General features: G+C 44.4%; 2 protein-coding genes and 3 long non-coding RNA genes across 12 annotated transcripts in view; 3 read left to right on the top strand and 2 right to left on the bottom strand.

Annotated features, from left to right (window-relative positions):
- Positions 1-1,733, bottom strand: part of LOC135421577 (uncharacterized) — a 16,990-nt gene extending 15,257 nt beyond the window's left edge. The window contains exon 1 of one of the 3 annotated variants that reach the window (XR_010434092.1): positions 1,562-1,733. This is a non-coding gene — a long non-coding RNA (uncharacterized LOC135421577). The remainder of the gene's footprint in view (positions 1-1,561) is intronic. The other 2 variants (XR_010434090.1, XR_010434091.1) reach the window with 2 other exon arrangements.
- Positions 1,734-3,240: 1,507 nt separating this feature from the next.
- Positions 3,241-5,564, top strand: LOC135421731 (protein shisa-1-like). The gene is made up of 2 exons (XM_064670417.1): positions 3,241-4,095; positions 4,491-5,564. The coding sequence occupies exons 1-2, from the start codon at positions 3,495-3,497 to the stop codon at positions 4,970-4,972; spliced, it is 1,083 nt and encodes a 360-aa protein (XP_064526487.1). The 5' UTR covers positions 3,241-3,494; the 3' UTR covers positions 4,973-5,564.
- Positions 5,565-29,723: 24,159 nt separating this feature from the next.
- Positions 29,724-54,136, top strand: C13H8orf48 (chromosome 13 C8orf48 homolog). 4 transcript variants are annotated; one of them, XM_064670174.1, is made up of 7 exons: positions 29,724-29,783; positions 31,871-32,099; positions 34,399-34,542; positions 41,467-41,699; positions 43,228-43,380; positions 44,459-44,543; positions 53,985-54,136. In XM_064670174.1, the coding sequence occupies exons 2-7, from the start codon at positions 31,928-31,930 to the stop codon at positions 54,134-54,136; spliced, it is 939 nt and encodes a 312-aa protein (XP_064526244.1). In that variant the 5' UTR covers positions 29,724-29,783; positions 31,871-31,927. The 4 variants fall into 4 exon arrangements, with proteins under 4 accessions (XP_064526244.1, XP_064526248.1, XP_064526245.1 ...); XM_064670178.1 differs by lacking the exon at positions 29,724-29,783 and having other exon boundaries at positions 29,811-32,099; positions 44,459-44,553; positions 53,985-54,018; XM_064670175.1 differs by lacking the exons at positions 29,724-29,783; positions 53,985-54,136 and adding an exon at positions 45,963-48,843 and having other exon boundaries at positions 29,811-32,099.
- On the bottom strand, positions 48,773-59,284 carry LOC135421574 (uncharacterized). 3 transcript variants are annotated; one of them, XR_010434086.1, is made up of 3 exons: positions 59,028-59,284; positions 52,210-55,371; positions 48,773-51,163 (listed from the first exon to the last, which is right to left on the bottom strand). It is a non-coding gene; the product is annotated as an uncharacterized LOC135421574 (long non-coding RNA). The 3 variants fall into 3 exon arrangements; XR_010434088.1 differs by having other exon boundaries at positions 52,210-52,377; positions 59,028-59,279; XR_010434087.1 differs by having other exon boundaries at positions 52,210-52,254; positions 59,028-59,249.
- Positions 59,285-69,830: 10,546 nt separating this feature from the next.
- LOC135421572 (uncharacterized) overlaps positions 69,831-70,176 on the top strand; it is a 6,061-nt gene continuing 5,715 nt past the window's right edge. The window contains exon 1 of the long non-coding RNA XR_010434085.1: positions 69,831-70,176. This exon is cut by the window's right edge and continues 3,748 nt beyond it. This is a non-coding gene — a long non-coding RNA (uncharacterized LOC135421572).

The raw sequence follows: 70,176 nt of genomic DNA, 5'->3' as shown, positions 1-70,176 counted from the left end.
TGGAGCTCACCTGAGCTTTACATAGAGCTCATCCTGATCCTTACACATGTAGAGCTCACCTGAGCTTTATATGGACTGAGCTCACCTGAGCTTTACATGGGCTGAGCTCACCTGAGCTTTACATAGAGCTCATCCTGATCCTTACACAGGTAGAGCTCACCTGAGCTTTACATGGACTGAGCTCACCTGATCCTCACACAGAAGCCACGAGGACTCCTCTCCTGAAAATCAGACTTATCGCATCTGAACAACCAGAAGCCCTCAGGCAGAACAGCCGCTCCCAAAGCACCCTCTGGAAATCACCATCTCAATGAGCTCTGCCTTCCCCTTTCCCACTTGGAATAGGTGGTTGGGGTCCTTAGGGGAGGGGGGTCATTGGGCTGGGCAGCCTTTTTTGACAGCAAGAAGGGCTCGTTCCAGAGGGGAGAGTCCAGCAGGGAACACAGGAACATGGAATTTCCTCCTCAAAATACCTGGGGTGGAAAAGTGCAGAAATGAGGCTGGGTCTTGAGGCAGGAGAAAAACAGAGCTGGAGTTGGGAGCAGAGGACAAATCACCAGGAGCGAAGTCAAAGTCTCACTCAGGGAACTTCAAGACCTGCATTATACTGAAGTCTGTTGGATATTGCCAGCTCAGCCACAAAATAATGCTCCCAAAAGGACTAATGGTGTTAAATCCATGGAATGAGCCATCTCTGTCCTGTTCTCTTTGCTGAGGAGGCCAAGCCCCCCCCCCCCCCTTATTTCTTATTTCCCTGCTCAGACAGGTCTGACTCTCTCTTCACCTTCAAGCCTCCCTCAATCCTACAATTCCATTGTAAAATCCGGATTCGGGGCACCGGTACCACAGCTACAAACCGGGAAGTTTCCAGTTTGTGCTTTTAGAATAATAGGAATTTTTAATCAGCTCCCTACATAAAATCGACGAGGGGGAATGTGCATTTCCCTAAATAAGAGAAACAACCCTCACACTGAAAATAAAGACTTCTCTCTAAGGGCTATTTCCATGGTAACTCGTAAATTCGGAGCTCCAGCTGTGTTGGCTGCAGGAAAAGGTAACAGGGTTGTTTGTTGTTGTTAATAATGGGAAACCATCACCACTGTCCTGTCATGCAAAAAAAGCCTGGATTGCTTTGGTTTAAAACCTCCCCGAAGCTGGCAAAGAACGAGCTTGCAAAATTTCACCCCCGGCAGCTGGAAGACTAAGATGAACAGAAGGAATGAGAGGAGAAAATGATTCATGATTTAACCTCGTTGTTCACAACTAGCATCCCAAAATATCCACGTGTCCCTTTTGATCCTGTCAAAATTCCAAGTGGGTCACAAGTTACGTAAGTATGTTGTTATATATTGATTTTATGCACAATTAAATATAAGCGTATACAATTTCATACATGATTCTATGTCTGGTTTTGCAGTGGTTAAGGGAACATCACAGCACACAACAGCCCACGGCAAAATGCAGATGAAAGATTTTGAATTAGGGAAAAAAAATACCCCCCAAAACCACACACACACACACACAAAAAAAAAAACCCCTCCTCACATAAAAACACACCCACACATTCTGACCCTGAACAGGAACACTTCGGTTGGTTTCCAAGAGTTTATCCCTGCAAAGGGAGGTGGTGGAGTCCCAAAATAATCCATGTTGTTAAAGAGGTGTGTGCAGAGAGAGGAAATTGGTAAGGGCAGCCAGGAAAGTGTTAATTGTTAATGCAAGGAACACCTCCAGGAATCTCTTTGCATTTGAATCCCTGATTTAGCAGGGGTTTTATACTCTTTTAACCTGAAAGATGGGAGGAAATAATTGCATCCCTTCTCTTTCCTGAGGCACATTTGCTCCTGCTGAACTCTGCACAGTGCTGAGCACTTGATAAAGCCCAGCTGAGGCTGCTTTTTCTCATAACAACAAAGAATTCAAGTTAATATTTAGTCTGGGCTTAATAGTGCTGAGGTTGAGCCTGTGAGTAAACTAGAATTTACCTTAAGGCAAATTCAGCTTTGGACTTGAAGTGTCACTTCAGTGATTTGATGGCATATCACTCACCCCTGCCTGTCTGGGAAGGCTGCTCGGGATTTTCTGGATCATTCCCATGGATTTATAGGATTAGGTCCCACGCACTCAGCCAACCTTACACTTGCAGGGCTGAAATGCAGCAGGGCAAATGCACGTGCCAATTTGGAAAGGTCTCTGGTTCCAAACAGAGATTTAACTTAACAATTCTGAATCCAGGGATCTCTTTACCCATGTTTGCCAAAAAGCCAATTAAAAATGAGGCATGAGAGGTGAGCGACTGGCAAAGGTGATGAGACTAATGTTGTTGGCATGTTGATTTATGACTCAACTGAACCTCCAAAGTCGTTAATAAAGCATAAATGTGCAAGCTGTTCTCAAATATTAAACCAAAAATCAGCAGAAGGGAGGTAATTCTGCACAAATGTTTCTAAAATTCGGATCACTGGACAGCTTCCCTCTACAACCACTGGCATCACTCCTAAAAATTGTATGGGACCAGCTTTTGTGCACATTAAATATGTTTTGGAATCTTCAAGCCTCCAGACGTGGATCCTATTAACACACAGTTGGGAGAGGACTAAGAAAGACCCCAAATGGTCTGGTTTTATTTTCAGTTCAAAGCTGAAAAAGTCACTGCCACTCCTGGGCTGCTGCAGGGTCTTTGTAACGCTGTAGGATTTTCCCATGTAGATGAAACTTCTGGAGAGCTCAAAACAGACATTTTGTTCCCTGACACTCATGGATTGCACCATGTGTAGGGAAAGCAAAAGTGCAAAAGAGCCTTTGGAATTTCCAACTCCAAAGACAGAAACTAGACCAGCTTAAAGCTTCCAAGATGATTTTTTCCTACATTTTTGGATTAAAATCTGCTTTATATCCGTGTAATTCATTATCCATGTTAAACAGGTAAAAATTATCTTGATACCGGTTTGAACCACCTACACCTCAGAGCCTGCTGGAAGCTGGTTATCCCTGGATTTTCTTTCTACTCCAGAAATTTTATTTCTCACTTGTGACCGTGTGTTGTCCCCAGTCTCCCTCCTCTGACACTTCGGCTACTGATGAGATCCTGAAGGAATGAAGTTTTGGTACCAAGATAACCCTGGGCTTTCCATGAAGTTTTTGTACCAGGATATCCCTGGCTTTCCACGTTTTGGTACCAGGATATCCCTGGGCTTTCCGTGAAGTTTTGGTACCAGGATAACCCTGGTATCCCCGTATCCCGGTTCTCTGCTGCTGACAGTGCCCAGCCACTGTGCCATTCTCAGCAGGAACCTGCTCCCTGCGGGAATGAGGGAGGGAAATGAGGAAGGTGGAGGAGCCGCAAATGGTTTTCAATTAGTGGGTCCTCCTTTGTCGCTGCAAAGAGGGGATTAGGGGCAGGTCCCGGGGGGAGATAAAAACTCCTGGAGCGGGAGCTCAAGCAGTGCCCAAAAGGAGGGGGAAGAAGGGGCAGCTTGTTGCCAGTGCCCAGCATGGCTCGGGGTGTGCTCTGTGCCCTGCTGCTGGCGCTGGGCTGCGCTCTGGGCCGGGCGGGGGAGTATTGCCACGGCTGGTCGGGAGGTGCCCAGCGCTGGCACCGCGGCTTCCAGTGCCCCGAGCGCTCGGACGGCCCCCTGGCCACGCTGTGCTGCGGCTCCTGCAGCCTCCGCTACTGCTGCTCGGCCCCCGAGAGCCGCCTGGACCAGGGCAGATGCCCCGGGGAGCCCCTGCCCAGCCCCAGGACCCCTGTGCCAGGTGAGCTTTGCGAGCGTGCAGAGGGAATGTCGGCTGTGCTTCCTTCTGTGCCGCCTTCCCTTGGTGGCATCGGCCGGGCCCCTTCTTTTCTTTGTCCCCGCAGCTCCAAGCTGTCACCTCCGCGGCAGAAAGGGTTGGAGCGCTGGCACCCTTCGCTGGGAACAGGGAATAACTGGGGGGTTCACTCAGAAGGCTTTTCTGTCAGTCCTGCTCCTAGAAAATCCTCTAAACTACTAACAGAGTACCCTGCGAACACCTCTGGTGTTCATATCCCCGTGGAACGTGTTGCTGACCTATTATGGGTTGGACTCGATGATCTCAGAGTTCTTCTCCAACTTAGTTGATTCCGTGATTCTGGATCATTCTATTAATGCATGTGCTCTAAGTAACATATTTAACTTCAGTTCTGGCTTGTATCCCTCAAACCCAAACTGTGCAGGCAATGCAACCCCAGTTTAAGTACTAACTGTAAAACTCGGCTAATTTCTACTTTATCACACACGAGTGACCAGCAGCTGTGTCACCTGAGTTCTGGAAGAGCTCTTGCACGGATTAACGGCCGGGGTTATAGGACTGACCCTCTGCATTTTGAGCTTTCTCAAGTGACCTGCTGTAACAATTCCCGGTGTCTGATCCTGCTGCAAAAAAGTCGAGAGTGAAACCACTCTGGGCTACCCCTGGTACAAGGAATGAGAGCAGAGTATACCCTGGAATGCCCGTGGATGATTGTTCCTAATGCCTCTTTGCGATTGCAGTGCCCGTGTACCTGCCTTTCCTCCTCGTCGGCTCCGTCTTCGTGGCATTTGTTGTTGGCGGCGCCTGCGTTGGAATTTGCTGCTGCAAATGCTTCAAATCCCGAGCTGAGGGGCAGCAAAGTGGGCTTGCACCCGGCCAGACTTGGCTACTAGAGCCTGACGTTCCTTCTGGCCTCCCCAGCTCTGCCCTCAGGGGCTCGCTGGGCAGCGCCCCTCCAAGCAGCATCTGCACGGCTCTGCCTCCACCCCTCCCTGTCCTCGGGCTGGCTCAAAACCCTCGGCTCTTCTCCCCTCCATGCGCCAGTGCACAGCTCTCACACCCTTCCCGTGCTCTCCACGGGATCCCAAGGGATCAGATTCCAGCACCGTTCCTTAAAAGAACAATTCATGGACATGGTGCTGAGGCAGCTCTTGGAGTGGCACAGGGTAAGCCAGGGATGTTCTCAGCAGTTCATGTCTGACTGCCACTCACAGCACCCACCTGCATCTGCCTCACGGTCATCATGACTACTTTGGGACTGAATTGAGGACTTGGAAATATTTGGTGCTACTAGGAAGTGCATCAATTTTGGCTTTTTACAGCTCTGAAGGCACCATTTCAGAACTTATTTTAGCTTCTTGGCGTTTTTCACTTGTATTATTTTAATGCTGCTGAAAAAGGGAAGATTCTGAGCCCTGCATACCTGCTCAGGGAACAACTGGAGCTCCAAAACTGAGTCCCACCCTCCCCTGATCCTTTCATGCTCTGGGGGACGTGTCAGAGGACTTGGTTTCAATTCCTGCAGCTGAGGACAGGGAGGTGCCTTAGTGGAATTATTAATTGTGGACACCCAAGAGCCTGCACAGCACAGGAGGACTGTGCTTAACCTGCACGCTTGGACCAGTCAATTGATGGTAAAACACTGCCCGTGGCTGGGCTGCCCCCGCTGGACCCTCAGGCAAACTGTGCTGCTAAAGGAGCAACTTTTAGCCCAAATTTCACTGATATTTACATTTTGTACAGATGCTACATGAAGATAATAAAACAGTGTATGTGTTGATTCCTCTCTTCCAGTGGCTTAGCGGTGTTTTTTTTTCCTTCTTTACATAACTGGACACTTCCAATGGCTGAAGAATTAAAGGGGAAGGCAAGAACAAATTAAATTCCAGCCTGCTTTGGCTTCTTGTTGGGATGCAGGATGGCTGAGCCATCCCCTTCCCAGCAGGACACTGAGAGGAAGAAGTTGTTAACATATCCTCCTCGCTGCTGGAGTGTTTTAACACCTCCTTCAAGCCCTGGATCCCGAGGGATTAGATTGGGAAGGGAGGTTGAAAGGACTCCACGGGTGTTACCAGCAGGAGAAGGGACTGAGGCTTAAAAATCTGTCCGGAGCCTTTCCCCTCTTAGTGCTGTCTATTAAGCAGCCAACTGGTTAGTAGTAATATGGTTAATAATATGGTTTTAAACCATAAAGGGGTTTGGAGACATCTCTTGTAAGTTAATAGACTTTGTATAAACAAATGCATGGCCTTGCACTGATTTAAGTGTATTTTACTGAGTTATGGGAAAGTAACAGGCTGGTCAAGTTGTGTCTATCAGGATTAACAGAGACTATGTAGTTATGAAGAAATGTATACATTACATTTCATGCACTTTTTTTGCCTGCTCTCTCTATTACTCCTGCAAAATTTGTAAATTCCATTTTTATTTCCTCTCTTTTCTGTCGTGCAATCCAATGCTAAATATGAAATACCAGCACAGAAACTGTCTTAACACTTATAATAGTGTAGTAGGAGAAAACACAATTGTTCCTTTTATTGTCATGGCCGGGCTTCAAGAACAAAGATTTGGGAAGGCTCTATCCACATTTGTTGCAGGCACACTGGTGGCTTATGAGGCCAATACGTGACAGACATATCTGATTGCAAAAGGCACAGCAGAAAGACTCCTTAGATGGTATATTCTGCAAGACACGGTTCTTTCTGCGTTGCCTTTTCTCCTTGAGGGTGATCCTGCTGCGTTCTCAAAGGAAGCAGCAGCATTATAGATGATGTGTCTCCAGACCTCCCGGTTGGAGGCCAGAGTAGACCAGTTATGATGATCAATATGGCCAAGGCTGAGATGTTGTTTCGGGGAGTCCTTGTATCTCCTCTTTGGGGCTCCTCTCTTGCAGCAGCCGGTGGCAAGTTCACCATAGAGCAGGATCTTAGGGAGGGGGTGGTTGGTCCTTCATCCTGGAGACGTGCCCTGCCCAGCCCAGCTGTGTTCTCAGCAACATGGCCTCAATGCTTGTGACTGCTTCCTTTTATTAATTGGGTTTTTAAACCCTTTGGGCAGGTGTATCATTAGACTGGTGCTAAAACAAACAAACAAAGATCTAAAAATCACAAGCATTTCTCTGGATTCTTGCAGACTGTGCAGTGTATAATGTGTTCCTCTTTCACCACCACACCTGCCATGTACTCCATGCTCTAAACTGAATTAGTACTTACCAAGTAGCTTTTGTAGTAGATAAAAAATGAGTCCAAACCCACTGGTTTTGATTGATTTTTATTGTATTGTCCTTCCCAAAGATGGAACCCAACGGACAAGGGCCATGGATATTTGACTTCAGAATGTTCCATGTGAATTGTGGTGAGCAGAATGTCCTCCAGGAATGCTCATACTGAGTGCCCTGGTTTATAGGGGCAAGGGGATATATTTGATAACTCCCTGACTCTTTCCTGGGGGTGAATCAGGAATTTCACAATTCACCTGACCCACGGCTGTGATTTCCAGTTTGCTTGGCCAGTTCCTCTTAAACTTGGAATGAAAATATGAGCCTGAAAATGGAACACCCTAAAAATAAGAGCTTCCCCAAAATACTGACTCACATTGTTCACTTGTTTTAGTCCTGAAAAATAATAAGTCAAGGTTTCCAAAAATATGAACCTCCAAGCGTTGTCCTTGGCACAATCAGTGGAAGACACTGGGATTTATGGAGAACTGCCAACACACAGGACAGCACCTGGAATGCTGGGTTTTCAAGTAAAGTTTTAACCTTGTATTGCTGAAAGCACTTCAAAAATTATACCCTTTCTATAAAGAAACTTGTTTGCAGCTGGCTTAGGAAAATCTGTAGCTGAGTGGAGAATTTATCTCATTAAATGGCCAATTTTGATAGTACATCGTGAGAAAAACTCGTGTCAGTTCAGAGATAAATGGACAAAATCTTTCCTGAGGCTCTTTATTCTGGGAAATACAACAACTCCCATCATTTTAGGAAGGTATATTTTATGCTTGGTAGACTCAGGCAGTAGAAATGGAGAACAGGTGGGTTTATCAGCAACTCTATCCTTTAATAAATATGATTATTATCTACTGTAGATTTTCTGAACTAGAAGGTAAAGGAATATGTGACCTGACAGCCACTTAAGCCCAGGTCTGTGGTGTCACAGAGCTCCTGTGAGCTCCAACAGAGATGGAAAACTCTCCAGGAGGCAGCTGCAGGATAAGGGTTTAAATTAAATAAGAAACCAGACAGAGCCTTGCTAATACCACAAACCAGAAAAGGGTCAAGAGGATCACCCCTAAGGAAGGAAAAGGAAAAGAGTTAATCAGAAGTAAGGAATGGGAAAGCTAAATGGTTCCGTGAGTGCCGCCTTAATTACTCTCTGGTAAGGATTAGCAGAATGTTTGGAGTCAGCATTTCCTCTCCCTCATCTATACCCCAACTGGAAAACTGAGACCAAAAAACCCTCAGAAAAGGGGTTTTTTTAAAGGGGTTTAGCAGAGGAGCTGCTCACTGGCAAAGTACCGGGAACAACAGGATCTTCTGGATCCCTGCCACATTATTTTCTGTACAGCTCAAACTAATGTGCGAGGCAACAAAGCTAGGTCAAGTATTTCAAAGGTTCAACATTTCTTTTCGAAACTGCCAGAGAAAACAAGAACGAATCGATTTCTTGCACTCCATGGGCTGCACAGACGTTTTCTAAGAAGCATTTGCTTTAACATCTTCCACCAAGCCCCTCTGTAAACTGGGATTACCTCTGTCTCAATTAGCATTAAACCCCGAGCGACTCGTGTGGGGCCTGAGGAAAAAGCAGTTTTTACGTAAATTCTGCCCCTTTACTAATTTGCGGGGGGCCTTGCTACTGAGTTTAGCACATCTTTAGCTAGATGGGATATGTTCAGGCTAAATCCCTTTTTTCTCTCCCCTAAACTGCTTTTCCTGGTTCAAGCTAAAGCAGAAGCACTTAGGAGAGACTAAGAGCCTGCTTAGCACCCATTGTGCTCGGGATGGGCTTTGTTTGCCTAATGATGCCCCATCCCATCCCCCTCCACTTCTAATTAAGAAATGATTTACCCTCTTTGCTTCTTAAGCCTCAGTAATGACACAGGTGATGGGAATTGTTCTCAGTGTGTTCCTTCTGGATTTAGGAAGAAAGGAGAGTTAAGAATTGAAGAGGCGAAGAAGCTTTAGCCCGCAAAAAACCATATTACAAGGCTCGAAGAAAGGTGTCCATGTGGCTTCTCCCAGTCCTGTCTGCTCACAGCACTGCTGTGTTTTCAACAGGAGGGTTAATTTTCGTCACTTCAATCTGTTCCTGATTGAGCTGAGAGAAACCAAAATGTATCTTTGTTCAGATTTTTTTGGGGGGCAGATTTAGCCAAACTAGTATGGCAGGTTTCTGTTGTATATAACTGTCTCCACAATATTCCCGGTTTATTCCTTTTATTTTTTTCCCACTGGATCGATATCCACTACTGATTAATCCCCTCTCTGCTCGTAGAAAATTAACCCAAAGCAATTTAAAGAGCTTTTAGTTCTGTTACTGTGAATGATGATGTTTTATGTACTGAATAAAAAGCAACCTCCCTTTCTGAACAGACGAACTAAGGGACAGCAAAGTCAGTCAAGGTTTTTCATCTCTTTCACTCTTTACCTCTTCCAAGGCCACAGAGTGTATTGGCAGAACTGAGAGGAGATTCCAACAACCCTGGCTCCATAACTTGGATGAATCCACAGTATTCATGCACTTCTTTGGCTAAGAATAATGATGGATATTTGCCTGGCATTAAGTGACACGTTTGCTTTCATTCAGCGTAGCTGCAGCTTTGAAATGTAAAACCAGAGTTGCTACAAACACTGTCTGATTTTTTTCTGTTTATGCCAAGTTTCCCAAAGACCTGACACGATTTGTTGCAATCCAGTCAATTCAACTCTGAACTAAACAAGAAACCCCTCGAACCTTCAGGCAGAGCTCCAGATTTGCTATTCTTCAGTCATAGGTATTTGGGCAAATGGACCAGAAATTATCAGAATGCAAAAGCCCAGTCAACCTACAGATTTCTGTGGGATCTCAAAGCAAGGAGGAGCATTCCCTGTATGGAAGTTATACTGTTTCGTTAGGTGCTTCCAGAGGAAAGTGAAGGCAGTTACAATGTGAGGTCACGAGAGTGAACGTGGGCTGCTGCAGGACGCAGAGGAGGTGAGAAGGTGCAACCTCTTCTTCCCAGTAAATCTTGGAAAAAACAATTCCTGACGTGCTCCCCTTCCCTGTTAAAGGATGCCACATGTGTCTGTAACCAAGCCCTCTTGCCAGCACCCATTTTGTGTGGATTTTAAATGAAAAAAGCTCCCTTGAGCACTAGGGGAAGGTTTGACTTGACTTTGCTTCTCTCCTGGCTGGCAGAGTATCCCAGTGCTCATTCCAAACCTCATCCCTGCTGCTGAGAGCAGGCCTTGCTCCAGCAGATATAAAGGAGAGCAGCCTGGCAGTCCTGGGTGCAGATGCAGAAAGAAACTGGGAATGTTTTTCCTTCCCTAGGGAGTATGGCATGGAGCTGCTGTAGCAGCCTGCTCACCCACAGACCTCCATGGATTCATGGATTTTGCTGGAATAATTTCTTTTTTCCTCTTAAGGCCTTCACAGTCACTATTGTACTGATGTGAGGTTTCCATGTGGTTCTGGTATTATGGGACTGTAATCTCCTGTTTATCAGAAACAGGGATGGAAGGATGGAATCCCAGAGGGGTCTGTCAGGTCAGAGGCTGACAGAGGTCAGAGGCTGAGGCTTCTTCCCTGGCACTGGATTATGGCAGGATCAAACTGATGCCTAAAAATGGGAGGAAAAAACCTCACTAAGGCATCAAACCCTGGCTGAGGGTGTTTGTGGTTATCTCCTGTTTCACTGCTGAGTGTTCGAGTCCCTTCTTCATGAAAGCCTATTGCGTTCACAAATGAATGGGTAACACGTCTCAGTGCAAGATTCACGTGTGAATAAATTAAAAGATGGTATGTTTTGCTGGTCTGTTTTTAATTGGCCAGGCAAAATTGGGAACAATCAGGTGACCATGAGTTTGGACCACAAATTTGGCAGGCACTTTGGGTGCTGAAATTCAGAATTCAGCCCATCTTTATAGTTGAGTTGTGTTTAGTCTGTCAGAGCCTGAGAAAGCTGGTTCTGGACCCAGGCCCTCACTTAGGCTGGTGTTGGACAGATCCACAATCCAGGGGACAGGATGGTAGTTCTGGGGAGATTTTTGGGAATAGGTATCGCAGGATCTCTGACAGGATCATGAATGTTCAGGCCCTTTCAATAGTCTGTTTTTAAAGACACCATACCACTTTTCCCAAATGAAGCCTTTTAACACACTATGGCTCAGTGATCCAGGTGCTTTACTTTTTTAATGAACATTCTATTGATAAAGTTCACAAATTTAATGAACTTGTGCCATTTGCACACTGTAGCTTACAGAGGAGAAGGGGAAATAAGGAATTATTACATGAAAAAAATGTATCCATTTATATTCAGGAACACACAAGGCCCTCTGGAGGCAGCTGCCAAGGGAAGGGGAGGAACAGACTGTGCAGCATCTCCCCTGTCACACACAGCAAGTATTTGCTTTTACAGGTAACATTCTCTTCTTACACTTCTTTCTCTATCATCCAAATAAAGATTTGCTGTTCAAGGCATCCAAACTAGCTTTGAAATGACAGAATAGACAACTCCTGGAACTCCAGGGGTCTGCAGATCTCCATCTCTGAGTCACCGGGCTTACAAAGAGAATCCAAACACAGCCTAGAAACTCTGACAATAAACAGATGGATGTTTTTGATTCCCTCCAGAAGAGAGCAGCTGGGTTTGCCAGCACAAACATATGCATTCCCCCAAATTAATCATAATATGCAGTCAAGGTTTGTCTCACAGTTTATCTCCAACACATGAATTAAATATTCTGGGAGTGTTTGGGATGTTGTAGGTCGGTGTATTTTGCAGTGATTCGTGCACTGCTGAAGTGAACACAGAACTGCAGCCTGGCTCTGAGACAGCACCTTCAGGCACAGACAATTCATTTGTCTTGTTCTTAACAAAGCCAAGTCAAATCAAAATAAAGTAACAAAATTAAGCCCTGGCAACTAAACAGCTGCAATACAAAATATCTTCAGCTGTGTCACTCAGAGCAGCACCTCAGCAAGGTGGGGGATGGACAACAAACATCCTTGGCACTGCTTTAATGATTAGATCCATCAGGATAGTGCTTCTGTATTTATCAATACACAGGGGAACTCCCTGGGGAGTCTGCTGAAGGGCTTGGAGCTATTTCTGCCAAAATTCTGACATTTTCCCCAGATATTTTCACTCCACGTCACATGGACTTCCATAAGCAGTCCCCAGCACCCAGCACCGCACAACCCACTGGGAATCTGGGGGGAAATCTGGTGGGGCCCCACTAATATTTCCTATCAGTGAGGTCAGAGAGCAACAGTTCTGCCAAAGAACTTGGCTGTGACCAGACCAGGACTTTTTATACTATTAATAATCAACAATCAATTAATTGTCATTATTATTGTGTTTTTAGTATTTAATAATTTATTAAATTTATAATTATAGTATTTTAATATTAATAATTAAGAATATTGAATATATTATATAAAATATTAATGATATTAATAACAAAGGTATTTTGAGGGCTGATGAGTGAATTCTGAACAGACCTGCAGTCCAGGGAAGAGGTACAGTAGTTCTGGAGGGATGTTTGGAAACAGGATCTCTGCCAGGAGCAATAATTTCATACAGATATTGACATTTTAATGTCCCCTTAGTCCAAACCCGGAAGAGGCTCAGCTATGATGGAGGGTGAAATGATTCATCTGTGCTCAGACACAATGTCATGGTAAAACTGAAGACAATTTACAACTATAGTTATAATATATAACTACATTAACATTAAAGATGGATTATAAACCTCTCACTTGCAAAATGCTGGAGGTACAGGTAACAGGAGGATCACATCAGTGGCCTGATAATCTGGACTGATGGGTTTCGGTGGCTGCATTTCCAGGAACAATTCCAGAAGGTTGTACAGCACCTTCTGTGACCTCTCTGGGGCTGATCCCAGTTCGTGTGGAAATTCCCTGCCTGCTCAGCCATCCTTTCTCCAGGTGCTGCTGGAAATGAGTTCCTTTAACCACACAGCCCACTTTTCCTCTAAGGCTGTTCTGGAGAATAATGTCAGTGCACTGCTGAGCAAACCAGTCACACCAGCTTGGGGTGGTGGGGAGTGCTGGGAAGATGGGAAAGGAAAGGGAAAATTCCAGCAGCCTCTGTCATAGGGAAAGGAAATACCTGGTCCCTAAAAATCATACACATAGATAAATCACACAGGACTACTCCAGTTTCAATCACAGAAGATCCAGGAGCAAAGATGCCCCTCCAGCAGCCCTGATATTTGCCAAAGTTCCCCTGGGGGCTAACAGAGTTGGCCATCTTACAGTAAAACACATTTATTTCAGTGTCACAACCACAAAAAAACCTCAGCAGAGGTCCCACACGGACAGGGAGTGTTTTGCCAAGCAGGGTGTGATTTTTCTCCTGGGTTATAAGTGATTGTTTTGTCATCATTGCTCCTGCTTCTTCTGCGGAATAAACAATCCCAGCTGATTTCCCTGCTCCAGATGATCTGTCCAAGCAAATAATCTTTTTTTTAAATTTCTTTTCCCCTTGCCTAGGAGGAAGTCTTTCCTTTCCATTAGAAGATATTGGGTATATTGGTCAACAGTGTATGAAATGAGAGAAAGAGTGAGAGAAAAGCTCTTTGGTGGTAATTTAGGTACAGATTTATCTGTAGTCTTTCTCTGTTTTATGCCCTCCATGACTGTCACTTCACTAAACACAGAGGGAAAAATGTCATTCTCACTGGAGTGTGTCTGGGAACTGCTACCTTCTGCTGCAGAGAATCAAAACTCTTCATCTGTGTGTCACGAATCCTGTAGTGACACAACCTAATGGAAATGGATCCCCTGTCTATCGGGAAAGGATCCCCATTTTAGGAAGGAGGAGACTATTTTGGCATTTTAAGGCTCTGACCAACCTCACGGGCATCCTGCTGACACCTGTGAAGTGCCCAGAAAGGTACAAATCTGGTTCAATATCAGCTGGTGCTTTGAGGAGGAAAAGAGAACCCTGTGGGTAACATCCCCAAAACATGCTGAGACATATTCCAGCTTGGTTCCAAAAAGGAGCTGGGCTGGCACAACTAAGATGTGGAGCAGAGTTGGGATAAGGCAGCTGGGCACGAGAGAAGGGGAGCTGGGTAAGAGCAGAGCCACACTGTGTGCCAATGAACTCAGGCTTCACTCAGATATCCAGCCTGCCTTGGCTTTTCCAGAGCAGGGACAGGGAAACCTCTGGAAGATGATCTAAGACCCCAAGTCATGCTTTTACTGTGAGAAGCCCTTTGCCCCCTCAGAACAGCTGATATTTCACTCAGTTAAGCACTCAGGGTAAGATAAACCTAAAAATGAAACTCTCTCCCCAGATTTCATAGCCTATGTAACAGTCATACAGCACCGATGGGTCCCGGTTCCTTTTCCTTCTGTTGTAGGGAATAATTACTATATATTAGGCAGAACTTTAAAAATACGAGTAATAATCTATTCTGAGCTCAGCTGAGTCCCAGATGATTAGCAAATACTCCTTGTTTCATAGGGAACAGGCATTCCAAGGTGTTGAGCTATTTGAGGCATCATCTCTTCCCACAACAAAGGGATCTGGGTGTCAGAAAGAGCAAAACAGCTACCTGCTGCAAAACAAGGTCTCTAAAACACCTCTACCTAGCAACCCAGAGATACATCCAAAGTCACTGCTGCAAGACAACGCAGCTCATGCAGAGATCTCCTCCCTGATGGCAATGCTGATGGGATTTCTACCTTCCCTGTATCCTGGTGATGAATTTATAAGCAGATACAGGCAACTCGATAGCCCTTATCTTTTTATCCTCCCTATTCTTGTTCATATAATTGTCTAATCCTCATTTGAAACTCCCTAAGTTGTTTGCCTCAATAATTTCAGTTTTACTCCTACTCTGGGGTTTGAAGAAACACAGCACAGTGTCTCCTGCAAGAAGCATCCAAATGAGGTTTCTTTGTGGCTGGAATTCAATCTATTCTAATCTATTCTCTGCTCCCTGGTGCTTTGCTTGCCAGAGGTGAGCTGAAAACAGAAGATATTCTGGCATTTACATGCAGGAATGCAAATCTGGGAAAGATCCAGAGTTCATCTGGAGCTAATCTAAATTGCTGATGGAACTAGAGAGCTCCCAGTTTACGGAGCTGAAGGATACACTGTGCTCACTGCTTCTTCCCAGGAATGTGGCTGTAGGTCTCTCTCATTTCCCACAGGTCAGCAGGGAGTGGACTTCACTTTTCACTGTTGTTATATGAAGAAAATGTGAATTTTATTGAGGGTGAGGGTGTTGCTTACAGTCTTGATCTCTAGAGGTGTTAATTCCAGATGTGGGGTGGTCATTAGTGCTTTTTAAACATTCATCATTCTGCTCAGGTGGAGTCTAATCTAACAGTCAGGGCATCCTCCCAGACATCAACAGGAGAGAGACAAAACCACCTAGCTCTCAGCCATGTGAACAGAGAGGAAAATGGGAGAAATCTCCCACAGCTTCCATGGAGGAAGGACACGGCCCGGCAGTGGCAAGCTCTGCTATGAGAGGAATGATGTGCTGAGCAGGGACAGCTCTGGGAGGGAAGGCATCTTTCCTCTTCTTCATGTTCCAGTCAAGCTGTAGCTCATGCACTTCTGCTGGAGAGACAGGATGGGAAATTACTTCATCACCTGGAGTGAGTTGTTTGCTGGCAAGGAAAAATGTACCCTTTCCAAAGCTCAAACCTTTTCAGGAGCTGAAAGGAGCTGGATGGAGGTTTTAAGTTTGTAAATTGTGATTAAGCCTAATTTTCTAGACTCCAGATCTACCACTGTCTTTGTGACCTGTCTTAGAATGATGTTGAGAGATCTTTGCCCAAAGGGAGATCTCACTGTGAGCTGAACATACTCACAGCAAGAGAGACACCCCCAGTTCTTGGTGACCTGTGATAATGACAGATAGGACAAATACAAGAAAAATCATCCCGGTTTTACAGGTATGGAAATATTTGATAGACATTTTACTTGCTTTGGGTGATGACACTTCATCTCCCCTCATGATGGTTTTTATTCACTAACCCAATCAAACTTATTTTTCCCAAAAAAGTACTAAGCCTTTCTAAAATGATTGGATCATTGAATTCTGCTTCTGTCTGTTCTGTCTAAATGACTCTGGGCAAGGTGTTTTTTTCTGTACCTACTCCCCATTCAAGCAAATGGCCACATCACCATCCAGGAAGTTGAACTACTTAACATTTTAAAGTAAAATCATTTAAAATCCCTTGGTAAGAGCTCCTGAAATTCTTTCATAGTGAAATACTATGCATTTCTTAGCTCTCTCCACCACAGAACATGAACTTGTTTAGACACCGTAAGAACAACTGGTAGTAAATCACTTGCAGTGGAATGACAAGGCCAAGACATTCAGAACGTGATCTTGCCACCTATATACAACAGAAACCCTGTTCCAATCATTATGTCATGGAACAGGGCAGAAAGGAGGAAGGGAAAGGAGGACAAAAATGAGGAAGCTGGTCTGGAAAAATTTAATCCCAAAGATCAGATTATTCCTGAACACTTTACTGGTGAGCAGGGCCTGGAAAGGTTACACACATCCCCACTCGCCTCTGCATAAATCACAGAATTACAGAATCATGGAATGGTTTGGGTTGGAAGGACCTTAAAGCCCATCCAGTCCCACCCCTGCCATGGGCAGGGACACCTTCCACTAGCCCAGGTTGCTCCAAGCCCTGTCCAACCGGGGCTCATCACTTCTCCTGGGCCAGCAAGATGCTGTTGGAGCACCTGAGCTCCTGTAGAGAAGGATCATGCCAGGCAAGTTAAGAGCTTGTTTACTGAATAACAGTCTGAGGTGAATTTTAGATCTCTCAGGAGGCTCCAGCCACATAATTGCAAACAGTTATCTGAACCTCATAACTCTAACTTGCAGTGATTAAACTGAAATTCCCATCCCAGGCCTGCTGGAAGACAAGTCCTAATAACAACTGCTAAATCTCAATATCACATTCAGCCACCTCAGTAATCTGTTTAAAAAAGCAAACATCTGCAATCACATTATCAACTAGCCCAGAGGCTGAAATCTCCCAAGTGGGTATGTTGAGTTAGAGAGAAATTTTGCTTAAAAAGGAAGCTTAAATCATCAGGATGACAAATCCCAGGCAAAGAAAGCAACAATTGCTGTAAAACCACTGTGATGAACAGCAACTTTTTTTGTCTCTCTTCAGTGCCTGAGCAATTAAAAAGCTTATAATGGATTCTCCCTCTCCTAATTGCAGGTCCAGTCTGTTATTTAAAACAACTGCTTCAGGTTTATCACAATGAGCATGGAATTCTTTCTCTGTGACAAGCACAGCTAATACTAATAATTCTTACTGGTAAATAAATAAAAATAATCCCTAACACCAACACAACCTCCCATATTTCACTGTGATAACAACGCTCTGGAGCATCTTCTCCCTGCACAATCATCATCCCAACAGCACCAGCCATCTGAGTGAGCCAGGGCAGGTTTTCTTCTTTAATGGATCAAGAGAGAGAAACCAAACGTTGAAGCTGATCTTGCTGAATGTTTTCAGGTGGCTGAACTGAACCCTTCCAGCCTTATGATCCACTCATAATGAAAAAGCAGAGGCAGGCTCATTTTCACATGGCTCACAGCACTGCTTGGCCTTCAGTTTCTTTGGAAGTTTCTTTGGAAGAATGACAGCTTGGAGAGGTTTCTGTGCCAGGGACAACTTCAGTCAGAAGGAGGGAACTCAGTGGTTTAGGGAGAAGCTGATTCAGAGTAGGTGTCAAACACAAAGACCTCTGCCATATGGGAGGAAAGGGAAGGGGCAGAAGGCACAGGGATTCTGCTTTTCCCACTTCATGTGACCACACAGTGTCACTGCCCAGTGTGGCTGTTCCAGGCAGGACATGGATCTCAATGTGACGCTCCACAGGATGCTGCAGTTTGTCTGGGTTGGGCCTCAACACTCACAAAGAGTCACAGAATGCGCTGAGCTGGAAGGGACCCACAAGGATCATCCAGTCCAACCCTCAGCCCTGCACAGGCCCATCCCCAAGAGTCACCCCCTGTGCCCTAGAGGATCATCCAAACCCTCCTGGAGCTCTGGCAGCCTTGGGGCTGTGCCCACTGCCCTGGGGAGCCTGGTCAGTGCCCAACCAGCCTCTGGGGGAAGAACCTTTTCCTGAGATCCAACCTGACCCTGCCCTGACACAGCTCCAGACCATTCCCTGGGTGCTGTCCCTGGTCCCCCCAGAGCAGAGCTCAGTCCCTGCCCCTCCTCTGCCCCTGCCCAGGCAGTTGGAACTGCACTGAGGTCTCCCCTCAGTCTCCTCTGCTCCAGCTGAACACACCAAGTGTCCTCATGCTCCTCACACAACTTCCCCTCAAGGCCCTTCACCATCTTCATTGCCCTCCTTTGAACGCTCTCTAATAGCTTAATATCTTTCTTATATACTCAGCTTCTTTTGAACGAGGTCTCAACATCTGTGGTGAGAGGTTCAGTCCAAATTCCAGCAGGGTCAGCAACACCACCACGTTACAGGAGTTTAGCAAGTTCCCCATCCCTGGAAGTGTCCAAGGCCAGGTTGGATGGGGCTTGGAGCAACCTGGGATAGTAGAAGGTGTCCAGGGTTGGAAGAAGATGATCTTTAAGGTCCCTTCCAACTCAAACCACTTTGTGGTTCCATGATTCTAAGTTGCCACCTTTCAGCTGCACTAGAGGCACTGTCTGTGCCCCCCCAAAGGTGGGATGATGTGGCTTCAACCAAACCTAAATGGTTTAATGTAACTTGGATGACTTCACTGCAGGCACCTGATATTTAACCTTCATCCCACCCACTTTTGTGGTGTTGTTGGCTGGTGAAGGTGCAGCATACGCAGGTCAGGGCCAGCTCCAGGCCTAATGCTTCATTATCTTTTTGATAAATTACACTCATTAACTCTACTGTGTTCCTGCAAATTTAAAGCATTACAAAGATGTGGAAAATCTGGGCCTAAAAAGCACATTTTCAAGGACTACATTTGACATCTGCAGTTCCCTGTTGCTTTTCAGTGACTGTGAGATGCAGGATGAGGAGGCTCTACCTAAGAGAAGCAACTGAAGCTTTAAATGCACACTGGACTGAGTAAATTATTCACCTCCTCCTCATCTAGAGACAGGCAGAGATGAAGCACGGAGAGAAGCATGGCCATAGATCTTTATGTAACCAAATTTAACACTCTGGTTGGGAAGCAAGATGATTAAGGCTCCAAAAGCACTCTGATGGCCCTGGTTTCCTTCCTATCACAAATGCAGTGGCAGGAGAAGGGATGCTTACAATTAAAACATTACTAATATGTTGTAGTTAATAAATACACATGGATTGAAGACTCAGCATTAAAATTTGGCTATGACAAAATACGGGGATGTTTAGACCTGGGGTTTTTTACTTTAGGAGGCTGTAAAAGACAGATCAGAACCGATTATGGCTTTCAAACATGGAATTTCTCATGTACACAGGGAGTAATTATAAATGATGGAGAGGTGTCCTGTGAGCAGAGGACAGGATGAGGAGCAGAGCGGGCAGCACTGTAAATCATATTCTGTTACTGACTTTTCCCTATCTGGGAAAATTCCCTTCATCTCCCTTGCACAATGCACAATCCCAGGTCACTTTGGATGTGACTATTCCCGACCTTTCACTAGGACACTAATCTCCTTATGCTTCCACTGGTTCTAAGACTTAAGGCAGTTGCTTTTTTAGCCCTAAGCCTGGCCCAGGTAGTCTGGAATAGCCTGACACAACCGTCTTTCTTCCTACACCTCTTCTGCATCAGTATCCCAGGCACTCCAAAATTCCTGAGCCTCATTACGAACCAGAATAATGAGCACAACAGAAAAGCCAAGAGAAAGAGTAGGTCATTTCTAAATGACTTTTTTTTTTCTTTGCCATTAGGACAGTGTATTATATCCCAGAAGGTGAACACAGATGGCTCCCATGACACTGGTAATATTTTCTCTTTAAAAAACCAGAATAACAAACATGCAAACTGAATAATGAAGAGGCACCTGAAGCCATTGGAAGCCCTGTTCACAAGTAACACTTAGTTTGGTACTCTATGGGCGCATTTTTTATAAATAAAAGATCCTAAAATGTGGTTTTTTGTAGTAGTAACACTGACTCCATTACTGCAACAGTGATATGGGGTCTGACAGGATCACTTAGGTCAGGAAGGAATTACAAGGCAAGTGTTTTTGGGATGGCTGCAAAGATCACAAATGCCAGCTGTGCCTGTGGAAATATCTCCCCAACCCTGACAACCCACAGGAAAAACCAGGAAAACACAGTCTATCTCACATGTTCTCCAGAACAATGGCTGTAACTGCAACAGGAAGAAAGGTGCCCCACTGTCCAACTTGCCATATCATTTTTGGAAAAATCCCAGTACTGAAAACGAGTGAAAATCTGAATTTCTTGAACTATTTCCATCTGTACACCAAGTAGAAAGTGACTTGGCAAAAATAGTTGTCTGAAAACAGAAAGGGAAGGTTGAGTTAGGGCTGGAAGTTGTTGTCACAGCTGAAGGGAGGCAGGATATTTTGCATTTGTTATCAAACCCAATCTGGAGTGGGCAGCAGCTGTGCCAGCCCAAAGTCAGGAGCTTTGGAAACCAGGATTTCTGTAAAAGAGTCTTGGAGCAAAGTAGGAGATGACTGAAATTTTACTGGACTGCATGATCTCTTGAAGGACTGATGAAGGCCTCTTCCCACCGCAGTGGTTGTGTGGGCGGGACACACTCCTGAGCACCACAAAGAGATACAAAACTGGGAGGGGCTGATGAATCCCTGGAAGGCAGGGAGGCCCTGCAGGGAGACTTGGACAGATCCCAGGGCTGGGAATCACCAACCATGGGAAGTTCAACCAGAGGAAGTGCTGGATTCTGCCCCTGGGATGGAGCAACCCTGGGTGGACAGACAGACTGGGAATGAGAGGCTGGAAAGGAGTGCTGGGAAAGGGCCCTGGGGGTGCTGGTGGGTGGGCAGTTGGCCATGAGCCAGCAGTGCCCTGGCAGGCCGGAGGGCCAACCCTGTCCTGGGGGCATCAGGGAGGGGATTGTCCCACTCTGCTCTGCCCTGGGGCGGCCTCACCTCAAGATCTGGGGGCAGTTTGGGCACCACAATATAAGAAAGATATTGAGCTATTAGAGAGTGTCCAAAGGAGGCCACGAGGATGGGGAAGGGTCTGGAGGGACCATGTGAGGACACTGAGGGCACTTGGTGTGTTCAGCTGGAGCAGAGGAGACTGAGGGGAGACCTCACTGCAGTTCCAGCTGCCTGGGCAGGGGCAGAGGAGGGGCAGGGACTGAGCTCTGCTCTGGGGGGACCAGGGACAGCAGCCAGGGAATGGCTGGAGCTGTGTCAGGGCAGGGTCAGGTTGGATCTCAGGGAAAGGTTCTTCCCCCAGAGGCTGGTTGGGCACTGCCCAGGCTCCCCAGGGCAGTGGGCACAGCCCCAAGGCTGCCAGAGCTCCAGGAGGGTTTGGCTGATCCTCTGGGGCACAGGGTGTGACTCTTGGGGATGGGCCTGTGCAGGGCTGAGGGTTGGACTTGATGGGTCTTGTGGGTCCCTTCCAGCTCAGCATATCCTGTGACTCTGTGAGTCTGTGAAATCAGTTCTGATGGAAAACACCTCAGCCTGTCCTTCCATGGGCAGCACCCACTGGATTGGTACCTCAGAGAGATCCACACGAGGGTGATGGACACACCCTCAGCTGGCAGATCACGCAGCCAGCAAAGGGATTCTGCCAATATTTCATTTATTTGGGGAGGGGAGAGAATAAAGTTTAAATAACAGTTCAACTTTTAAGTTTTAGTAAAGCTCCTGGAACTCCTGGGACTCTCCCAGCCTAGATCAAGGTCATCTTATCTAGACTTTTTAGTTTTAGACACGAGCTTGCTCTTGTGTTTAATGTTCCCCGGTGCTGCCAAGGACCAAAGTGATAACCCCTGCTACAAGGACAAGCAATTTTATTCAGGCAGAATAAATTTAAACACACATAACAGCTCCTGTTACATGCTAATGGTGCCACAGTTTCACTGCCTTATCTTACTCTGTCAACTTGGGGGCTGAATTATGGTTTTAATATCTTGGTCTCTGCTCTGACTATGATTTGTTCTTTGTTGTTTTTCTGATCTGCACTTTGGAGTAACACATTTGTTAGAGACACTTGGGCTGGTTAGAGCAGAGAGAGAAAATTTCCCTCTTACAAATTATGTGTATCTGTGATCTAAACATGTTCAGAATTTGTGAATCTTTCACAACATTTAAGCAGAAATTCCTCATAGAATAGAAATACATCTTTACACTTCATTTTTTAATTAAAACCATCGGCACATTCCAGCGTGTCTTTTCCCCACTTACATATTTCCATTGCAACCTTCAATCAAAATGCATCTTCCATCTATTTTTACAACTATTTTGCTTTAAATATTTAACGACAAACACACAAAATGCAGCGTTGGCTCAATTTGGCCCTTATTTCATAAACTAGGCCCAAAGGACTACACACATGGATACAGCTTCACACATAAATAAGAATGCAGTGGATCAGAGTCTATATTATTATTATTATTATTCATAACAGAGAGGACTATAAATGTACTTTGCTTTTCAAAATTCAGGAACAATGGAGCAGAGTCTTCTGAGTTATCACAGGAGTCAGCAGGTGTTCTGTGAATGGAGAATTTGAAAGCTCAAGGCCTCAGAGCTGTAAGTGTTCCTTGCTTTGTAAAATGTATAAAGGTAAATAGGTGCAAGAAATAATAATGGAAAATTCCCTTTAATACAGCACGAAGCAGGGCAGATGTAGATATATATATACTCTTAATGAAGGGAATAAAGCTTGACAAGGAGCTGACAACCAGCCCAAACCTTCAGTGCTTTTGGGTAGGCAGCTTTCCCTACCTGAAATCAGCCTTGGATTGTGCCAATCACCAGGGGTATAAAAGTGGAGATACCAAGTCCAATTGTAATCTACCTGTGGGAAGCTAAATTCATAGGAGTTAAAAAGGAAAATAACTCAGCTTACAAGTTTTTATAGCTCTCTAGCTGAAGTTTTTGGAAGCATATTTGGTTCAGGTAACCCAAACTGAAGGATACTTTAATGACACTTCACTCATTAGGATATTAAGAAGATCAGTCCATTTGTTACAGTTGTTTTTAATTCTCTTCTGTGGAGTCATTCTGGTTTTATACTGGTGTAAACACATCACGTTCTATGCTGTTTAATTTCCTAAAAGATTTGGTTGGCCTGTTCCTAATTTTGTGAAGACTTTCACTTCCAGGTGTTTAAATCAGCAATGAAAGAAAAAAAAATATCATCTTAGAATGCAATGGGATCAATTCAAACTACATTTTAACTTTATGACTGTTCATTTTCTTATACTGGCAATTCCCAGTCACCAATCTGAGGCAAGAGAACCTGACATTTTTAACCATCTAAATACCATAGTTTTGAAATAAATGTGGGCTCCTGCTTGTTATTGCTTAAGATTCAGCAGAGGATGCACTGTAAATGGGCCTTTAAGGAAACCAAGTCTATTATTCCTGCTAGCTGGGGCAATGACAACCATCAGGAAAGTAAAATTACTGCCATTAAATCAAGAAACTAATTAGAATCAGATCATCAAGTTCATTTTCTGCTGGAGACTTGGTCTAGTGGCATGGGATAGAATGATTTACTGCAAAGGACGTGCCAGGGCTGAGCTAAGCCCGTGGTTTTAGTGCAGTTTTGATCCTCCAGCTGCCTGAAAGCAGCTCAGGAAGGTTCAGCGGCACTTGTGGAGCTGGTTGGGAAAACACAGATCTGGAAATCTGGCTCATGCCTATGGATGGAGTCAAAAGGAATCAGTCTCTGATCTTACTCCACAGCCCCAGGCAGAGCTGCAGCCTTCAAGTGAATGTATCAAACCCAAAAAGCCTGGGTTTGATTCCCCCTTCCTTTTTCATTATCCAGAGCCCTCCATCTCCAAGCTCTGACAGCAAAGATCAACCTGATATCAAATGGAAAGGATTATGAGCATGGCTATGCCCAAGCACCTACAATAGAGAGGGAATAAATCTCTGTAGCTCACAGAACGAGACATTAACTGCATTTGACAGGATTTGTGAGGTCCTCTGAATGCTGAAAACCCTCTTTCATACACAGACACTGGAAATCCCCTGGGCATGGCATCACTTAACCTGTCTGCCAAACTCAGTGTCAGCTTCCTGCTATCAATCTTTTCCCTCTGTGGGTGGCTGAGCAACTCAAACAGGGCATAATTATTTCATAAAGATCTATCAGTTAGCTTATTAAATTTAGGGAGGATTAAAAAAAAGCATAGGACTTCTAAAGTTCTGAGCTTGTGCTTGAGGATGCTGTGAAATGGTGATTCACTGCAAATGAGAACAGAAGCAATTAGGAAATGTTTTCCCTATCAAAGGTTAATAGTGAAAAAATAATGAAGAACAAGATACATCTTGTCACAGCAAGGACTGAATTCCAGGAATCCTGGCTGTCACTCTGTGTGACCTTAAGGAGTCATTTGCTCTTTATGCCTCTGATTCCCCACCTATGATGTGGCAGCACTAATCCTTATTTCACCTGTCTTTGGAGAGTAATCAATGTTTTTAATATTCTTCAAAATATTGCAGTGCAAAATGTGTTCCCATACACACATTTAATTGGTTTTTAAGAATATTTTATGCACATGCATACTTGTATGTCTAATAGGAACTTTTTGAAGCCGGAAATGATTGGAGAACAACAAAAAGCCCACCAAAATTTACACGAGGGCCATTATATTAGTGCTACTTCAGAGTTAACAGTTTTACAGTGGTGGTTTCTCTATAATCAACATACAGAGGGAATGATAAATTTACTCAATAGCTGCAGCATTATTCAGCTCAGAGTTGTGAGGAATGTTCCAGAATGCACAGAGAGGTTTTTCTGGTTGCCTTCAGCTACCCAATGGCTGGAGACACCAGCCATGTTTCAAGATAGTTGTTGTTAAGATAATGACAGCTTGACCAATAAAGTGAAAATCACTATTTCAGATTATAGAGGACATTATTTATTGAGATCTGTCTCAGATGGGACATGGAAGTCCTCAACACCTACACACGGAAGCAAGTGGCACAAACTAGATTAGTGTCTATTTTCTGACTTCTCAAACAGTCCCAGAAAATGAAGAAAGAAGTTTTTCTTCCAAAAATACAGTCACCCAAAACAACTCCCCTCCTTACCAGTGAGGAAATGCTCAGAGCAACATTGATGTTCCTTCTTCTGGGACCATGAGATTGCTCAGAAACAAGAGGTGCTCTGAACAAACTACAAAATCACTCCACCTTCTCCAGCAGAAATAATATTCCCCCAATAAAGAATTAGAAGGAAAACAGAAAAAGCCTTGCTAATATGACCTCCGGCATGTGTAGGGCACTTCAATCCTGCAATGACTAGGATTCCAAAAGCTCTCTGAGGAACAAATAAACCCTGTGTTTTTACAACATGATGGGTTAAACACAGTGTCAATATGAAAAACTGCAATTTCAAAATTAAAACATTTTCTGAACTGTCAAAATAACTCATCAGTTTGAAGTAAATTCTGAAAGACTCCCAAAAGAGTCAACTTATTACCAAAGAAAACTGATTAATAAGTCTAGTATTGATCTGGCAAAAGCCTTTGCCATTCCCTTTGAAAGCTCTCCCCACAGCAACACACTGGGAATTCAGCAGGATGGTCCCCAGGGAAATCATTAAAGCAAAAATAATAAAAGGAGAGAAGAAAATGAAAGAAATATCAAGCACTGACTCTGCGGGTTTCTGAGTTCTCCTCTTTCACGTGAATTAATGTGATGTTCAGCAAAAAAAAACCACAAGCTGTCCATCTAAGGGAATGCATTATTCCTTGTAAGCACAGGGATAAACCACTGGTCTCCAATATCCAACTATTTAAAGCACCTACAATAACATGGGATGAGGAAAAATTCAAATGAACTGATGCAAATACATCCACAAGGATCCAAAATTAAAAACCCAACACCTTTCTGTGTCCCTCAGAGGAAGATCTGGGAATTTTCCTGTGCTCAGATTACTGTTAAAAGCAGCACTGGATTTATTCAGACCCAAAAGATCAAGACTGTTGGGAAAGATGTGATTTAGAGATTCAGGCCCAGCCTACATGTCTCTGGTGAGGAGTTCAGATGCTTCCATATAAATGGAAATGATCCACGTGAATAGATATTTGATAACACTGCCTAACGGAACTTCATTGCATTTTCAGATGTTTCCCCACCGGGTTATTGAAATTCTTGCTACTGGAAGGAGAGAGGACTCACCAGGAAACCTGCAGCTTGTTCTGAAAGGCATCAACGTGGGAAGATTAAGATTTGCTCTTTCCCACCCCATTAGGACTCAAGTGAGGAAAGAGATTTATCCAGCTGAAAGCACATGGCAAAATTAGGAAGGCAGAGTGTAGTCGAGCTAATTGTGGTTTCCTACACCAACCAAAGCATAATTAACAACAGCTGCCTATAAATATACATTTTTTTTCCCCCTGTCTGAAGTTCCGTGGACACTTTTCCCATTCATCTGCAGAGCTCTGCTCTGCCATGGACACCTGCCAGTCTCCAGCAACTTTAGGCAAAGATCAATCCATTTTCTAATTAGAGGTGTGAATTAAGGGAAGGTAAGATATCCATTGTAAATACAGAAGGCCCCAAACAATGACTTCTTGACATAATCTAATGTCAACTGTTTCCAAAAAAAAAAAAGAAGAATGCTAAATAATCAAGTAGCAAGCTGCCAGGGAGGTGTGTAGAGGGAACTGTGAGGAGCTGTGTTATTCTCTGTGTATGTTGATTAGAATTTTAAAGAAAATGTAATGTCTCTCCCAACCCTATTTTCCCATTTATAACCCAGAGCATGAAATCTGCCAGGCTGTATCTTAGATCCTCCCAGATGCTGATCTCCCTCAGCTTGGGTGCTTGAGAGATAGTCTGCAATGTTACTTTCCTGAGAAGGAAAAGGAACTATATCAGTGCGAGGTGAATCCCTGGGTTGGAGAGGTTTAATACACAATGCAGGTTTGGCTGAGCTAAACTTATCCTTCCTTGCAGCTTCCTTCCTTCCTGGCAGCTGACTCCCACTTCCTGTAGAACAGATAATTGCCCCTTCTACTCCCATCCCTCTCTGATCACTACTATGGATGGAAAATGTAAAAGAAATGTTTATCACAAGTGAATTATTTTAATTTCTTGTAGCAAACCAGAAGAAAAGCACCAGCCTCAAGCAGCCCACCCTGCAGAAAGCAGCCAATGACTGGATCTTAAAACAACTGTGTAGGCAGAGCTGTTTATTCCACTTTGCTTTCCACTCCATTGTATCAATGCATTTATTTACTCTCTTGCAGCACTGTGGATCTATTTCATTATGCTGGCCAATCTTTCTTTATATTATATTGTGGTAGTTTGGTCTAGGCCTTCCTTGGTGACCAGGTTGTAAGCAAGGAAGTGCCCAGATTCACCCAGTATTCCCTACAATTTTTACGTAAGCCAGGCTATAAGATGAAAGGAGGGAAGGCCTTCGCTCTCTTTCCTTCTGGCAGCTTGGAGGTGCAGGTTCCCTGCTGTTGAGTCTGTCGTGTTGGGGAGCGAGGCCTGGTAAGGCCTTGTCGACCTTGGGAGACGGAGGTTGCCGGCGGTTGTTCCAGCACAACTTTCTGTTGTCCCAAGGAGAGTAGTAAGATAGTTCTTTTGCTAATTCTTTTAGTTGTTAGATCTTGGGCTATTGATCGTGTATATTTTATTTTGGTTTTGTTCCTTTTTTTCCTTTTTCCTCCCCTTTCCCTTTTCCCTTTGAAATTGTACATATATTTCAATTGTATATAACTGTAATATAAGTGTAAATATATATATATATATATATTGCTTTAGCTGTCTCTCTCTTGTTTCGGTTCTCTTGGTTTTTTTCCTCTTCGCCCTTGGTTTGTTGGGGGGGGGACTTCTTGTGGTAAGGTTTGGGGACTTGGCAGGGAGCCAGCTTCAAACCATATCATATACATAGAGAGAGATGCAGCGCAGAGTTGTCTCTTTCAAGAGACACAAGATTACTGCTGAAATCATGGGCTGCACTTAATCAAATGTGAGAGAAGATTAGATCTGTCCTAAAGATTTCCGCCAAGCTGAGATCTTGGCCAGTCAGTCCAAATACAGCATGAGGTGCTTATGAGGCTAAAACACCTCAGTGATTTCAAGTGCCAGACAACACACCTTGCATCTCCCAGAACTGGAGAATCAGCTTCTCTTGCCAAAAAGAACCTCACCGAAAAAAAAAACGTGGTATTGCTAACCTGAAATAGCAATATTAAAGCAAGATCCCAAGGTACAGAAGAGCTGTTTTTATCATGATGGAAATTGTACCTGAAAATACAGGTAGACTTCATGCCCTGAAATACAAACTTTTTGCCCTTTATTTCCATGAGGTGTCGCATCTGAAGAGTGCAGCCACAGTACAGCCAGCACCCCAAGCCAAGGGCACACCCAGCCTCAGCCAGCACCTCCAGCCTAACAACAGCTATATCTCAGGGTTACCAAGGTTGGAAGAGACCTTTAAGGTCATCTAGTCCAACCATCAACCAAGCACTACCACTGTAACCCCTAAACACCTAAACCACATCACCCAGCCCCAGATCCAGATGCCTCTTGAATGCCTCCAGGGATGGTGAATCCATGACCTCCCTGGGTGGCAGAATCTCTCCCTATTCCAATGCCCGACTACTTGAACAGTGAAAATTTGGTTTCTAATATCTAATCTGGATTTCCCCTGTCTCAATTAAAGGCCATTCCCTCTTTCCTCTCACTGCAGACGCAGCAAACAGACCAGACCCCACCTCACCACAACCTCCTGTTCGAGGGGGGGGCTGGGGGGGAAGTTGTACAGGGTGATTCTGTTGCTTTGAAAAGAAAAAATTACAGGTGTCTTGAGAGCCATCTGTGTTCATCTTCTGGGATATGATGCACTGTCCTAAAGGTAAAAGAGTAATTTAAAAATAACGGTAAAAAAGCAAATTTAAAATTACCTACTGTTTCTCTTGGCTTTTCTGTTCTAATGGCAAAACAGAGCTGCCAGGAGCATAGGATGCTTTTAGCAGAAGTCACTGTAACACTCCATGGCCAGCCCTTTAACCCGTGTTTTTGCAATGATTTCTGATGTTTAATATGTGTAACAGGCATGGCTTGGTGTGGAAGGCCTGGTGGAGGGACTGGGAAACCTCGTGGTGTTCCCATTTAGAGCCTGTTTTGCTCTCCCCCATGCCCAGCCCAGGACAGAGCTGATGGCCATGGGACGTGGGGCTGTCCTGGGCTGGCTGTTGGGCACCAACGCTGTCAGTAAAGTGCTCTTTATCCTGGTTTGTAGGGAGGGTCAGGAATTTTGGAGGTGCCTGGTATCGTTGTTATGACGAGTCTCCTCTTTTCGAGACTAAACCCCCCCAGCCGCTCCTCACCAGCCGAGTGTTTTAGACCCTCCACAAGCCTTATTCCCCTTCTCCGGATACGCTCCAGCGCCTAAATGTCTTTTTTAGAGTGCAGGGTCCAGAGCTGGACGAGGCGCAACTCCCCACCTCCATCAAACCGGGAATGTTTTAAGGCAGGACCGGCCGCCTCGGGGGCGGGGCGGCCCGGACTGCCCGCCCCGCGCCCGCCCCGCGCCCGCCCCGCGCCCGCCCCGCGCCCGCCCCGCGCCCGCCCCGCGCCCGCCCCGCGCCCGCCCCGCTGCCTGCCGGGGCCGCCGCTTCCCGGCCGGGGGAGCCGGGCTGGGTAAGGAGCCGTCCCGGAGGGGGTGAGGGGGGTAGAGCAGCTCCCAGAGCCCGTGAGGGGCCGAGAGGAATGAGGGGGAGCGGGGGGAACACAGATGAGGAGTTATCGGACACGGAGCTGCTGGAGCAAATCCAGAGGAGGCCACGGAGCTGCTCCGAGGGCTGGAGCCGCTTTGCTCTGGAGCCAGGCTGGGAGAGCTGGGAGTGTTCACCGGGAGAAAAGGGCTCTCCAGGGAGACCTGAGAGCCCCTTCCAGGGCCTAAATGGGCTCTAGGAGAGCTGGAGAGGGACTTGGGACAAGGGATGGGGGGACAGGACGAGGGGGAATGGCTTCCCACTGCCAGAGGGCAGGGAGAGATGGGATATTGGGAAGGAATTGTTGGCTGTGACGGTGGGGAGACTCTGGCACAAGTTGCCCAGAGAAGCTGTGGCTGCCCCATCCCTGGAAGTGTCCAAGGCCAGGTTGGACAGGGCTTGGAGCAACCTGGGATAGTGGGAGGTGTCTCTGCCCATGGCAGGGGTGGGACTGGATGAGCTTTAAGGTCCCTTCCAACGCCCCTGCCATGGGCAGGGGCACCTTCCCATAGACCAGGTTACACAGTGATCACAGCAGATCGAACTTTACAATTGTAAAACTGTTTAAAATTTTCTGAAACCAGTTTTATGTGCTATTTATAAGTATACTTACAGTTTATTACAGTTATCTGCTGCTATTTTGACAAACAGCTGCTTTCACTGTGGAAATGAGCGAGTATCAGTTGCATCACATATTATGAAACATTTCTCACTCAGCCAATCTTATGACTTGCCAAAATTAATTTTCTTGTTCCTTAACCCTCCCCATGCTGCTTGTGCAGCTGCCACCTGGGTCAGCTGGGGGCTGGAGAACTAATTCACTGTGTTTGCAATTCCTGTTGTTTTCTTCAGCACACCAGACCTTAATAACCACTGACTCAGTGGTAGTGTGAGGAACAAAAGAACTACTTAGTGTTCATTAATATCTCCAGTTCAAATCAGAACAATTCTTTTCAGTTTTGGCACCATGAACAAAAAGGAAACCTCTGGACTTATAGATTTGGGACTACAGCTGAGTTTTGGACATCTAGCCTTGGGAAGGAAGGGCTGAATTTGTTTTAGGGGCACAAAGTCTTTACAGAGTGTGCAGAAAGATTTTGGCAGTAATGGGGCAGGTGAAACAGGCAGCAGAACGTGTTCAGTAGGGAAATGGCCAAAGTCAGCACCTTTAAACCAAAGCTGCCTAAACCCCGAGTACAGGACAGAAAGTGCCTTTTTCTACCTACTGTTATCACACTGGGTTCCCATCTCTCTGGTGGAGGAGCTGTGACTGCTGCCAGCATCTTTCCAGAGGGGTGTTACCCACATATTTAATCTCCTTACTTAATGGGAGTAGGGAAAAAATTGGAGCAAAATTATTTGGGACAAAGCTATTTAGGTCCTTAAGTTCACAGGAAGAAGGGGTATTATTCTGATTTTAAAAAAGGATAAAATAAGTAAGAACAAAGCTTTCAAATAAATCTGTTGCGTGATAGGTTTCTGTCTGAGGCCTGTTTTGTGACTGGAGCTTGTATCTGGAGAACTTTATCTCTCTTTTGCTTTAGGAGCTTGACTCTTCATTTGAGAGCACCAGCTGGCTCATGCTGGTTGTGTTTTCTTTTTCATTTTCTAGAAGAAGTCTAGGCAGAAAAAGGAGGTTTTGTATTTTGGAGTGGTGAGAGGCCACAAAATCTGAAAGCAAAAATTTACCATTTAATTTTTTTTTTTCAAGAGGACTGATTTTGTCCAAGTGTTCCTGTAATTCACTGCAGGTTTGAAAGGAATGCTGCTCAGGATTCATGGCTAATGCTCGGTGCTGACTGTTACTGTGCACTTACCCTGTGGATCTGAACTTGTGCTTTGAAGGTGTTGCCTTGATCCAGTGGCTGAGTTGTGATTTTATCCCCCTGTTGTGGGAGCTAAACGAGGTGTGAGCTGAGCTGTGACAGCCCTCCCTATGTCCCCTGTGCTGTAAGTAATCCTGTCCCTCTCCCTGTGAAATTCCACTTGTTTGCTGTTGTTTTTTTCTTGCAGTGTTACCCCGTGGGGACTGTCCCTTCAGACAGCTCTGGGAGCCACAAAAAGGGGTGGATGGAGTTGAGCCAGAGTTACAACAGCTCTGCTTTGGACTATTCAGAAGATACCTTTGAGTCCTTCAGTGAGGAGGAGATCAAACCATCTGGCTCCTGCTGTCCCACAGAGGATTTGGAGGGCTCAGATGTGTTGGAAAGCACATCATGGTTGGCAGGCCAAAGTCATGCAGGTATGCAGAGCTTTCCCTCCCAGAGACCTCCTTTCTCAGCTTCCGATCAGTGCTCTGGGGACTTGAATCAGCAAAAATAAACACGCGAAGATTGCACACAGTGTTCCTGCTGTGCAGAGGAACAGACCCTCAGTGTGCTGACCAGAGCTGTGCTCCCAGGATTCGCCAACAGCTCCACGTGGAACGATTTGGCCATGGAAGCCCTTCCTTTGTAATCTTGTGATGCTGAAATTCTGTTGGCATCTTAAAAAAAAAAAATATTCCGCAAGTTGTCTTGACTGAGTTACCACATCTGAAAAGTAGCTGGGCCATAAAATAAGTTTTCCAGGGGAAAGTTCCAGGATTTGAAATACTGAGGAAGGCTGGATTCCCTATCCAACCTGGCCCTGAGCACTTCCAGGGATGGGGCAACCTCAGCTTCTCTGGGCAATGAAGAAGCTGCATTAAATGAGGGATAAATCAGCTCTGTTAGGTTTTCTTTTCTCTCTGCAGGGTTCTCTGTCATTCTCTTGTGTTCTCCTTTTCTCCAAGTTTGGAGTGGTAAATATTGTGGATACTTAATGAGATGAATAATCTTTTAATTTAGTTTGGGAGCTTGCAGCATATATAAAACTTTATAGCTTCAAAGATTAGCTACAACACTTTTAATGTATTTTTAAAGGTAGTGTAAACAAGATTTATTTTAATGTCTGTTGGCTGTTAGTTTTGTGATCTGATTCTATTCAGTTCAGCTTGGTCAGCTGACATATACCAATATATAATGTTAATTATATATTATAATTATATATATTTTATATATTGTAATTATATATTATATAATAGATAATGTTAAATATAGTTACTGTGGTTTCATATTGGGAAGCTGTTTCTTTTCCTACTATAGACAAGTCCAGTAGAGATGTTCTTCCTATCCCTCATCCATCCAACATTTTACTTGAGGTTTTTTTCACTCTACAGTAAGAACTGACACCATTATCATTAGGGATCCTTTAAAAATACTGTTTAAGCCTGAAATGCCACCCATGGAGGCCAAACTTTGCTGTCAAATACATATTCCTGTTTATTGTAGCACAGAATTCGGCATTGGAGATCAGTGCTTCAAAAATCTGAATAAAGAGGTGATCATTGTCTTGGTATCCATTCATGATACATCCCTAAAATTGAACAGTGTCTGATTTGTGGTTTTTGCTTAAAATTTTTGTAGTTTTACAAATGATATGTTTTAATCCCTATTTTTTTCCTGGAAATATAACAAGATTCTTTAAATTATTCCATGTCTAACGATTGAAATCCTTATTTCTGACATCAAGGAACACATGCTAGGAGCAATCCTTACTGTGTGCATAGAGGTTTCTTTAGTAAGTGTTACCACTTTTTTATCTTTACAAGATTAATATTTCATAAAATAAGAGAGTCTTCTGAATGCTCTCAAATGAGAAACTGGGGAATAATTCACAGAGAATTTTTTTGGGGGAATTGATTGCTTTCTGTGGTATATATTTTCCTGAGAGCAGCATATATAAATAATAAAACCCACAGAAAGCCTGTCATGCTGCTGCTCCCTAGGGACACATTATTTCCTTGTCTAAGCCCGTGGAATTTGCTGTCAGAACCCTGAAAACAGAACAGAGAAAGGAGATGCTCCCTGTTTCGAATTGGGGCCATACCATGTGCACCTTGCTGTCACTGGTAGGGACTTCTCAGACCTTCCAAGTGTTTTGTCCTTTCCCAGCTCTTTGCTTTCACATCTTTGTGATTTCCTTAGTTCCTGCAGAACTGGAGTTCCCAGAATCACAGAATATTCTGGGTTGGAAGAGACCCACAAGGATCGTCGAGTCCAACTGGAACAAGCTGGAGAACAGGGAGCTGATACAGAATTTTTATTTCCCTTGTGCCACCTTATTTTCCACTTGGATCAATGCCCTGAGACAGTTCAGCTGAGCTCCTAAGAGTGTGTGACCACAAAAGAAAGAGCTGGAAATAACTGATGGGGCTGAAGGAGGGAGGAGGGAGATGAGATTAGTGTGACATTACAGATCAAATTGAACGTGTGAACAGGCTCCCATTTTCTCAGTGAATCCTGGTTCAGTGGGGTGATTAGGAATAAGTAGTGGAAGGTATTTTATGGGACAGAAGCTTGTTTAGCTGAAATCTCTGGTCTCATCTGTGTATTCCTGTGGCTTGGGGTTTCTTTTCGCTCACCAGGGCAAACTGGCACGTTCAAGTGGAGCATTGTTTGCTTTTCTGCAGTCCTGCTTTCCTCACAAGGTGTGTTCAAAGTTGCCTTTTTTCATTGCAGAGGAGCGATCTGAAGGAGTGGATTCTGCAGCTCTGGAAAGAGTTGCCATAGGAAAATGGATTGATGCCATGGGAAGATGGAGAGATCTAAAAAATAAAGAAGCTGAGGTTAAACAGGACAACTCTGTCAGGAAAACTCATGGTGGTGAGTTCGGTTACTTCAGTAGAGGTTGTAATCATTTCTTTTGAGAGGGGATGTAAACTTTTCACTAGACTCAAATTTTATATGCAGGCTGTTAAGCTGGATAATTAGCCAGATAATTAAATACAAAGTTTCTCTTTTAGGCTTTCTTGCCAAGCAGTTTTTCTCCCTTACACACATGGCTTTGATGCTCCTGATATAGTGACATTATCCTAGTGATGCATTACCACAGAATCTGGATAAACACATTAAAAAAATGTATCCACATTTTAAGTTTAACTGTAATCCTCAATTTTTACTGGATTGTTAAGTTGTTTTTTTCTCTCCAGCTTTCTCTTTCAGCTCCAGTACCAGTACAGGTATTAGAACTCCAGTACCAGTACAGGTATTAGGAGTGTAGAGTTTTTCCCTCCAAAACAAACGTGACTTTGGAATTTATTGTGTGAGATGTTTTTCCCCTGTGTGCTGGTTTAAAAGTAAACTGGCAGGAGAAATGAACCCAGCTCAAGAGAGATTATAAGTCAGAGTTACAATTAAAAAAAAATAATACAATAAATACAATTATATGGACAAACAATTGGTTTTAACCCACAAAACCCAGATGTATAATCCAGCACCCTGGGGCACAAACAGAGTGGTGTTTGTTGGCCCCTGTGCTGAGCCCCACCTGGTCCCCTGAGTCCAAAGGAAAAGGAAAGGAGAACATGTTGGTGAGAGTGGTGATCGCAGCCTGGTTGAGAATGGTGGTTGCAGTCTGCTCGAAGTTCCCATCCTCCTCTGGATCCGATGAGTGGTACCAGAAGTCCCAAGACCCCAAGATTATATACACTCAGGTTCCAGTGGGAATGCCCAGTACCTCCCCCAGGGCGGGGAGTTCCACAGTGGGTGATGGTGAGTGGTGAGATATTTTTGGAATCCTTGGTAGCCCATTAGCAGACATGACCCCTCAGGCTGGGTGTGGAGGTGCTAAAGACTCCCCAGAGGGGAGTTATCACACCTGAGTCATTGGTGTGAGGACAGGAACATCCTCCTATCTCACAGGCTTCCTGACACTCAGCTTATAGCCTGAGGGGTCAGGTGTGCTCTGGGCAGCTGCTGCAAATGGTCTGTTGTTAAACAGTTCCTGGGAAATGACATGGAGGGTGTAGAATACACAGTTTGGGTTACACCCACACAGTGATGAACTAGTCCCAGCTGCTCTAACTAGGACACCCTGTTAATCAACTTTATGGATTATTGAATTACCTGTTTGCCCTGTTTTAATTCCTTTCCCAAGCTGAGGGAGGCAGCAGGGCACCAATTTTGGCAAGAACAATGGAGTAGCTTTAACCACCACAGTGATGGAGAGTGTGGAGGAGGAGGAGAGGGGAAGGAAGGAAGGAAGAGGATGTGTTTCCGTGTACTGGTTACACAAGCAACTGTGAGAGCAGATGGTGGGATGCAAGTCCTGCTAAAGTCTCTCTCAAAAGTGTGTCAGAGATGCTATTTTTAATTAAAAAAAAAAAAAAAAAGGAGGAAGAAAGCTGGAATTGAGCAAAAAAATTAGTGGAAGCAGACAAGGAGTCTTCCTCAGTTTGTGTGTTCATGGGAAGTGAACAAGATCAGGGGTTTTGTAGGTCACTTGTAAGACTGATTAACCAGGAGATCCTCCTGCCTAGGCACTTTGTGGCACAAACATCCTCAAACCATCCTAGAAAAACAGGAGCTAAGGTCATTTCTAGGCTGTTCTTAATTGTTGAGCAGTGGTGAGTCAAAGCTGTGAGTTCCTGACTCATCTTCTGCATTTATCCTTGTGTTCCTGCTTTCTCAAGGCTACCAAGCAGGCTTTTAGTAGAGCAGCTCATCTGTAGTAGAGAGGCTTCTCCTGGCCAGCTCCTCAGAGGTGATATTCCTAAAATACCTCAGAATCCTGTGGCTGATTCACGGAGAAATTAAAAGGGACCCGAGGAGTTCCAGAGTCACTGAGTGAGAAACCACAGTTTGAGGTTGAGGATGTTTTCCATCTCTACTTTCCCTTGAAAGTTGCACTTGGAAGATTTTACTCATAGGATCACTTCCAGATTTTTGTAGTTCTGCACAAGAGAATGTTCTGCCTTTGGTGTATGGATGTTGATGGGTAAGGAGAGGCCTTGAGCAGTTCTATTCCATTCTCTAGTGCTGATTTATGAAGGCATGTGTTGTCTTCTGCCTGTGCTGTCCCTTGTCATTGTTACACCAGTGCTCCCAACCACCATCAATATGAAGAGCACAAAATATGCTTCATGCTTATCCATGTTACCCCCAAATTCATCAGTATCAACGATACTTTAGCCATGGACTACATTTATTGCAGAATATTAACATACAAATAAAGTAAAGCACAGCAGCTTTTCCACACTGACATCTAGAACTGCCTCCTTCTCTTTGACTTAATCATTCAGTGTGCAGGAGCTCCCAAGCCTTATACTATTTTAACAACTTGGAGATTTTTAAACAAAAATATAATAGAAGATGAGCTCACTAGAACTAGATTTGCTGCACAGTGAGTCCCCTCAGTACACTCAGCAAAGTGAATTATGTGTGCACTGAGCATGCAGGGTACTTCTGAATTTGTCTTCTTTGTAATAAACCCTTTTTTTCTTATCTTCCTAATAGGGAGGGAAAAAAAAGTTCTAGTGTACCTATGGAAATGTCCTGGAATGTGATTCTTGTTTTTAACTAGTTTTCTCTGTGGGCTGAAAGAAGAAAAAGCTGAATGCTGGCCTTAGGAGAAGGGAGAAATTTTTGTCATAGTTCTCTTTCTATCCTCTTCTCTGTCCCTCTTCCACCAGAGTTATTAGGCAAAATGCATCACAACATGACTCTAAATCCCCAATTTCATATAGATTATTTCAAAGATCACTACTCATGTTTAAAATTTACTCAGCAAACTGCAATTCTTCAACTTGGACCTATCTGAAAATTCAGGGGGGGCTTTTTAACCCTGTGAGTGGTGCTGTGCTCACAAGTTTGATCTCACCTTTGTAACATGCCTACATTAAATGCTTTGCTTGTTTATTTTCCACTGCACTATTGCTGTCAAAAGTGAGAGAGCTTGAGCTGGTAATGTGTGTTATTTGGAGGCAAAGAAATGTTTGTGGCTCAGATACAGTTCAGTCACTCAATCGTTATTGTTACTTTGATAGTGGTGTCAAGCTAAAAGTAAAAAACGCCCTGAGATTCCAGACTTGTCTTCTGATTCTGTAGTTAAGTAGAATTAATGTAGGCTGGATGTGGAAATTCCAACCAGCAACACCTAAATGGAAACCCTGCTCTGGAGCCAGGCTGTGAGAGCTGGGGGTGTTCACCGGGAGAAGGCTCCAGGGAGACCTGGGCCTAAAGGGGCTCCAGGAGAGCTGGAGAGGGACTGGGGACAAGGGATGGAGGGACAGGACAAGGGGGAATGGCTTCCCACTGCCAGAGGGCAGGGTTAGATGGGATATTGGGAAGGAATTCCTGGCTGGGAGGGTGGGGAGGCCCTGGCACAGGCTGCGCAGAGAAGCTGTGGCTGCCCCTGGATCCCTGCAAGTGTCCAAGGCCAGGTTGGAGCAACCTGGGCTAGTGGAAGGTGTCCCTGTTCATGGCAGGGGGTGGGACTGGCTGGTCCTTGATGTCCCTCCCAACCCAAACCGTTCCATGATACTACAATGATTCACTGTGCTGGAGGAGTTTAATTTGCTTTAAATTCATATTCGTGATAAATAACCTGATAGTTCAGCCTGGTAGGTCAGTTCTATGTTGCCTGCAGGGATCTTTCACAAACTGTTTGCTGTCAGCATGTTACCCTGACCTGCTGCACTCAGTTGTACAAATCACTTTAGGTAATCATGAAGATCTTGAGATGCAGAGGGAAAATCTTTCTCGAGAGTAGTTACCAGTTGCTGCCTTTCACAATTATCTCTTTTTCCTTTTTTTCTTCTTAAAATAGAGTATCAGCAGAGCATAATAATAACAAAATGCCTACCAATTTTCCTATTAAAGTTAGTTTCAAAGGGAAAGGAAACTGAGGAAAGACTTTTCCTCTTTTACTCCCGTCCCTCACAGATTTAAAATGTCACAGAAAGCAAAATTTATGTAGGTCACTTAATTACAAAGCTCCCAGCAGGGTTTGGGATCTAGACATATGGATTAATTTATCTCTAGTGGTACACACCAAGGCTGTTTGTCATCAGAGCAGCTTCTTGGGCCGCTATGGGGCTTTACTTCCTAAATATTCCATGTTTCGTGACCTTCCTGCTGCGTGAGATGTGGCTCTGACTCGATGCCTGTCCTGGTGGCACTTCTGCTGCTCCTGTCACCTCTTCTGCATCATCCCTCCTTCAGTCACTGTCACTCATTTAATCATTATTGTTACTGCGATTGTTGTGTCAAGTTAAAAATAAAAAAGGCCTTGAGATTCCAGACCTGTCTTCTGATTCTGTAGGTAAGTAAGAATTAACATGGTCTGGATGTGGAAATTCCAGCCAGAAATGGAAACCCTGCTTGTAAAACGTTCATTAATGCCTTGATGGAATTGGGAAAGAAGGAGTTTCTTCCAAAAGCCGTGGATTCTGCGGGGATCTTCCCTTTGTCTTCTCACTGCTGTTGCTGCAAAGTGAAGAAGGTGTGGGGAGCACTGGATTTGGGGCAGCCAAGCAGTAGGAAAGTGTTCTTGTGGAGCAGTAATTGGCACTGCAGGGATTCTCTGTGGGCACAGGGCAGGGACATTTAAATCTGCCACCCCAAATGGAGAAGGATCTGGGATGGAAAGGAGGGAATATGTGAGAGATACCAGAAATAAAATGAACCAGTGCAGAGCTGAAGGACAAGTAAATCTTCTCCACCTGGGAAAAAATTGGAAACTGGAGTCAGTGTGCAGAGAAAAGACAAAACTTTCCCCAATTTAACTGTGTGCTGACTTTTCTCATAGTTTTTTTTTTTGTTCTTTTTTCAGAAAAATTATAGTCCTTGATAATTTTTATTCTCTCTGAGATTACTTTTAAATGGGAATCAATATTAAAAAGTAACTTCAGGAACGAGTCGTGCAGGGAGGTTTAAAACTTGCTGTTCTCTTTGCTGGTGTTTTTTCTGATGTCTGTAGGTGCAGATGAGCAAAGGGGTGGGTGTGTGGCAGCACAGAATTCATGCATTATTAGAAAACAAATCCTTAATAAAAATGCACTTCTGTATGTCAGGAGAACCTTAAGTGAATTAATTAGGCTGGTATTAAATTGTCACAGCCTCCAGGGGTTTTACTTATGGCTTTGAGTACTTAAATGCTTTTGTTCTGGGTTTTCTCTCCACCATAATGGTAACTTTTAAATTTTTTTAATTAATTCTCTGCACGGCATAAATGAACATGCCACCTGTTTTTCAGTGTAATTAAACCCAGAACTGGCACATGATTTGCACTGTCTGCATTGCAATAGTGAGTAAAGTCACCTGCTGACTGAAATTGTGGTTTCCACTCAAATGTTTATGATCCTACAAAGCCAATTTGTTTTCATTAAATTGCATTTTAAGGTATTGCTTATTCTGATTCATCTGTCTATAAATTGTCACCATGTCTTTGCCTACAGTCAGTTGGATACATTATCTTCTAAGGAGGAGTAAACTGCTCTGTGGTGTCTGATTCTGAACTGGTAGTTGTACTTAAATGACATATTTTCCATGTTGTCCATGAAACAAAACTCCTGCTTTGCTTCATTTTAACTTATCCTTTATAAACATCAGCTGCATTTCTGAAGAGATGCCGAGTTCCCTTGCAGAATTCCACAGCTCTCTCTTGTCTCCCCAAGACTAAATTCATGCTGGTGCATTTAGGGGAAGTTTTCCATTCCTGCTTTTTTAAGAGTGTCTGTTGTGGTTATGCCAAGGTGTCCCATGGCATTGGAATATCCCATGGCAATGGTTGTCAGACAAGCACCAGGAAACCTGCAGCGCCTGGCTAGGAGAAATAACCCCAAATTTAAACCTGACAAGGAGTAAAACAATGTGGAGGGATTGTTTAAATTCCGTAATCAGGCCATGTACAGCTGCACAGCATCATTCCATGCCGATGCCCATAAAATACTGTATTGATTGTGGTTTAAGCCTGTGGAAAATCCCCCACAAAGCACTGAATAAAGTTGTAAATCCATCCCAACCCACCCACCTGAAGGATAATCTCAATTTTATTTATTTGCACATGCCACTGGGAAGGATAAGAGAAGATGAGAGAGGGGAAGATGTTTTTTAAACAAGATCTTATAAAGAACAATTGTTGAAGCTTTAGGAGAAAGTATTTTCTGATGGAATTGCCCTTCTCCAAAAAACGAAGCGCCTGCCTGAGGCTGTAGAATCTATTTGAGGTGTTTCCAGAGTGACTTCCACGGCCACTGCCTCTAATTTTTGTTATGAATTGCTCCTTAGAGGAGCCCTCTTGAAGTGTTAATTCATTTTGGTTTAGCAACCTGCAGTTTCAGGTAGGAAGAAGCTAAATCTGTATGAGGCAGTTATTGAAAGACATTAAATAAAGATATAAAAATATAAATAATATATAAGCTATTCTATATTGGTTTTATACTATATAATAAATATTTTATTATTCATATCTATTATATAGCTAATGTTTATATATCTAATATTTTTATATGTATTTATTTTATATCTATAAAGGAATATATAGAGAGATATAGATATATGTATAGATAGATATAGATAGATAGATATAGGAAGGAATATCTATCTATATATAGATATATATCTATATAGATATATATCTGCATAGATATATATCTATATAGATATATAGATATATAGATATATATCTATACAGATATATATCTATATAGATATATAGATATATAGATATATAGGTATAGGAAGGAATTCTTCTCTTTCCTTGATACAGAAATTGATGGGTTTGTTTTATTGACTTATGCCTGACAGAAATTCTTGAACTATTTGATGGAGAACTGGATGCTCTCAGGTCTTTTTGCACCAGGAAGATAAATGGGATGAACCAGCAGCTGAGCCCTGAGCAGGGAAACACGGGCCAGGCAAGGAAGCTGCAGGATGGAGTCCCAGCAGTGAAAACTGGGACAAGAGATGGGAACTGCATTGTTCCTGGTCAGCTGATGAACAGAATCCTCCTGGAAAACACCAGAGCGACTGTTAAGCAGGTGAAAGCCAGGGAGATTTTGGCTAAAGCACTGGATAATAAAGCCATACCATGAGGATCAAATCAAACAGAGCTTAGTGATGCCTCACTCCGGCCTCTGAAAGAGCTTCTGGGTTGATACCCCAGCATTGATCTGTCTCCTTTCTTAGACACTCCTGCTAGTGAAGAATCAAATCATCATCAAAAACTGGCTGCTGATAAAGTAATGCTTTGTGTGACTGAACCAGGCTGGGATCATCAGTTACTGCACACCCAGTAAGCCCTGGATCAGCAGAAGAAAAAGCCTTGTTTGCTGGTTATGTTGGTATCAGTTATTTATCAAATTATTCTGCATATTATTTGCTGTGAAGTCTTTGTGATTCCAGGATTAGAAGTATTCCAAAGGCAACCCCTCTGCTCCCAGCTTTCTTAGGTATTAGGCAATACTGAAGAATTAAAGCAAGTCCAATAAAATCTTGGTGACCTTAGTCCCTTGATTAAGAAACATCTGTATCACCTTTACCCAATTCCAAGTGCTTTTCTTTTTCACCAGCCCAGTGGGTTTTCCCACCACAAGATGGGGCTTTTTGCCACAGCTCCTCCCCTCCCTCTGCAAAAGTAATTAAAGTAATACTTTATGAGGTATTTAAAGTAATACTTTAAATTGGGACATTTAAAGTAATACTTTTAATTGGGACATTTAAAGTAATACTTTAAATTCAGTTTTGGTGTGAAAAGTATTTCTGTTTAAATCTGTCTGTTTAAATTATTTTGAGATTTCAGCCATCTGCATTTTTTCACTGTATTAACGTTAACTCACCTTCCAAATTTTGTAGAATTTTTGCTTCCTCTTTATTTGTCTTATATTAGAAAATATATTTTCTAAATATATTTGGTTTATATTAGAAAATATATATTTTCTAAGAAAAGTAACTACTCTGTTTGCCTCTGTCTTTACCTCCACGCACATTTTTATGCAGAGAAGAAGTCAAGGAAGAAGAGGATAGAGAGGCTTGAGATGTGACTTACCAGGATTATTCCGCTGCTTTTGGAGCAACTTATTGTGTTTATGTAGCCAGATGGAATCAGTGTCAATGAAATCAGATAAAACTATTGATATTTCACAAAAGCACAAACACTGGGGTTCGTGTAATGCCGTTAAATACTCTTCAGTTTTCATGGTGGATGAACTAACACAGGAGTTACTGAGTAGGACTGGTTATCTTCCAAAGAGAACTGTAGGATTTTGTTTGTATTCTGCCTCAGAGCTGCATATTTGAACTAATTGCTTCAGAGTTTATTTGCCTCTTAGATTTTGTGAAGAGAATCACAACCTCTGTGGTTGGCGTTGGAGGCCTTGTGAACACTGCCAGCATAGGGACAAGCACGTCGAGATGGTGGAGTTATTGCTGACTATGAAAGAATTTGCCTAAAAAGCCAGTTTTTGTCTTTAGACAGTCCCTCTACCTGTATTTTTATTGATTATTCTTAAGGAGTGGCCATCTCACTGGGACAGACATTGCTCATTGCACCAAAGTCTCCTCTTCCAGGTGACAGAAGCTCAAATCCACGAGGCTTCATCATGCCCTGACTGCCAGAAGAAGGAGGCAGAGCTGGCCAGGATTGCCTTTGTCAGGCAAAAAAAGGCTCTGATGGGAGGTGCTTTAATCCAAGAGAAACTGGAGGAACAGATTTACTCCAGAGTAAGCAAATATTGTAAAAAAATTTTGTTAAATAATGTTTTTTTAGCATTCTGTAGGTACTGCAACTAAAGGATCTGTAAGGCAGATTTCCCCTGATTGATGGCAGTGAGATCAGAGTGACCTGAATGCAGTGCAAGTCAAAATAGAATTTGGCAATTAATAAAATGCTTTAGGACCAACACAGTGATCAAATCATCTGATCCTGCCTGATTTATGGAAGCTGAAGGTCATTCCCAGGATGTCCTAGATTGGTTCTGGGTCTCTCTTGTTTTTGCTTTTTGATGGGCCTTGCAAGACAAAAGGGTAAATAAATTGATGTGACAGTAGGTAACTGTGCCCATTCTGGTCTTCCTTGCTCATCCTTTGGTGTAGGAGTCTTGGAATAGGACCCTGAAAGATGTTATGGGGGCTGAGACCTTCTGGATACCCTGAGATTTCTTCTTGGAAAAACTGTTTTCTGTCTGTGCCAGTGTCACAAGGTTGAAGCTTTATGGGTAGGAAGTGCCTCTGGAGCAGATGGGAGGCAATGGAGCTGAAAGGTAGAGAATTCCTTGGATCTCCCTGAAGGAAGAGCTCTTCTCTCCCTTCTTGAAAGGGAGTCAAATTGTTCCTGAGCAGTGAATGAGTAGTGCCTTCCTGAAGCTCTGGGATCTCTTCTAGTGTTTATGAGCAAGGTGGGAGTTTGTGCTGTACCACACATTCCCTTTTTCCCCTAATAGTTCCACTCTCCTGATTTTTGACTCTCACTCACTCCATACCTAAGATTTAAGAACTTCAGTGTCAAGTGAAGCTTCACTTTTTTCCTCTTTGTTTTCCTCCGTGCTTCCCTCAAAGGCCATCTGCTTTTCCTTTTCCCTCCTTAGGGAAGAAACCTGCTTTAGGGAGCAGATCACTGGCCATGAATTTTTAAACAGGACACTTTAAAACAGGACCCTTTAAAACCCCCACAACTTGTGCTGCTGAAGTGCTGCCCACCCAGCTGCTTTTGGGGGGCTGGATGGAGCTGCCAGTGGCAGGTCTGGGATAAAGGACATGAGAAATGCCAGGAATACAAATCCGTGTTTTCTTTCTGTTTCAGAACATGCTCACACTTCTAGGAGAAGCCCTCAGAAGCTTTCCCAAACCTTCAGAGGATCCCAGGGCCTTGTGGCAAAGGCTGAAAGGTCAGAAAATGTAAGGCCTGAAAGTGTTAAAATGACTCAAGGACATAAAGAAGTGGGAGAGTTGCACATGGAATACCAACTAATATGGATATAACCTGCTCTGGCAGTGATGAATTGGGTGGTGGTTTAATATTCCTGCAGGTGGAACCAGATATGTCCAGCATGTTGTGTCTGGGTTCTGAGTCAACTCTTTATTCTTCCTAAATGCAAATGTTACAATACATTTTAATCCATCTCTATATGTTTTTCAAATTACAGAAGCCAAGAGTTTCTATTATTAATCTGGCAAGTAATAAGTATTGTTTTTTGTAGGATTGCTGTGGGATTTCAGAGCAGCTCACAGCTGCTTCCATCTGTAAGAAAAATAAATGATTCCGTTTTTCGGGGCAGGGAGGTGTAATTACTGCATTTCAGCTCAATCTTTGCCCACTGTCTCATGTTAAATTGAAAGTGAGGGCCCCAGGTGGAGGAGAAAAAAAGCAGGTTGCAAAGTAACTATGGAAAGCAGTAAAATGAAATGGGTATTTATAGAAGTAAAATAATGAGACTATAACAGAATTAAATCAGCAAGACTGCGGATGGCAACGAGATGAGAAATTATAATAAATTAATCATGGAATCTGTATAGGAGAGGTGTCCAGGAGAGAAAAAACAACATGGATGAAAATTGGAATAAGACGTTGAATTATATTTTTGCCTGGTTTTTTTTTTGAATATACTTCAGAATTTGTTGTAATTTTTCAAGATGACAAAGTCACTGTCTTTGAAAGAATATATCTGGGGTTCAGGATACGTGCAAATAAAATGGCTTTGTGAAGGGAATCTCAGTGGGTTGGACAATGAAATCATCTTCCTAGTGGCCTCAAAAGCCTTCAGCTGATGTGTGGGCACAACTGCAGCCCACCTTTGTGGCAGCAAGAGCTCGTTCCATTGCTCCTGCTGGGACCTGGTGGCCTTGTGTGACTCACAAAGTTACTGCCTCTCATCAGTCTCCAGCTTCCTGACTTTCTGTGCATTCAGGCCTCTGGAAATCTTGAAGGGATATCCTTGCCTATGAACTCTCCCTGAATTTTTGTTACAAAGCAAAGAGGATTAAGCCTTCCCGTTGCATTTGATTTTTTCCCATTTTGGGACAAGGAAAATGCATTGTTGAAGTTGGGTTTGTATTTTCTCCCCATGTAGTTGTTCCCTTCTGTGTGCTCTGTGTTTCTAAGAGTGCTTGAGGGCTGTTTAGCCTCTTGCTTTCCCTTCCCACAAATCGATGGAAAACCTGAAGAGAGAGGTGCTGGATATGGAGGTAGGTGTTGGCAGATTACATGGTTACCTGTGTATTGAATAAACTCTCCTGGTTTCTTCCTTTTCCTCTGTAATCCTCAGAAATGTTTCTGCCTTCCAATCTCCCAAACCTTTCCTTTTTAGATGCTCCATCTCTGTTCCTTATTTGCTTTGCTCTGCACTCCCTGTTTCTCCCGAGCCTTTGGAATTCTTCAGCCATCTGCAAACATGAGGCAAAGGGCACCCAGTGTTTCAAGTGGAGACTCATAAGGGCTGGCAGGTGAAAGAGCCGAATCTTCTGAAAATGTGATTTTGTTGGTTTTGCCAATGAACACAGGTTTCATCCCTTAACCCACAAAAAGGGAGCTCCAGGACTCTTCTTAAAAATATAATCCATATGTTTTGGTATTTTTCCTTTGATAGAAGCTTTGTAAAGATACTGAAATATTTCTTTGCAGCTCCCATGGAGCCTTCCTGTAAATACATTGAACTGTGAGTTATTTGGGTTAGGAGTCTGACAATGTTTGTCTGTAGAATAGTTGTCATGCTCACACACAGTGACTGCACAGCTCTTGTTTGTTTGCATAAATGTTACAAAGACAGCTCAGGTAACTCCTCTGAAATATCAAAGTAGATTTTGCTGCTGCCTCTTGGATGCATTTCCTGCTGCTCCCTACACTTGTTTCATTTTTTTATCAAGGATGACTCCAAGATCTGAGTGTTTGCCTTCTGTTTTCTTGTAGCAGCTCTTAGGGATGTACTATGGAATGAATGATCCAGGCCTCTAAATAATTTATTTTATAATCCTACAGCCTTTGAGGCTTGAGAGATCCAAAAACTCTGACAGGGAGACTGTGGGAAAGAGAGTAGATCATGTCTTTTCCTTTTTTTCCCCTCACAGGAGCTCCCCCCACCAGCAGCAGATTTTTCTTTTGATCCAAAGAAACACTCTAAAACTCTGATCAAGGAATATTGATTCATCTGCTGCCTTGTTTGTGCTTTCTGGGGTATAAAAGAACTGTGATGGCTCAAGGGGTATTCGTATGGAAAGCAGCTGTGGCTCAGCAACAAATCAGTCTGCCTGGAAAAAATGCTTTGGAGCTTTGTCTTTCTGGCCTTCATGATACACACAGTTGCATTATTTAATCTTCTGAATGATTGGTGATGTGAGTTTATTGCTCTGAACTTTGTGCAAATAGAAGTTTATTGTATTTATATTATGTGTATGCTGATAACCACTTTTGTGATGTTATGCTTTATAACTGGCCCTTTGGATAAAGTTGTATTCTTCAATTTAAAATCAGTTTTCCTGTGGACTGCAGCAAGGGAATTTTCACTTCCATTTGCCCTTGCTTCTGCTATGAAAAAAATTAACCTGGCTGCCAGGCACAGTCATTCCTTAGTCTCATTTCTATCCATCTCTTGGGCCATCTCTTTGTATCTCCTCTAGGATAAACTTCCATCTCCATCCCAACAGGCTGCTAGCACAGGTTTGATGGGAATGAAGTTCTAGTGTAATTAACATGCCTGGATCTGAGCTGGGAACAAAGGTAAATATATTCAAAGATGAACTGGTCTAGTGGAAGGTGTCCCTGCCCATGGCAGGGATTAGAACTGGCTGAGCTTTAAGATCCCTCCCAACCCAAACCAGTCTGGGATTCTGGGATATTTAAATAATGATTTGCAGCTACTGGGGGAATATGTCGTAGTTCCACTGGTCCAGTTTAGGATCATAGAATAGTTTGAGTTGGAAGGAACCTTCTAAAGCTCATCCAGTCCCACCCCCTGCCATGGGCAGGGACACCTTCCAGTAGCCCAGGTTGCTCCAACTTGGCCTTGGACACTTCCAGGGATGGGGCAGCCACAGCTTCTCAGGGCAACCTGTGCCAGGGCCTCACAACCCTCATTATAAAAACCTTCTTTCCTATATCTAATCTAAATCAACCCTCCTTCAGTTTAAAACCATTATCCCTTGAGGCAGCAGGTCCTGCTGGGAACTTTGCCCCCAGCTTGTAGGCCCCCTTCAAGTGCTGAAAGGCCACAGGGATGTTTCCCTGGAACCTTCTCCAGGCTGAACAATCCCAGCTCTCTCAGCGTTTCCTCACAGGAGAGGTTCTCCGGCCCCCCAACCATCTTCATGACCCCCTTACATTAATCTTGAACCTTTTTCCTGAAGTGTTACTAAAAACTGAAACATGCAGGCTGCCCCGGGGTCACTCCCTGACCTTCCATAAACCCATCCCCACTCCTGGCATTGGGCTGTGGGGAGACCCAGGTGTTTTTGAATTCTGTTTTTTCCCATAGCCAGTTTGATCAGCTTCCAAGAAGAGGAGCTGAACCCTTTTACTCATATTGGGAGCTTGACAAAGAACTTTAGGCTGGTGGCACCAGGGACAAGGTTTTGCTGCTGGAAGGGTTCATGTTCCCAGTTCTTCTTTGGTAAAACCCCAGACTGCAGCTTTCAGGGCAGTTATCCCAAATCATCCATAGATCCTCCAGCAAGAGCTGGAGTGCTTCTAGCCCTGTATTTTTAAAGCATTTTCACATATACTTGCATTCTTCAAAGTGTAATTTTATTACCACTCAGATTTTCAGAGAATGAGTTTTTATTTTATTTTTATGTATTCACTCCCCTCAGTGAGACAGTGTGTGTGTGCAGATCACTCCCTGCACCAGGGCTGGTGTTCTGAATGCCACTGGCTTAAAAAATGAGCTGGAATCTGGGCAAAACAGAGATTAATCTTAAAAATACTACATTTGCATTGTTTTCATGTCCCTTTTTCCTCCACAACTGATTCTGCAGAATTTTGGCTGCACTGACAGGATCTGGATGGGGGAGGCTGGGACATGTGTTGGGGTGGATCCCTTATGTCAATAAGGTACAAAGTTCTCCATCTTTCAAATGACCTATAGAATTGATCATGGGATTTTAAAAAAACCAAACATTTTCCAGCTTCTGGGCATGGATATTCACTGCTTGTTTATTCATGTATTTATTTTGTAATAAAATAATACTGTTCTCACAGACTGGTGTGTATGACCCATAAATACCTTTGTAAAATATATCTGTAGCATGGAACAGAATCTTTAGTATATTCTGTGAAAATTCATATTTTTAGTTGGTAGCACTTCCAGAACATTTACATCTTTCATCTTGACATTTTTAAATAGAACATTTTTTTTTTTTTTTGCCTACAGAAGTAAGTTTACAGCATCATCACAGTATTATAGCTTGTTTAAAAATACATACAGCATTACTGGTAATTGCAAGCAAGCTATATCCTTGCGCTGGGGGCTTGGTGGTAACTTTACACGGTTTCTACTTTGTAAAACAGTTACATCTATTAATATTACATCCATCACTTTGTTAGAAAATATGACTTAGAGATGCTACACAATAAATCTGTAATTTCTCTGTGACATGATATTACAGGCTCTGCAAATAGAAACACACTGGTGTATGGTTGGTTTAAAAAGAATTAGAAGCCTAGTTAAAAAAAGGGTGGTGGGCTTGCCCTACCCTTGGGAAATTGGGTTCCACTAGTGTTGGATGTCCTTGATCCACTTGTGGCTGGAATGCCACGAGCACCTCTCAGGAAATCTTGACTTAAATTTCAGGTTTGGTCCTGCTTGGAGTGGCACTGAAGACACGAGCAGTTCTTCAGGACCAGGCTGCTGCTCTGAGCATCTGGGAATCGGATTTACTCAAGTCTCTAGTTGGATTTCAACCCCTTCAGCCCATGGTTACATCAGTGCAAGACAACATAACTCCACTGGTTTGGATCAGCTGGTTTCCACTGACCAAAATCTGACTTTTTACCTTCCAGTGGATTTTTAAAAGAGTCTGAGCAGCAGATTTGAATTTACTGGTTTAGTAATACAGAGAATAATGGTTAGAGTTGGGCAGGACCTTAAAGCTCATCCACTGCCACCTCCTGCCTTGGGCAGGGACACCTTCCACTAGCCCAGGTTGCTCCAACCTGGCCTTGGACACTTCCAGGGATGGGGCAGCCACAGCTTCTCAGGGCAACCTGTGCCAGGGCCTCCCCACCCTCACAGCCAAGAATCACTGCCACAGGTTGCCCAGAGAGGTTGTGGAGAGATTAAAATGACAAAAGAGATTAGAAATAAATGATTGTGTATGTTTTACTTTGCACAAATGAGGTTAAATATATAAATATATATATATATATATATGTATAATAAAGCTGTAGGAAATCTCCAAACTGCTAACAACTCTTAGAAATTAGATAAAACAAGGATGTATTTGCTTGGAAATCTCATAGTTGGAGTTCTTTCATTATTTTCATTTCCAGGTAATTCAAGAGTTCTTCGTGGTGGATCCTTTTTTTCCATTTTTTTTTTTTTATGAAACAAGTCCAGATGTGCTTTGGCAAATGCTCTTTTCATGGTCTTTCTGATACTCCTCTTGTGCTTTCTGCAGTCTTTTCCCTCTAAGTTTCCACTTGTGGAAGCAGTAGGTTATTAGGGATGTCATTACCAAGGAGAAGATGATGGTCAGCACGACGATCAGCGCAATGGTGGACGACAGGGACCCCTCCAGCTGCTCACTTTCAGTGTCCCTTGTTGTATTTAATTTAGCAAAGTTTTCATAGTCTGGTGAGGCCAAAAGTGCAGGTCCAGGGACCTCTGTGAACTTGGGCCTCATTTGGATTCAGGAGGTGTTCTCAAAATTCCCAATGAAGCAAGAACTACGATTCCCTTGGCACCTGTGTCATCCAGGAGATGGTTTTCTCCTCAAGTTCTCCAGGCATAGGTGAGATCAGAAGTGTTCTTTGTTTTGGAAGGCAGGGATGGCAGGAGTAACAGCCTGTGGCACAAAGTTTATAGCACAGCTCCTCTGTATCCCAAGTCAGGAGGTCAGGAATGTGTTGTCTTCTTCACCGAGGGTCAGGAGAAAGCTCAGCCTAGTGCCAGTTTGGGATTCTTTGTGTTCTAGAGGAGAGAACTGGAGAAAATCAAATCAATATTCCAGTAACATTGTGGTGGCAGAGCTTATCCTTGGGCTTAAGTCACTGCAACAGGTGGACTTTATATCTTAGGAATTGTTGCATTGAGAGGTGTTTCTTTTCTTCTCCCAGATATTCCCAAAAGAGGGTGAAATCAAAGACAGGTTTTGTGACTTGTGTTTGCTCACACCACACGCGTGAACAAAATCAGCTGCAAACAGGAGCTCTCACGAAGAGGTTTTATTTCCCCTCCTCTCTGATATCTGCTCTCAGACAGAGATTGTCTGGAGAGGGTTTGGATTGGGGGTTTTTGTCCTCGTTATCCTGGACTTGGGGAGGTCCCCTCACTGCAAATCTGGAGCCTGGAAAAAGGCCCTGGGTGAAAAATGACACAGGATTATTGAAGAGCTCCCCTACAGGCACTGAGCTTTAATTTAGAATTTAAAACCCCTCCTCTTTCCTAATTCTGCTGGAATTTCAAACGCATTTAAGTCATTTGGCTTTGATACGTGCTGTGTGTGACAAATCCAAAATATTTCCTCATCTGAGCAGTTCTCAAGGGCTGCTCTGCCCTCCCCCTTCCCTCCCCACATCCAAATCCTGTTTCAGACTTAAATCTGAGGAGGAACAAGGCTGGGCTGCTCTTCATTCTTGCTTCCACTCAGTCTTTGGCCCCAGGATATTTTACTTTGAGGAACTCTAAGCACGTTCAGGCCTATTTATTTCAAATAGCAGCTTGCTCTGAACCCCCTCTACCTTCCTCCCAAATGCTTGGAGGCCAGAATTAGGTTTCAGATATCTTGGGAGTGGAAATGTTTGTTCAGAGATACTCTGTTTGATGGGGTGCAGTTGTAATTCCCCCTCTTTATAGAAATGTGAGGTTCATCCTACTTAGGCTAGCAGAGAGCTGAGGGTCCCTCTTACTAATTAACAGCCCATTCTTGTCAGCAATAATGACTGTTTATGTAGATTAGCACTCTGTTGATGTTAAAGGATGTAAATAGCAGTTCTTGCCAGTTTGGAACAATATGTTCCCAGAGACAGAAATAATTGTGGATTTTACAGAAAGTTTGAAAATCACATTTTACTGTAAATTGAGGTGTTTGTGAAGCTGATTGGAAGTTCATTTCACATAAGGGACCAAGTGCAACGTGGCACATCTTTGATGAATGTCTACGTGTTGCACTGCTGGCAAGTCATAGATCAGGAGGGGGTGACAGCAGAATATTTTAGTGTTCCTGGGCTACATATTCAACATCTTTCTCAAGTAGCCTAAAGAAAGAAACTGCAATAAAAGAACTTGAGAAACTGAGAAATGCCCCCTCTGATTTATGGAGCAGTCAAGTGTCCACCACCCACATGGAAGTGCAGGAGGGTGGAATGTCTCAGTGCTAAGAGAAATCAGATCTTGTCATACTTGCCTGAGCCTGTATCTCATTTCATCTGTATCCACAGCTATCAGATTCCTGAGGGGAAAATAAAATATGAAGGATTTAAAGTCATTAGGCAGCTGGTGCTGGACTGGACTGCTCAGGAAGGTGCAGGCATGGCATCTGTAACTCCATTTCTCCATCAGTTCAGATATGTGGCTTTTCAAAATCAAAACAGGAATGCTTTTAAAATCTTAAATCTGCAAAGTTCTGCTTGTGCTCCAGCTGCATTTTGGGGTAGAAGCTGCTTTTATGGAGAAATCCTTTCAAAACAGTGTGTGAGGACTCTGTTGGTGGCTCTGCTGCAGCTGTGACAAACCGTGGGGTGCCACCACCACCTTCCACTCTGCCTTTGCTTCCTGAGGGCACAGAATACTCCTTCCTGCTGCTTGGACACAGATCAGGGACCCAGGATGGCAAGAAGGGTGAGAGAAACCTGAAAAACTGCAAACGGGGGCTGCAGGGACCCACCTCCCGTGTCTGCAAGTGCCAAGAAGGAAGTTTTATGGGAGAACTCTTGCTTTGTCCTGGGAGTCAACATGCCTGGGTGTCAGTTGGAAGGGGAAGGGCTGTTTGGGTGAACAAGGAAATCCTGACACAACTCCAACATTGAAAGGGATCATGCAGGGACAGTACTGGCTGATAATCCAGGTCCTTGTGATTCCAGAGCTGGGGAGGTGGACACAGAGGAACTTCGGGAAGTTCAAACAGAGGATGTGCAAAGAAAAGGAAACTTTCCCTTAAACCCCCCCCCCCAAACATTCTTCCTTGTCCATGCTCTGATTTAATTCAAGCAGCAGAGAATAAATAATTCTTCCCTTGTTTTGTTGGTTTTGTGTGAGTCATAATTCTTCAGTGTATTTGGCCTGAGCATTGCAAACATGCAAACCAGGATTTCAGGCCTGTGCACATTTAATTCCCATTAACATTTAATAAAATATGTTAGAAAGATTGAGGTATTGAAAAAAATAATGGGAGTGATTTTTATTATTTTTTTTTGGTCTGGAAATACCGATTTGTTAGAATAAACTTGTTGTGAAAGCACATTAGAAAACCTGTAAGTTACATTTTTAAACCTTTTAATGAAATAGTGATGTTTTAGTTTGATACTTATATAAACTCAGACTGTTGATGTAGAACATGTCTTTGCCTAGGGATGGACTTCCCTACCCTGGCTCCTGTTTCCATGTCTTTTTGTTTTAGTACAACTCAGTATAAGGTGGGGAGGATAAAACCTGTTCCTTGTTTTCTAATAGGACAGGCATTGTCTTTCCTTTTATTCTCCAGGCTTGACCTCTGTGCCTCTGAATACTCCAACAAAGGAGAGAGAAACAGATTTTTAAGGGTTTTTTTGTAGTTTTTGAGGATGGAAAAGTAAGAGTGGGTTGGATGCAATTTATGTGAGAGGAACAAAGCAAATTGCAGTCACAAAAATCAGTGTCTCAAGATTAATTCAGGTTATTGGCAACTGTCAAAAACCTGAATTACTGAAAAGGGATAACAATGTTCATCAACAGCTTTTTAATTTCACTGAGATTCCTCCCTTTTCATAAGGGCAGCCCTTGCCTCTGTTTGCCAGAGCCTTGGCAGTAATGATGTTATCAGTGTTGTATTAAAGAGACTACTGATGATTTGCATTGGATCCCTAAAAAAAATTAAGTCAAAATAACATGTGGGAGATCAGACTTGTAGGAAGTTTTCATTGGACGTGGTTTGGGGGTTTATGTTGTTGGTATAACTCTGCTTTCTGATTCTGTGTTTCAAAGGAAGGAGCAAGTTTGGTGATGTCTGGAATCTTCAGCTTCATCAGAAGGATGAAGGCCAGGAATCACATGAGCTCCTGCAACTTCCTTGTCAGTGGGAAGCTGATTTCTCACCCCTGACTTTTGAGGAACTCAGTCTTCCTTTGTCTTCCTGATGCTGGAGATTAAAGATGGTTGATAAGGACCATAGAGGTTGATAAACCAGCAGCAAGTGAGAAAAAGGTACAGTACTCTTTCTCAGAGCAACACAAAAACATTTTCCCAAAGTTAAGGTGACTGACCTGAAACTATAAACCTGCTCCTTGTGAGTTAATATAAGAAATCTGATATCAGTAGCAGGAGAGTCTTGTTTTCTGTCTCTGTGTGTCTCTCTCGTGTTCTCATCCCCACATTCTCTGTGCCAATGCTGAATTACTTCTACTATTTATATAACCCTAAATACACATTGATTTTTTAATACAGTTTCAGCCTTGCTTTCCTTTTGCCTTCAGCTTTCTTGTAACTCTCCCTGCTGCCTTTCAAATTATCTCTTCCATTTTAATTGCATTAGAGAAGAATGTGGCTCCTTTTCTCTGAATTTGCATCTTTTTGATGTGAAAAACCTTTGGATGAAGGGTCTCCATCATGCTGGAAACCTGGAATGTAAATGGCTCTTCCTCCTCCTCCAGAACTGTGGAGCAGCAGACAAAAGGCAGAGTGGGAGTGGGAACAAATGGGAGGGGGGACAAGGAGGAGGGAAGGAGAGGAGGAAGGAATGGAAGAAGGAGAAAAGGCTTTGAAAAACATGTAATGAGATTTTTAGCCTTGCTGCATCTTCTATAAACCCCCATGTAAGAACAAAGGGTTTAGGACTGTTTTAAATATGTACCTATTTACACAGAAATATTTATTTTTGGCTGCTTAAAGTGTTTTTTTAAATCTTAAGGTGGAAATCTCTCAGCCAGGCTTCCTCCTTCCTTGTAGAATCTCTATCCTTTGGAGTATGGCTTGTTCCAGAAAGACACTTCAGGGATATTTGCAGTGTCACCAGGTTTGTAGGTGTTAAACACCATAGATTTATCTGGAAAGTCCTCAAATCAAAAAACCTCTTTATGCCTTTTTCTTCTCTATTGTTAATCCCAAAATAAAAGAGGAAAAATTACCTGTATTAGATTTTCACATGTGCTCATCCTTGGAAATGGAATTTACATAAGCCCCTTGTGATTACATCCAGTGCTATAATTGGCATCATAGATAACGGATTAAGCAAGTCAATTAATCTTTTAATGAAGTGTACAAAGTTCTAGCCCCGGTCTCTCACTTTAGACTAGTTTTATCCTGGTGAACAAGAGGACTCTGCTCTTAGCAGTTGTTCAGCCTGTTCTGTCTTCATTACACTTGAGGTTTCCTTCTGCAAGAAGAGAAAAAAGGCTGCCAGTTTTGGAAGCGCTTGTGAGAACTCATCCCAGCACTGGCCAGAGCCAGGAGCCAACAGAAAGTCCAGTTCCTATGAAAGGAACAATATCTGAGGGGATCCTGATTTTCCTTGAAGCTGCTCTGGGCTCGGAGAACTCTGAGGGATTTCTTGATGTTTGAGAAAACCAAGTAATTGTAGAGCAGAGCCTGATCCCATCTTCCCTCTGCCTGGAAAGATACTGAGCAAAACAGCTCCTAGGATTTAGGGGGAAGTTTCAGGATGTGCCACTGCTCAGGAATCTGCTTTTGGGTTCCAGCAGAGCTCCTGTGGGCCAGAAACAGAAGGGACTGTTTTCCTGGGCATTAACTTTACAGAGGACCCACATGGAGCTAATTCTGGTTTTAAGGTTTTAATTTTAATTCATTAATCCCTGAAGCATAAATTCATTGAAGCAACAGTGTTGTGTTTAGATTTGGGCTCTCTCTGAAGCTGATATTCATCCCTCTGGTTTTATTGGTGACTTGTGGTAGTATGACATGTTAATTTAGTGTAACTGTGATTGATTAACAGAGCAGCTTTTTTGAGGTGTGATTACAGCCTGCCTGTAACTGCATATTTTGGCAGATCTTTGGGCTGTACAAAGCCCAAATCCTTATGGAAGTTGCTGCTGCCTTTTACCAGGAACAAATTGCACATCAGTCATAGACGGAACACCTGATGAATTCCCTCCCTAAACCAGTGTCACTAAAAGGCACCTGTGATCCATGTTTTAGCCTTCTTGTCTATATAGTTAAAGTATATTGTCCTGGAATTTTCTTATCCTGATCAGTGAAATCCTTGGATGATGTTTTTAGGGTAGCTTTTGTTCAGTGCCCCCCATAGGTGTGTGGACTGAGGCTTAGCCATGCACAGAAACATGTGAGGAAGAGACACTGAGGCTTATTCCTTTCACAGGCTTACATTTAGGAAAGGGTTTGGATTTTTTTCCCTTTGAAACTTGGGAAACAGTGCTGGATCAAAGTGCTGCTCTCTAAGCAGTTGAGCAGACCTGTTCCTTCATGGTGTTCACTTGGAAATAGGCTTCACTGCCTTTTAAAAACTCGGGTGAGATTGTTTTTCTCAAAGCATTACCACCATTCCTCTTTTTGGAGGGAGGATTTTCCTGATAAGCCGTTCCTGCTCAAGGAACAGGCTTAGATCATCAGCTAAAAAAAGTCCCCTGTGAAATGGGGATTCTTTCTCCTTTTGAAACTGGTCTTTTTTCTGATTTAGTTCATATTCTTTATTTTTTATGCTGTTCTTCCCATACACCTTCCAAAATCAGGGGCAGTTGCATCCTGTGATCACAGAGAGGCAACCTGGGAATTTTTCTCTTGGTCTGTATTTGAAATGTTATTCTGTGTAAATAAAAGCCCTGGAGTGAGCAGTTCCCAAGCCTACACTGAACTTAAACCTGCTCAGTGATTTTTCCCCATTTACCTGTTTTTAAGCTCAATTTGCCTCAATGCTCTGGTTAGTTTTTTGGAGCCACAACAAGGATTTACCAGTGCAGGTACAGGTGGATGTTTAATTGTTCCCTTGAGTTAGAGGGTAAATGAAAACTGAAAGCTGTTTAGAGCTGAATTCAAATGAACAAATCTAAAACCTAACCCCCCCCCTAAAATAGGATCAATGGCCTCTTTATTCTCATTTACTGTGCAGGTGAAGGAGGGTTCTAATTCTGGGCTGATTGTGATAAGGATGAACAAATTAGATCTGGTTTTGTGTCCCCCTCCCTATTTAATCTCTCCTCTCCCTATTTCTCCTTCCCTACCACAAGCAAGGAAAGCAGTTATAAATGGGAGGCTCTGCAGCCTTTCTCTTGGATCTGCCAAGATTGAAACTCCTGCAGGAATAACATTTTTTTTTAATAGGCCAAAGAGCAAAAGATTGTTTGAACATTCAAGTTTTTCATCCAACTCTTCACCTTGCAGCCACTGTGGCTGTTCCTGATGAACAGTCACAGTCTAGAACTGCCATATATTCAGTATTCAGGGATTTTTCACCTTTCAAATTATGCAAGGAAAATAATAAGTGAAAGGGTGGGAGGGAGCAGGGGCTGGGAGGGGGAGTGATGAATGTCAGTTTAGAGGTAGCTACTTTGTGTCTGTACATTTCTGGAATCAAATCTTATTTCTTTTCTCACAGCACGATCTGGGAATAGTCTCCTTGTGATTTGAGAGGTGTAGGAGAACAAGGAAGCACCTTCCCTCCTCCTCACTGCCCTCCTGTCCCAGTCTGAAGCCAGTACTGGGCTCTGTGCAGCTGAACTGTTGTGCAGTGAACTGATCCCAGCACAGAGGCTCAAGGATAGGTAAAGGGGGGAGAAGGGAATGAAGACTTTAAGCAGTCAGTGCTTGCTGCAGAGACTTTCCTTTTAGCTCCAAATCACATTCCAAATGGGAAAAGTTCAGTGAAATGCCTTTGGGATCAATTAATGTGTGAGAGATCCCAGGGCACTGCTGAACCCTGCCTGGGAGGGCATGGGATAGGGGCATCATCTCTTAGGAGAGTGAGGAGTTCAGGAAGCACAGGGAGCAGGACAAGGTGTGGGATGGATGGGAAGGAATGGAGGGTCCCTGGAGCCCCGACAGGGATGGAGAGGAGGATGCACATCCCATGAGAGGAGGGGGAAGGTGGTTCCAGGGACACCTTTGTGCCAGGAGCAGGATGATGTGGGTCTGTAGGAAGGGGTTGTGGGAAGCTGCACCCAGGGGAGGGAGGGGGTCACACCTGGGAATAGAGCAGGACACCCGGGGGGGGGGGCCACGAGTGGCCCTGAGCCAGGCTGGGGGACAGCGGGATGGGCAGGCCAGCCCTGGAACCTGCTCAGGGATGGTGCCAGTCCGGCACACTGGTACCTCAGTGTGCAGTACTGTGTCGTGCCAGCCTCGCACATGGGTGTCACGGTGCTGTGCTGTGCCAGGTACTGTGCTGTGCAGTGCAGTGCCAGTCCTGCACACCGGTACCGCTCCGTGCCGTGCCATGCCAGCCCGTGCACTGGCACCGCGCTGTGCCAGCCTGGCCCGGGGCTATCGCTGTGCCGTGCCGTGCCGTGCCAGCCTGTACACAGATACCACATTGCCCGGTGCCGTGCCGTGCCAGCCCGTAGACTGGTACCGTGCCAGCCTGGCCCGGGGCCGTCGCTGTGCCGTGCTGTGCCAGCCCTGCACTCGGGTATCACGGTGCTGTGCCGGTCCTGCACGCTGGTACCACACTGAGCAGTGCCGTGCCGTGCCGTGCCAAGCCCGTAAGCTGGTACCGTGCAGTGCCGTGCCCTGCCAGCCCCAGCGCCGTGTGCTGGGTACGGCCGAGTACCCGCCCAGGGGGCTGCGGGGGCCAGAGCAGCACCGCAGGATGCAGCGGAGCATTCCCGATCTCCCCCGTGCCCGGCCCGGGTGGCCCCGCTGCCGCAGGCGCTGCCCGTACTCGGGGAAAACGGGCTTTGCTGGGAATCGGCTCATCCGGCACATCCCTTGGGAAAGGGGCAACGGGGAAGGGAACAAACCTTCGGGCTTTGCCCATTAAAAAATTGCCCCCGCTGCCCCCTCCCTCCCGCAGTTCCCCGCGAGCCGCACAAAGGATCCATCGCAGCATACACGCACGCTCACCTGCTCCGGCCGCATCCTGCTCGGCTCGCTGGGCTCCTCCAGAGGGGGCAGCGGTGCTGGGAGCCCCGAGCCCCCCCGTGCTGGAGCCCCGAGCCCGGCCCGGCGCGGCCCCGGTGCGGCGGCGGTGCCGCAGCTGCGGAGAGGGGAAGAGCTCCGCACCCCCTCGGCAGCACTCTGAGCACAGCCAGATTTGTCAACTTTATTTAGGGGGAAGAACGGATCACATGGGGAGCTTCACCGAGCTGGGAGGAGCGTGTTAGTGCGGAATCAGGTCACTAACATAAAAACCCGGAGTTGGTCACGGATACCCACATTAATAGTGTCGGCATAAGCCGGGTTTAAAGAGCAGGCTGAGACAAAGGCAGGAGATGCTGATGGGAATGAAACGCTTCTGTTTTCTTCCCTTATCTGTGTCATTACAGGGTACTTTCGTGCTCCTTTTATCGGGCGAGTTTTCCTAATCGAGTAAGGAGTAGAATGTGAAGGAAATATTTTCAGCTTCCAAGTGCTTTGGAGCACATTCGCCCTGCCTGTCGAGCATTTCTACAGCCTTTCAAAAAATACATTTCTGAGAAGCTTTATCTCTGTCCTGCCGTGTTGTATCGATTTATTCCCAGAGAAAGAGATGCTACGGACCAGTTCTCAAACATTCCCGTGCCCACAGAAATAATTGAATAATTGCCTCTGACTCCAATCTTTAATTTGCATCTCCTGCTCAGACAAAGGCTGCTGGCTGATCCCTATTGTCCCACTGGCTGAGGAATCATTGTGGAATTTAGTTTTTACAGCACCTTTTTGTGTTCCCTGTCATTCATTAATAGATAGCAAAGCTGTTCCCGAGTGCCAAGGAGCTGGTTGGTGCCAGGACTGCAGCAGGATCCCTATGACTTTTAATCTCATTGTTTATTTAATCATCTACACATTCCAAAAGAGCTGTGATGGGTTTAGGTTATTTAGAGGCCAAAATTCAAATGCAGATTGCTAAATATGGATTCCTAAATACACACATCTCTTGTGAAGAAGTGGGCCTGACTTTTATAGGTGCTAAGCAACTGTTCTTCTGCATTTCCATCTGCTTTGAAGTCACATCCCACCCTCTGCCACCTTCCTCATGTCCACACTTGGAGAAAGAAATTAGCTTTGGAAAGTAGGCTACCTCATTCCTTTGCTTACAGAAGCATCCTGCCCAAAAGAAGCTCCATCCTGCCCAAAAGAAGCTCCATCCTAAAGATGGAAGGGATTTGGGAAGCAGAGGGATTGCCACAATGAAGCCAAGAGACCCGATGTGTCCAGTTAGTGTGAAAGTACAGGGGAGTGTGTCACTGCACACCCAAATATGACTCAAACAGTCCTGGAACAAGTGGCAGCTGCCTACAGAGTGACTCTCCTTCCCTCAGCTTGCAGAAAATGAACCAGCTTTGGCACTTAAAGGCTGAAACAGTCAAAATGTTGATCCTTGGCAACTTCTTAATGAAGCTCCTCTGGATCAGAGAGGATATAAATCAGGATATCACATCAGGAAAGCAACTTTCATGTTGGTGTGCATGAAAACACATCCCTGAATCCTTTGGTGTGCAGTGCAGTGCTCCCTAGAGAATAGCTTCACATCCCTTGCTTTCCTCTCCCCAACAAATGAGTGACCTGTGCCTGTTCCACCTCCTGCTTCCTGAGGATCCCAAAGGGATGAGGGCAGTGCAGCTGCTCACGGTGGAGGATCCCAAAGGGATGAGGGCAGTGCAGCTGCTCAAGGTGGAGGATCCCAAAGGGATGAGGGCAGTGCAGCTGCTCACGCTGGAGGATCCCAAAGGGATGAGGGCAGTGCAGCTGCTCACGCTGGAGGGAGGAATTGCAATTGCAGTTGATTCTTTTCCAGGGCAGATCAATGGGGTGGAGAAAAAGCACTTGGCATCTTTACTACGATCCAGGCCCGCTGGAAACACAGCTAGGACTTCCTTGTGCTTTACACCAAAAATGGGGCATTTCTCAGCTAGTCTGGAGGAAAACCTGGGCTTTATTACCTGGACACTGAGCTGGACGTGTAACTCCCTTTTCAAGGGAGCTGAAGCCTGGTTTGCAGCAGTTATACCCTCTGTAGATATAACTTCAGATCTTTTCTTTGGGTTTATTTTTTGGCAATCTCTCTGTATTTCTGGATAGCAGTGGAAGGTAAAGAACAATCCCAACAAAGACTTTTACCGACATGGTTACCCCTTATTTATATTTCATCCCCAAGGTCTTTTTTCCTTACTGACTGAAGTTTTCTGTCTTCTGCATTTCATAAAACTTTCCTTTCATATTTTTATACACTGCTTCTTATGTCTTATATCAACTGGAAAAGCTATATATAATGTGTGTGCATACATGCATATTTATATATATGCACACATATACATATGCAAAGGCCTGGGAATACAAATTTCCACCAGTTTGCATTGGTGCAAGGGGAGTTTTTCCTCCAGTTTTATTACATTCAACTCTCCCCAACACTTTGCCTCTGAACTCATAACTAAGCCAATAAGGAATGTCTGACAAGATTCTAATATATTTTGATGCTACATTTAATCTTTTCTTCAACTACTTGTTCTTAATCCAATGTGACTAATACACTCAAATTCCTCACACTGTCAAATTTGCCACTTCCTGAATCTTCTCTATTTTAAAGCTTATGACAGGTCAGAAATTGTGTCAGTCAGTTGGAAGTTTGTGGCTCTCAGGGGGCTGTGGACAGGAACAGGTTTATAAGGTACAGCTTTATCTACTCCAGGAAAACTTCCAATCAGGGATTACTTAAAGATTCAGTAAGACTTTAGGGAAGGAATTCTTGGCTGTGAGGATGGGGAGGCCCTGGCACAGGTCGCCCAGAGAAGCTTTGGCTGCCCCATCCCTGGAAGTGTCCAAGGCCAGGTTGCCACAACCTGGGATAGTGGGAGGTGTCCCTGCCCATGGCAGGGGGTGGGACAGGATGATTTTAAGGTCCTTCCAACCCAAACCACTCTGGAATTGTACAATCTATGCATTAGACCAAAGTGCCTTTGTGCTCATGATCTCTGGACAGGGAATGCTGTTCCAAGTTCATTGATATGTTCTGACATTAATTCAAGGCCTAGAAGGAAAATGAGTGTTTATAACTCCTTGAGAAGTTCTTCAAGCTCTGAAAAATAGCCCAAAGCTTCTCTCTCACCCTGCATTGAAACATTCCTTCTTCATCAGTGTGGAAATCCCTGGTGTCCCAGTCAGACTGTTGATATTCCCATGGCTGCTTCTATTTTCAATGTTATAGTTGGGAATCTTTTCAGATTGTCCTTTCTCTTAGAAATTTAAACTGCAAACAGCGACGGATCAAAGCACCCCTGTGAGGTAGGTGTGTTGTACAAGGGGATCACTCCCAAAGGGATGTTTTCTTCTTCTCTCCCTTCCATGCCTACATTGTTGTCAAGGTGCTCTTCTCATATAGAGATTGAAACAGGATCCCCCTTCCACCTTGGTGGGAAGGAAGGAATATGGCTTTTCCTTAGCCAGAGCAGAGCAGGAAAATAAAAGGAGTTCTAAAAAGCAAAGTTTCTCATCAAAGCCAGGCCATCAAATTCCTTTTCATTTGCTAATGTTATAAATATTGACTGCAGCGTAAGAGGAAAATTTAGAGCCAAAGAGAACAAAATGAAATCACATTATGTGGAAAGTTTCAATGCTTGTGTGGAGTTGTTCTTCTCTCCCATCCTAACTGGAAGGTTCGGTTTTATTGGTAGAGATAAAATTTACTTAATAAAGAAATCAGTTACCAGCCTGTTCCTGGATGAGTACACAGTGTAAAAATGGCTTAGCCCAGCACTGCTGATCTATCAGTCTCTCTAATTTTAATTGCATGCTGCCCGATCATAAAACGTGGAATGAGGTTTGAGGTTTCTGAGGCATTGTTGGAATTATCAGGCTGTTCCACTATCTCTGAAATGGCTCCTGAAGAAGACTGACAGTAGCTGAATTCTTTATTCCAGAAAGGAGGCAGGTGAGAGGGGCATGGTAGGAGTATATAAATACATAAAACTGAGGGAGGAAGGCAGAAATTCCTGATTAATCTGACAGTTTTTGAGAGCAAGGAAAAATTCGGTGGAATTGAAAGGCATTACAGATAATATTAATGGAAGGAAATGCTTCTGTACAGAGCACAGAATTCCCCTGTGGAATTCACTTGTGCAGGTGTGCACTGTGGTTGAGAGACTGGAAGGATTTCTGGGAAGGTGTCAGTGTCCATGTGGGAATAAGAGCATCCAGAGTTAGCAGCACAATTTTTTACAGCCTGGGGCTGTAAGACACACATACTCAGCACACATAAAGAGGAAATTCCCTTGTGGGGCAGATTTCCTGTATTAATCTTTCCCTGGAAGTGTAACAATATTTCTAAAATCACCTGGGACTGACCAGTGTCAGAACTCTGGGCTACATAAACAACGTGTTTGATGTTGTACAGTGACTTTTCTCACCATGAAACAGCTCTGGTTTTGTGTCTGCTGCATGAGGAATGAATTCTGCTTCAGCACTAGCAATATAAATCTAGATTTTTCCCCTGAGGTCAACTCTTTCTGTGCATATCTACATAAATTTTGAGTGCTAGCACTGGTGACTAGGGAGCTGATGTGTTTCTTTTACCAGATCAAAAACCTCCTGAAGAAAAAACTTGAAGCAAAGAATGGACATTCTGGAAATGTGGAATATAATGGAGGTAGGACAGTTTGTCTGGTTTCACAGCTTGTTTCACAGCAAAGGTCAGGACTGTTCAAGAAGCTGGTGTGTTCTTTGAAATGACCTCGAGGGATCCCAGAATAGATCTCTGCCAGCACCAACCTTGTCTTTTCTGGGATTTCCTTTTGTCCCCTCACTTGCCTTTTGTAGGGAGATGGTTAAAGCCGAACACCAGTGGTGTCTCTGGCAGTCTCTCCAGTCCTGGAGTGGATGATGCTCTCACAAGTGGAACTTGCATGAGCTGTGAACATCCTGCTGTGTTTTCTGCCCAAGGTCCTTTCTTCACACCTCTATTTTTCTTTTAAAATGGAAATGCAGCAGCTTTAGGAGCACAGGGCCCTGTTCAGCAGCTGTCAGACCTGAGGGCAACAGTTTCTCATTTTGTGGATCAAGCTGTGGCTGCCCCATCCCTGGAAGTGTCCAAGGCCAGTTTGGATGGGACTTGGAGCAACCTGGGATAGTGGAAGGTGTCCCTGCCCATGGCAGGGGGTGGGACTGGATTGTCATTAAGGTCCCTTCCAGCCCAAACCATTTCATGGTTCTATTATTCTGTGACATCTACACACAGAAATCCCACGTTTTCTGCTTTCCTGTGCATCCATCTCTGCTTTTTCATCTCAGGCTAAAAGATCCTTATCCCCTCCTCTTCTCTGAGTTGCAGTTGCTTTGTGGACAGTTTGCCAGATGTGTAAGGCTCTCTAAGCTCTGCATGTCTTGGGGTCTTTAGTCTTTCCCTCTCAGGTCTTCCTGCTTCTAGTCCTGAAACGTGGAACTAAAAGCTGAGTGTGATGGAATTTGTCACCGCCTCTTTATTAAAATTTACCCAAGTTTGGCCAAGTTATCAGTGCAGTATATTCTGTGAGTTGCTCAGAAAAGTGAAGGTTCCCCTGTGAGAATAAACTGCTACAAGTCATGGGAGATAGAGTCTCCTTCAGAGGAGAATCCCAATGTAGGGATTGAGGAATCTCACCTCTGGACAATAGCAGGAGTCTCAGGAAGGCAGGTTTCCTGGGGCAGACTTTTGGACAGTGCATCCTGAAACCTGAGGACCTGCAGATTCCATCTCCACAGCCCATGCAGTGCCTGGATGTCTATTTGGATTGGAAATCTGGAATTTGGCAGGCTGAGTCGTCCTTGGAGGGGAGGGGAGGTGCTGGTAACCCAGGGCTGATCAGCAGAGACTGGGAGTGGGAGGGAGGAAATCCTTATGTAACAGGTGGGAAGTCAGGACCATATGGGGAGAGGGGAAAGGATGTGCTTTACATAGGGGGAATGGTGTTTAGGGAATGTTTAGGAAGTGGTTGGGAAGGATCTAGGAGGGAAACAGCTGGCTCCAGGGGCTTTGTTGGAGTGACTGCAGGGGCTAGAACAGGAATGTGGACACTGAAGAGCACCTGGTGAGGAAAATGGGAAAGAAAATAGGATAAAGAACCAGAAGTGAAGCAGAACTGAAGCAGAGACAGTTTGGCAGCGATGGAAAGGGACCTGAAGGAAATAGGAAATGGGGTCTAAACAGCTGCCCCTCCAGAGCCTGGGGTGGAACCAGGGACCCCTCACCATCCCCTCCCAGATGAAACAACCGACAGAGGATCCCTCCCATCCCTTCCTGAACTGGTCCACACAAAGCTCACCAGTTTAGGGATAAACTGGAAGCCTGGCAGGCTTTATTGTCAAAAAGTCTCTGATTCTCCTACAGAGATGCAGCAGTTTGGGAATAGACCCCAAGCAATGAGTTAAAGTGCAGGATAAATGGTCTCACAGGGCAGCTGAGCTGCAGAAGTGTGTCTGACCCTAGGGAGTGGTGAGTCCCTTTATCCTGGTGATTTAGGGACTTCTCCCTCTCTTTCCCCTATTTTTGTGGCTCTGGGTGCATTTGCCCAGCTCAGGGTGTCTATAACCCAGCCCTGGGTTTTGTGGTTCCACAGCTCAGTGCAGCCTCGAATCTTGATTTAATTTCTGCCTTCACCACTGAGATTCTAAGGCTCAGTTGCTGCAAATGAAACCTTTTTCAAAGTGTTCATTAACTGGATGCTCCTCATTTTCTGGCTGCTCAATTTGAGGCAATATCTGCTCTGTGTTCTTGGAGCTGCAGCTGGACCTGAGTTCACAGCATTTAAAGCCCCATATAACACTAAGCACTCTGTAAAAAGCATGATCTCATTTTCTAAATTGGATATCCCAAATTTATGAACACTTTTACAACACAGAGACTTTCTAATAATTTTTTCACCACTCGGTCAAAATAAAATGGAAAGATATATAAATAAAATGGGACAATAAGTTAATCAAAAATGTATTCATAATGTAAGCTTTGGAAAAGCCAGGAATAAATTAATCACATGTGCTCAGAGTAGAACCTGAGTTTGGTGAAGTGGGTTAAACCAAGCAGAGGCAAAATTATCTTGTTCTGTAATTAAACATTGAATCAGGGGGTTGTTCAGCTGTTTCTGAGTAACCCCTGAGGAGGGGAACCATCAGAAATGGGCTGCACACTGAACAAGAAGAGAAAACAAATATTAAATAGCTGTTCATTAATTTAGAATCATCCACCCTCTCCTCTGAGGGGGGCGAGGGCCCTGCAGAAAAATTAGTACATGATTGTGTGATTGGAGGTGGCAGCAATGCTGCATCACATAAGAGGCTCCAATTAAGGTTGCCCAGGACATTTGATCCTGGAATTTCTTAACTTTGGAATATTTGCCTTAGCTTTTTCAGTAATGTTCTTTTAACTTGGAATATTGTGTGTAATATATCTATAAATGTTGTTTTTCACTAAAGCTGGTTTGTCTCCAAGTGGTGTCATTCTCACTCTCCCGCTGTAACCAGCTCTGAGGGAGAAGCAGCTGGTGTGCTAAAACAAGTGATGGACTTTGAAATCCTGCAAGGTTAGAAACTGAAGGATTGGAGGCAGGTATTTACACAAATGTCAGCTTTTTTGGCCTGCTACATTTTCCTCCCACTCTTTTCCCCACTCTATTTTATGGAGCAAAGTGTAAACATTTGCTTCAAAGTGTTTTGTGGCTTTAATTGGTGAGTGATCCCACAGTAACTGCATGGTGGTTGTGGTTTCTCAGTGGCTTCTCTATCTCAGGGTCTTCCTAAATAGAAAGTTGGGGTTCTTCATAATTTCCAGCTGCAGCTCAATGTGGGGAGTCAAACTGAGCGCTCCTGGCTCAGCACCATCAGGAGCCATTCTGGGAGCAGAATTGGGTTAACTGAGCTCTGCTCCTCGTGTTTGGGTCAGGACAGAGCCCAACTCCCACTCTGAGGGCTCCGTGGATTCTGCCCTGCTGAATAAAGGCAAAACACCAATACTGGGTGATCACCATTAATGTGAGCAGGTGCATGTTTGACTGCAGGGAACAGGTATAGGAAATAGGAACTTGGGGGGGTTAAGGCATGAAAATCAATGACTAACACTTTATGGGGTTTAATTAATCTCCCATTTAATAATGCAGGATCAGTGGTCAAATAGCTCTTCCAGGGTGCTCCTGGCAGCGAATACAAGTTGGTCAGGGGCTGGAAGAGCCAGAAGGAATGTTTTACCCAGTACACAGCACTATCTGGCTAAATCTGAGGGGTTGAAGGGTTATCTTCCTATAGTAGGGTTTTGTCACCTGTGATGAAACTTTCCAGTGCCTAAAGGGGCTCCAAGAGAGCTGGAGAGGGACTTTGGACAAGGGATGGAGGGACAGGACAAGGGGAAATGACTTCAAACTGCCAGAGGGCAGGGTTAGATATCGGGAAGGAATTCTTGGCTGGGAGGGTGGGAAGGCCCTGGTACAGGTTGCCCAGAGCAGCTGTGGCTGCCCCTGGATCCCTGCAAGTGTCCAAGGCCAGATTGGAGCAACCTGAGCTAGTGGAAGATGTCCCTGCCCATGGCAGGGGGTGGAATGAGATGAGCTTTAAGGTCCCTTCCAACCCAAACCATTCTGAGATTCTATGATAAGATATGCTGGAAGCATAACCAGCTTTAGATCTTCACATCATGATAGTGGTGACATGATTAAAACAATCTTGGTCAGAATGGGATGAGAACTGAGTGATCATTAAGCATCTTGCTCTGTCAGCAGAAACAAATACTCCACAAATACCCTTTCTACGGTGTTTTATGAGCAGTGGGGGATGTTTGCTGGGTGTTTGCTGAAGTGAATCTTTTGCCTTTGGAATTGGGATTCTGGGAGTGGATCCTTGATTGCTGCAGCAGCCTCAGTGCTGTCACATACCCTGAGACAGGAATTGTAGCTGGAGGGAAGAAAAAATACAGCCAGAGAGATGAGGTTTGGAACCTCACAAATTGCCTCTGCTACCTTGTGATGATATACGGGCACAGAAGTCACAAAGAAAGAGCTGTTCTTGGGAAGAGCTGGTTCCCTGTGCCATGTCCCATTCCAGGGGCTGTTTACAGAGAACTGCCACAGGGATTTGTAAGGGATCTCGGCAGGCAGGCTCTGCGGTTCTGCCAGCAGCATTTCATCGCAGGAGTTCTTAACAATGCTTTGCCTCATTTCTGGGCACAAGTGGAATTAATGTGGGGTTTCACCACTGTAGAAGAGGCTGCTAATGGGATATTAGAATAGATTTAAAGACCACACTGAGCTCACCCTCCTGTTCCATCAGGATTTGATCTTAAGGTCATTCAAGCCACAACACAATCTTACCCCACGTTCCTGTGGGTAGCTTTTTTAAGACAAAGGATGCCCTTTCATCCCCCATTCGAGTGAGTCACTGGGGGATTGCGAATGAGCTGACACCCGATTCCTGTCTCTTAGTCACAAGAGGTTGCTTAAGGAGACTGTTCCTGGTCCTTTTTCTACTCAGTCTATCTTTTTTTCATGAAACGCGATTTTCTCCAGGTTTTTCTGAAATTCAGTTTGAATTGGCCGATGGCTTCAGAAGTTACAGAATCCCAGAATGGTTTGGGTTGGAAGGGACCTTAAAGACCATCTCATTCCACCCCCTGCCATGGGCAGGGACAAGTTCCATTAGCCCAGGTTGCTCCAACCTGGCCTTGGACACTTCCAGGGATGTGGCAGCCACAGCTTCTCTGGGCATTCGACCACCTGAGGAAACAGAACTGGAAATACAAAATGGACCAAGCCTGGGTGTTCCTGAATGATGGGACATCTGAGTCTTGCATTCCAGAGTGATCCCCACTTGGATCTACCTGCCCTTTCTGCTGTAGGATCAGTGAACACAGTCACAGTAAAATTCCTGGCCAATTGTGCTCAGTTCTGCTAAAATGTGTTGCTGCAGTAAATGTCCAGTTTTCCTTCCACAGCAGCACCTGTGACCCTGGGAAATGTGGCAACTGTGAGAAGTTTTTGATTCATTTCTGCTTTGGTTTTGTTTTTCCCAACAGTTTTATTAAAATTTCTGCCTTGCTGTTTAGATTTGAAGCTTTACTGTTTTTGTTTTTGGTTTTTTTTTTTTTTTTTCAATTCCTAAGCGGTCGCTGTTTGTACCTTGCACTTCCAAGAGCCTTGGAGTTCCTGTGCCTGCACATGTCTCAGTCTGTGGATTCACAATTCTGAGGGAAAAACCCCCAGTACCTTCACACCTGTGCCAGTGGTGTCACTTGTGAGAAGTTCGTTAGCTCATTTGTGCATCTCTCAGTTATTCCCTTTCACAGATCCCCCCCAGCATTTCTCCCCTTTCAGTTTTATTCTGAAGAGCTTTGTTCCTGCTGATCCACACACCAGCTGCCACCGTATTTTCTGGATGCTTGAACTCTCCACTCAAAACCTGTTCTGTAGCTGTTCTGTGGAGCTGATTGAACATGGGATTTGTGTGCCAGGGAATCAAGAGATTGTTAAGGTTGGAAATGACCTTTAAGACCAAGTCCAACCATCAACAAGCACCACCATGTTCACCAATAAGCCTGTTCTGAACTGCCACATCCCAAGTGTTTTTTGAACACTTCCAAGGATGGGGACTCCACCACTTCTATTCCAACGCTTTGCAACCCTTTCCAGGAAGAAATTTTCCTCAATATCCAACCTGAACCTCCCCTGGCACAGCTTGAGGCCATTCCCTCTCATCTTGTCCCTTGTTCCCTGGGAGCAGAGCCTGACCTCCCCCTGGCTCCCCCCTCCTGTCAGGGGGTTGCAGAGCCAGAAGGTCCCCCCTGAGCCTCCTTTTCTCCAGGCTGAGCCCCCCAGCTCCCTCAGCTGCTCCTGCTGCTCCAGCCCCTTCCCAGCTCCGTTCCCTTCCCTGGACACGCTCCAGCCCCTCAGTGTCTGTCTTGGAATGAGGGGCCCAGGACTGCCCCCAGGGCTGGAGGTGCCCCAGCAGTGCCAGCACAGGGATGGGCACTGCCCTGGTCCTGTGGACATGCTGGGACTGACGCAAGCCAGGTGCTCTCAGCTTTCCCCCCCTGGGCTTGTGTTCCCCCCCTGCCATCAGCACCCCC

This window comes from Pseudopipra pipra, chromosome 13, assembly GCF_036250125.1.
Source record: "Pseudopipra pipra isolate bDixPip1 chromosome 13, bDixPip1.hap1, whole genome shotgun sequence".
In the NCBI taxonomy this organism is placed as follows: Eukaryota; Metazoa; Chordata; class Aves; order Passeriformes; family Pipridae; genus Pseudopipra; species Pseudopipra pipra.
The sequence above is the reverse complement of the archived record's forward strand: the minus strand, read 5'-3'. Positions and strand labels throughout refer to the sequence as shown.

Excerpts from the sequence above, each read along its gene's own strand:
- LOC135421731 (XM_064670417.1), top strand. The coding sequence starts at position 3,495 with ATGGCTCGGGGTGTGCTCTGTGCCCTGCTGCTGGCGCTGGGCTGCGCT. Across the intron at positions 4,096-4,490 it reads CAGAGTTCTTCTCCAACTTA|AATGCCTCTTTGCGATTGCA; the intron begins GTTGATTCCGTG and ends ATGATTGTTCCT.
- C13H8orf48 (XM_064670174.1), top strand. The coding sequence starts at position 31,928 with ATGGAGTTGAGCCAGAGTTACAACAGCTCTGCTTTGGACTATTCAGAA. Across the intron at positions 32,100-34,398 it reads GGCAGGCCAAAGTCATGCAG|AGGAGCGATCTGAAGGAGTG; the intron begins GTATGCAGAGCT and ends TTTTCATTGCAG. Across the intron at positions 34,543-41,466 it reads TGTCAGGAAAACTCATGGTG|AAATTCTTGAACTATTTGAT; the intron begins GTGAGTTCGGTT and ends TATGCCTGACAG.